A 72,089-nucleotide genomic window follows, 5' to 3' on the forward strand; every position below is an offset into this window, starting at 1 on the left:
ACACAGACAGAGGGACTCGGCCACGCCCGCCGGCTCCTGCGTCATTGGATTTGATTGACAATGGCTGCGCTGCTATCAATCTATCAAATCAGGACCCAAGATACTGGCTGGAGTTGGTGTGCTCGCCCCTGTCGATGGAAAGACCGGGTTCAGGTAAGTAAAAGGGGGGCTCTGGGGGGAGCTGCATCACAGGAGGTTTTTCACCTTAAAGAAGTTGTAAAAGCAGAATGTTTTTTATCTATGTGTAGCAGCCTCCCCAGCATCCCCTAATTACTCACCTGAGCCCCTTCTCTCTGCCGCAATGTCCACAAGTGTCTTAGCTGTCCCAGACACTCCTCCTGATAGGCTGAGACACAGCAGTGGCGCCATTGGCTCCTGCAGCTGTCAATTAACCACTTGACCACTGGGCACTTAAACCCCCTTCCTAACCAGACCAATTTTCAGCTTTCGGTGCTCTCACACTTTGAATAACAATTACTGAGTCATGCAACACTGTACCCATATGAAATTTTTGTCCCTTTTTCACACAAATAGAGCTTTCTTTTGGTGGTATTTAATCACCACTGGGTTTTTTATTTTTTGCGCTATAAAAGAAAAAAGACTGAAAATTCTGTAAAAAATGCATTTTTCTTTGTTTCTGTCATAAAATTTAGCAAATTAGTAATTTTTCTTCATACATTTTGGGCAAAATTTATACCGCTACATATCTTTGGTAAAAATAGCCCAAATCGGTGTATATTATTTGGTCTTTGTGAAAGTTATAGAGTCCACAAGCCATGGTGCCAATATCTGAAAATTGATCACACCTGAAGTACTGATGGCCTATCTAATTTTCTTGAGACCCTAACATGCCAGAAAAGTACAAATACCCCCCAAATGACCCCTTTTTTGGAAAGAAGACATTCCAAGGTATTTAGAAAGATGCATGGTGAGTTTTTTGAAGTTGTCATTTTTTCCCACAATTCTTTGCAAAATCAAGATTTTTTTTTTTCTTTTTTTTTTCACAAAATTGTCATATTAGCAGGTTATTTCTCACACACAGCATATGCATACCACAAATGACACCCCAAAACACATTCTGCTATTACTCCCAAGTATGGCAATACCACATGTGTGAGACTTTTACACAGCGGGTCCACACAGAGGCTCAACATGCAGGGAGCACCTTCAGGCGTTCTGAGGCACCCAGGCCAATTCTGACATTTCTCACCTACATGTAAAAATCATCATTTATTTGCTAGAAAATTACATAGAACCCCAAAACGTTATATATATAATTTTTTTTAGCAAAGACCCTAGAGAATACAATGGTGGTCATTGCAACTTTTTATCTCACACGGTATTTGCGCAGCAATTTTTTGAACGCGTTTTTTTTTTAAAACAAAAACAGTTTTGTGCTTAAAAAAAAACAAAACAGTAAAGTTAGCCCAGTGTTTTTGCATATTGTGAAAGATAAAGTTACGCCGAGTAAAGAGATACCTAACATGTCACCCTTCAAAATTGCACACGCTCGTGGAATGGAGCCAAACTTCACTACTTAAAAATCCCTATAGGCGACACTATGAAATTTTTTTCTGGTTACATGTTTTGAGTTACAGAGGAAGTCTAGGGCCAAAATTATTGCTCTCATTTTAACGTTTGCAGCGATACCTCACATGTGTGGTTTGAACACCGTTTTCATATGTGGGCGGGACTTACGTATGCGTTCGCTTCTGCATGCGAGCACACGGGGACAGGGGCGCATTTTTTTTTAATTGTTCATTTTACTTTATTTATTTTAGTTTGACACTTTTTTCCAAAAAATAATTTTTTTGATCACTTTTATTCCTATTACAAGGAATGTAAACATCCCTTGTAATAGGAATATGGCATGACAGGTCCCTTTTACAGTGAGATATGGGGTCAATAAGACCCCACATCTCACCTCTAGGCTGGGAAGCCTGCAATTAAAAAAAAAAAAAACGATCCTGGATTCGATCGTAGAGGTGAGTCGGTAGAAGCACCGGAGGGCGGCGGGAGGGGGGGACGTTACCTCTCGCCTCCTGTAAGAACGATCAAGCAGCGGAACAGCTGCTATGATCATTCTTAAGGTGTAGGGAATCGCTGGCTGAAAAAGCAGATATCTGAATGATGCTTCTAGCTGCAGGCATCATTCAGATATCCCCGCACAATGTCCAGGACGTCATATGACTGCGGCGGGAAGTGGTTAAAACGCATTTTTTTTACACAAAGTTGTCCATTTATACAATATTTCTAACACGTAGCATGTACACCCCAAAATAGATTGCAGGGTATGGCAGGGTATTGCAGAGTATTGCAGGGTATTGCAGAGTATTGCAGGGTATGGCAGAGTATGGCAGGGTATTGCAGGGTATTGCAGAGTATTGCAGGGTACTGCAGAGTATTGCAGAGTATTTTGTGGTTTTGCAGGGTATTGCAGGGTATTGCAGGGTATTGCGGGGTATTGCGGGGTATTGCAGGGTATTGCAGAATATTGCAGGGTATTGCAGGGTATTGCAGAGTATTGCAGGGTATTACAGAGTATGGCTGAGCATGGAGGGATGGCTGAGCATGGATGGAAGGATGTGACTGCAATTGTCACAGAGCAGCGCTGTGGGCTCTATAGATCCAGCCCACAGTGCTGCTGCCATCCGATCTCTCACCCTCTCCTCTCACACTGTACCGATCGGTACACAGAGGGGAGAGAGGAACCGGCGTCATGATATGACACCGGTTTGTTTACAAGTGATTGCTCCATCATTTGACGGAGCAATCACGTGGTAAGCAGCCGCTATCAGCGCCCATTTACCGTGATGCGCCGGGTCCAGTCACGGATGTTCTCAGGTGCGCGCCCCAGGGGGCACGCGAGAGCGGGATTCTGGGAGGACGTCACTGTAAGCCCTCCCAGAGTTATGCAACCGCCCTGTAGCCATAATTTGGCTTTGGGCCAGTTGGCAAGTAGTTAAAATCAGTCGGCCAATCAGGGGAGAGAGGGGGCAGGGCCGGGTTGGGGCTCCGTGTCTGAATGGATACACGAAGCTCTGACTCAGCTCAGGTGCCCCCTGTAGCAAGATGCTGGCTGAGGGGGCACTCACCAGAGGCAGGGGCAAGGAGAGCAGAAAGGGACCCGAGAAGAGGAGGATCCAGGCTGCTCTGTGCAAAACCAACTGCACAGAGGAGGTAAGTATAACATGTTTGTTATTTTTTTTTTAAATTGAGCCTTTATAATCACTTTAATGCATAGAATGCATTAAGGTGCAAAACCCCTCAGGTTTACAACCCCTTTAAGTAGGCATGTATTTAACCACTTACGCCCTGGAAGATTTTACCCCCTTCCTGACCAGAGCACTTTTTGCGATTCGGCACTGCGTCATTTTAACTGACAATTGCGCAGTCGTGCGACGTTGCAAAATTGACGTTCTTTTTTCCCACAAATAGAGCTTTCTTTTGGTGGTATTTAATCACCTCTGCGGTTTTTATTTTTTGCGCTATAAACAGAAAAGAGCGACAATTTTGAAAAAAAACGCAATATTTTTTACTTTTTGCTATAATAAATATCCAAAAAATATATAAAAAAACGATTTTTTTCCTCAGTTTAGGCCGATATGCATTCTTCTACATATTTTTGGTAAAAAAACGCAATAAGGGTATATTGATTGGTTTGCGCAAAAGCATCTACAAAATGTGAGATAGTTTTATGGCATTTTTAGTATACATTTTTTTTCTAGTAATAGCGGCGATCTGCATTTTTTATCGGGACTGCGACATTATGGCTGACACACTGGACAATTTTGACATATTTTTGGGACCATTGGCATTTTTATAGCGATCAGTGCTATAAAAATGCATTGATTACTGTAAAATTGTTGACTGGCAGGGAAGGGGTTAACACTACAGTACAACTGCGGCAGCTGGTCGGCAAGTGGTTAAGGAATGTAAAATATAATGGCCAATTTGGAGTATTTACTGTCTTTTTTTGGATCAGTTCTCTCAACAGTAATGCATAGACACCTAAATAAGGAAATCATTGGGGTTGATTTACCTAAAGAATAACCAAATAAATTTTTTTTTTTAACTTTTGGATACAGCGGAGGTGGATTAGAACATCTGTCAGGCTTTTATTGATATCTGTGTCCCCATTAGGGAGATTCACCCTCTCTATTTGTCCTGCTTACCATTATCATTGAAAGTGAAAGTAAAAGAAAATCACAATTTTTGGGTTGTCCCCAGAAAAATAATAGAGGGAAAGTCTTCCAATGGGGACACAGATGGCCAAAAAATAAGAAAAAATTTGACAGGGTGTAGTGATATAGTAATGGGATGATAATTATTAATATAATTCGAGTTATTCCCGCAGTAACTAAGTTCATCCAGAGAGATGCATTTATTGAGTCCCAGCACAGAACGAAGTTCACAAGATACTTGCAACAGATGACAAAATCCAACAGAGTAAGTATTACGATGAACAGCAGCCTTCAGAGCCCCCATCTGTCATTCATGTAATAGCAAACATAGAGATGCTGCAATCTGGCCTAATATGCATCTAAGTAGCTTCCACGCATGCAATAATGTGTATTATAATCTAAACCAGTGTTTCTCAACTCCAGTCCTCAAGGCACCCCAACAGGTGATGTTTTTGGGATTTCCATTATTTTGCACAGGTGATTTGATCAGTTTCACTGCCTTAGTAATTACCACAGCCATTTCATCTGAAGGAAATCTTAAAAACATGACCTGTTGGAGCACCTTGAGGGCTGGTGTTGAGAAACACTGATCTAGACTGGTGGCTTTATCATGATAAAGAAAGAATGTACAGTATGAATTAATTTGACACTGGAGGGGTTCCTGATTGGTTGCCAACATATGTTTGATCTTAACATGTAATTACTGCTTGTAATTGTGCTTGTAATGTAACTACTTGTAAGCCTGATAATTAGGGATGAGCTTCGAGTTCGAGTCGAACTCATGTTCGACTCGAACATTGGCTGTTCTCCAGTTCGCCGAACAGCGAACAATTTGGGGTGTTCACGGCAAATTCGAAAGCCGCGGAACACCCTTTAAAAGTCTATGGGAGAAATCAAAACTGCTAATTTTAAAGGCTTATATGCATGGTATTGTCATAAAAAGTGTTTGGGGACCTGGGTCCTGCCCCAGGGGACATGGATTAATGCAAAAAAAGTTTTAAAAACGGCCGGTTTTTCAGGAGCAGTGATTTTAATAATGCCTAAAGTGAAACAATAAAAGTGTAATATTCCTTCAAATTTTGTACCTGGGGGGTGTCTATAGTATGCCTGTAAAGGGGCGCATGTTTCCCCGTGTTTAGTACAGTCTGACAGCAAAATGACATTTCAAAGGAAAAAAAGTCATTTAAAACTACTCGCGGCTATTAATGAATTGCCGGTCCGACAATACACATAAAAGTTCATTGATAAAAACGGCATGGGAATTCCCCACAGGGGAACCCCGAACCAAAATTTAAAAAAAAAATGATGTGGGGGTCCCCCTAAATTTCATACCAGGCCCTTCAGGTCTGGTATGGATATTAGGGGAACCCCAGCCAAAATTTAAAAAAAAAAATGGCGTGGGGTCCCCCCAAACATCCATACCAGACCCTTATCTGAGCAAGCAACCTGGCAGGCAGCAGGAAAAAAGGGGGGGATGAGAGAGCGCCCCCCCTGAACCGTACCAGGCCACATGCCCTCAACATTGGGAGGGTGTTTTGGGGTAGCCCCCCAAAACACCTTGTCCCCATGTTGATGGGGACAAGGGCCTCATCCCCAAAACCCTTGCCCGGTGGTACTCGTCTGGCATCTTCCTCCGCGGCGCCGGCGTCTTCTTCCCTTCTTCTCCTCGGGCCGCTCCGCATACATGATGGCATGATGGGAAGCTCCCACTGTGTGACGCTTCTCCTCTTCTGACGGTTCTTAAATAACGGGGGTGGGGCCACCCAGTAAACCCGCCCCCTCTGACGCACGGGGACTTGACGGGGACTTCCCTGTGGCATTCCCCGTGACATCAGAGGGGGCGGGGTCACCCCGTGATCGGGAGCAGTGATCGGGAGCAGTGATCAGTGTCATGTCACACGTAGCTCATCCCCCCCACAGTTAGAATCACTCCCTAGGACACACTTAACTCCTGCAGCGCCCCCTAGTGGTTAACCCCTTCACTGACAGTCACATTTACACAGTAATCAGTGCATTTTTATTCACACTGATCGCTGTATAAATGTGAATGGACCCAAAATAGCGACAAAAGTGTCCGATCTGTCCGCCATAATGTCGCAGTCACGATAAAAATCGCAGATCACCGCCATTACTAGTAAAAAAAAAATATTGATAAAAATGCCATAAAAATATTCCCTATTTTGTAGACGCTATAACTTTTGCGCAAATCAATCAATAAACGCTTATTGCAATTTTATTTTACCAAAAATATTTAGAAGAATACGTATCAGCCTAAACTGAGGAAAAAAAATGTTTTTTTATATATTTTTGGGGGATATTTATTATAGCAAATAGTAAAAAATATTGCGTTTTTTTCAAAATTGTCGCTTTTTTTTGTTTATAGCGCAAAAAATAAAAACCGCAGAGGTGATCAAATACCACCAAAAGAAATCTCTATTTGTGGGGAAAAAAAGACGTCAATTTTGTTTGGGAGCCACTTCGCACGACCACGCAATTGTCAGTTAAAGCGACACAGTGCCGAATCGCAAAAAATGCTCTGGTCTTTAGCCAGCCAAATGGTCCAGGGCTGAAGTGGTTAGAGGAGTTGTAAAGACAGAAGTTTTTTCTATGCATGAAGATAAATAAACCTTCTGTGTGTAGCAGCCTCCCCAGCACCCCCAAATTACTTACCTGAGCCCCATTTCTCTCCAGCGATGTCCACGAATGTCTTAGCCGTCCATGACTCTCCTCCTGATTGGCAGAGCCTTTGGCTCCCGCAGCTGTGAATCAAAGTCAGTTAGCCAATCAGGGGAGAGAGGGGCAGGGCTGGGGCGCCATGCCTGAATGGACACATGGAGCTGTGACTCAGCTCGGGTGCCCCCATAGAGAGTTGCTGGTTATGGGGGCACTCATAAGTTTTTTTTTTTTTTAAAGAGACTTTACAATCACTTTAACTTAGTTGTTTTTGATATTCCACGTATCCTGTGAAAGCAGCTTCTCTTTGACTGCTATTCTAGGCACTTTTTTCTTTTGAATTAATACATATGCTGCAGGGTCCACACTGACTTGTGAGTTGGCAGATTTCTGCAGTTTAAACCATTTGACCTCCTTATTAGCAATGAAAACTGACAGGGGTTCTAATTCTTCTTCACTCTATCAATTCTACTGGATATCGCATGAGATAAAATACTGCATGGATTCATTAAAAAAAATACTGCATATTTATATGAAATACCGCATGCCTTATTTTAGTAACATTTTCTGTAAATGCCAAAAAACTTTTTGAAAAACGCTAGGTATTTTACTGCAAATTTTAAAGAGGAAAATACCGCTTTGTGAATAGAGCCCACTTTATTTCTATTGCAATCCGCTTACAATAGACATGTGCGGTTCGTTTCGTTCCGAATTGGAATTCGGATGAGTTTTCGTTCTTCGGAAATTTGGATGTATTGTCATTTCGGATGAATTTAAACGAATCCGAAATGACAAAAAAAATTTGGACGAAATTCAAATTCAAATCGTTTTCAAATCAGTTTGAATACTTTACAAATTCAAATAGTTTTCAAATTCGAATTTGAAAAGTATTCAAATGCTAATAGTTTTACAATTTCCAAAGAGAATAAAATAGAATATAAAATAAAGGAATAGAATAGAAAAAACAAATAGAATAGAAAATAATATAACAGAAAATAAAGGAATATAATATAATAGGAGTAAAACAGAACAAAATAGAATATAAAATAAAAGAACAGAATAGACTAGAATATAATATAAACAAATAGAATAGATGAGATTAACATAGAAGGAATATAACTATCTTCTGGAATTTGAATTTCAAATAGAATAAATTTGAGTTCCAATAAATAGGAAAAGAATAGAATATAATAAAACAGAAAAGAATAGAATAAAAAAAAATATAACCATTTCCCAGAATGCAAATAGAATCAATTCAAATTCGAATAGCATAGTAAAAAAATGATTAGAAAAGAAAACAGAATAATATAGAACACAAACAACAGAATAGAAAAGAATAGAATAGAAAATAAAATAATAGAATAGAAAAGAATAGAATAGAATATACACATAGAAAAAGAATGCAATTTAAAAAAAACAATAGAATAGAAAGACTAAATCTAAGCATCGTAAGGAAGGGGAGATCGCCCGACGCCTTCCTTACGCTGCTTAGATTTTATTTTAATTGTGATCACTTTTATCCATTTTTTGTATGGTATTTTTAGAAATAAAAATCCCTGGTTTACCTGCACTATGCAGAAGCTTTTTATTTTTTATTTGCATATTATCCCGATGCAAGAAACTGCCTTCCAGTAGCCCTACTTCCATCACGGGGTCTGGATCAAATCTGTCCCCGGCTTCTCCTTGGAACACATCCTTGAGGTCTATTGGCTGATATCCAGTTGGCGGCCCTTCCTGATGTTTCTTCACCCCACCAGAGAAGTCGAGAAGTGAGACAGAGGTTCCACCGTTCCGGATATCGTTTTCCAGCCTAGGTTTGGCTCCATGCACCATTGACTCCATGTCATATGACAGTGGAGTCCACGTCATCTGGTAAGAGTACCCATCTTATCTTACTTCCTAATGTTTTCATTCTGATGTCCCATATCGAGATGTTGGTTTACAGGTACGGAAGTTCTGTACCCCGTTGTTGACTCACAGTCACAGATCCACACCATGCACCATTCACTTTATTTTCTAGTTTCACATCATTTTTTGGTCCATACCAGTTCCTCTTAATAATTTGAGTTTGGAATCATCCATTTACCATATGTGGACACTTTATACTGTGTTTGTTCATTTCATTTCACTTATGGTTTTTGTACATATGCTTTACTGTTCAGTACAGCATCTCTTACTTAATTGTTTCACTACACCCTAACTTCCTAATACTTCTTAGCGCTGCATTTTTTTCCCATTTACCAGTTATTGTTTGTCACAATGTATGTAGCTGCTGGCTCACATATATTTTATTTTTGCTATTAGAGCGCAGTGTTTTCATATTCTCTTGCAAAGTACACAGACCCCTTTCCCTGCACAGTACACAGACCCCTTTCCCTGCACAGCACATGGACCCCTTTCTCTGCACATCACACAGCCCCCTTTCTTTTTAACACCCCCCCTGCACTCCCAGGAGTCCCCCAGTCTCTTGGGACAGCATACTCTAAAGTAAAAACATCACTGCCAGCCCCTTCTCATACACAATCCCCCTGTGTCACTCACATTGTAAATCAAAGCTTCTAAATACCTCAATTAATGCCGCTCTCTCATGGACCCGGTCATGTGACTGCTCTCCTCTGCTGTTTAATTGACGGTCACATGACCGCTCTCCTCCTCCAATCAAAAGCTACACTCGAGGAGGAGGCGGAGTGGGAGGAGGAGAGCGGCCAGCGAGAGACGTGTTAATTGAGGTATTTAGAGGCCTCCATTTACATTGAGAGTGACACAGGAGGGGTGGTGTATGAGAAAGGGCTGGCAGTAATGTTTTCTTAACTTTAAAGTATACTGACAGCGCTGTCCCTGGGCCAGCAGAGGCGGGGCAGCCGGTCTGACCCCCCCCCAAAGGGTGGCACCCGAGGCCCCCCCCGTTGGTAAAAAAAATCAAAAATATTGGCATATAACACACTCTTTACTCTCTATTTTCAGGGGGAAAATGTGTGTGTTATACGCTGATAAATTTGGTAAATAACTAATCAAAACTAAACAAATGTTATTGTTCTGCACATGTCTAGCTTACAATACCAAAGTCTTAATTGTAAGTTATTTTTAACCGGTTCAATACAGGGCATTTTCACCCCCTTCCTTCCCAGGCCAATTTTTAGTTTTCAGCGATGTCGCATTTTAAACGACAATTGCGCGGTCGTGCGATGTTGTACCCAAAAAAAATTGACGTCCTTTTTTTCCCCACAAATAGAGCTTTCTTTTGGTGGTATTTGATTACCTCTGCGGATTTTATTTTTTGCGCTATAAACAAAAGAAGAGCGACAATTTTGAAAAAAAACACAATATTTTTTACTATTTGCTATAATAAATATCCCAATTTAAAAAAAAAAAAAAAAAATTTTTTCCTCAGTTTCGGCCGATACGTATTCTTCTACATATTTTTGGTAAAAAAAATCGCAATAAGCGTATATTGATTGGTTTGCGCAAAAGTTATAGCGTCTACAAAATACAGGATAGATTTATGGCATTTTTAAAAAAAAAATATTTGTTTATTTTTTTTTACTAGTAATAGCGGCAATCGCGATTTTTTTTCATGACTGCGACATTATGGTGGACACATCGGACACTTTTGACACATTTTTGGGACCATTCACATTTATACAGCGATCAATGCTATAAAATTGCATTGATTACTGTGTAAATGTGACAGGCAGTGAAGGGGTTAACCACTAGGGGGACACAAGGGGTTAAATATGTTTCCTAAGGGAGTGATTCTAACTGTAGGGGGAGGGGACGTAGAGGGGGAGGAGACCGATCAGTGTTCCGCTGTACTAGGAACACAGATCGCTCTCCTCACAACTGACAGGACGTGGATCTGTGTGTTTACACACACAGATCCACGGTCCGGCGCGGTTAACGGGCAATCGCGGGTGCCTGGCGGACATCGCGGCCGCCGGGCACACGCACCGGGTCCCGAGCAACGCGGCGGGCGCGCGCGCGTGCCCCCTAGACGGCCGGGAATCCCAGGCCATCATATGACGTCCACCCAGGATGGGAGATCTCATCTGTGGACGTCATATTACTATGGCTGGGTAGGGAAGTGGTTAAAGAGTAACTCCACTTTTGTTGAGAAAAAAAAAACATTCTCCTCTGGGTGATCTATGTAAATTTCATGGATTTTCACAAACTTTGTTGCAGATTCCTACCTTTTGTTATTCTGAAGGAATAGCTATTTGGTTGTCTGTGGTCACGTGCAAAGAAAATGGGAGTGATGTTATCATTATCAATCTGCTGCTGCACTTGCAGGGTTCTAGCGAGAAAAGTGGCAGGGTCTGCACCCCTCTGGATATGATTTTTTTTGCCTTTGGGAGTATCTTGCCAAAAATGACATTTTTATTGCAGGTGATACCCAAAATGTGACTTGTATCTCAGTGCAATTCAGAAAGCCAATTGCACAAGCAGAAAATGACATGTGTGGGGGCGTTCTGTATACCATCTGTGTACAGAACACCTCCAGGTAGCCATATTGCATTGGATTTTACAGAAAATTACAGTGCTGCAGCTTAAAAGAGAAAGGTAATTTTTAATAACATTAAATTATATGACTTGTGTAGCAATTTTATATGCTATATTATTATGTGTTATTATCTTTATTTATTTTTTTGCCATGAAAATAATGTTACCTTTTAAAGTGCAAAACCCAATAAAACATTTTTTGAGAAAAAGATTACTTCTTTAACTTTTTTAAAGAAATGCAAATGTATATTATACAGTGCTTTAGCAAACTAAACATCATTCAGTAAGGACATAGGGGGAGATACGGGACTTGATAGGTGCAAGTATACAGATCCATATAACACAATCAGTTAAAATAAAAAATATTTATTAAATCACATGACCGAAGATAAAAACACTTCATACAGTATATCAACATCCATTTGAATAAAGGACGCTATTCTTTGAGATTACAAAACTGTTTCCGCGCTCTTATATTCAACATGTTTCGCCGTAAGGCTTCTTCAGGACTGGAGTGGTATCCTAGCTACTCAAAATGGTGGGGTAATGAAGCCAATGAAAAAATTGATGCTGAGAGTAAAGAGTCTGTTCGTGGTGAACAGACTTTTTACTCTCAGCATCTGTTTTTTCATTTTACACTATATAGACTAATCACCCAGAGGGGATTGATTCTGTGCTCAACAAAAGTGGAGTTACTCTTTAACAGGAACAAAACTGACATTGAATGAAATTTGACAGTTCTTTAAGAATATGTTTGTGACAAAAAGTCATAATGATATGATACTGATCCCTATACCTGGTTGATTCAATGCCTCTAATGCCAGGAACAATACATCATAATTTTATAAATAAATCATTGTACCTTTTAGTACAGTGATGGGAGGATTATTGTTCACAAAAAAGAAAAAAAGGATAGGTCAGCTTATGAACAGTATGTGGAGTCATGCACTACTAATCTAATATAATTCTAATATAAAACTGTATACCGACTGTCTGTCTTCATGTCTGGAAAATGGCTAAAACTATACAGAGGATAGTTATTTAGACCTTTATCAGTTAATTCAATTAACTGCTATTATGTTCTGTTGCACAAAAACAAAAATGAATAACTTTAAGTCATTAATGGGTGGATATTTTTTGCAGATAACACATTATACCAGATCTCATTATCCAATTAATAGAATTGAATATGCTTTACTTAAAAACAGTTTTACTATAAAACAATGAGAGAGTCTTTGGAAGCAAAAGTTTTAAACAAATGAATTAAACAAGAATAAAGTCATTACTGTGATTGCCCAGTGTGTAGCTTATTTTGTAAGCTAGTGCAAACAACAATGAACATTTAGCCATAGAACAAATTGAATCTTCTTAATGTCCCCATTCTTTATCATATATTAGAAATGTCCGGAGAAGTCAGAAGTACCTGACTGGCTGGAACAACCAAAGATCTTAGATGTTATCTTTTATAATTAGTGTTGCTCAAACACATCTGTGCCTGATTCATCATTGGTTCATTTAAACAGGCTGAAAATTGCTAAGAATCCCAAATTCAAACACCACTGAAGTCAATAGTGACCAGAATACAGGTGGGCTGTACACATGGTACTTCCGCCACTAAATTACAAATTCCCAGCTGCAGTAATTTAACCATTGGGAATACTAGGTGAAAATGTTGTCCTAACTTGGTCAATAACCACTCAGAATACTGGGTGATGTCATTGTCTAAACTTGGTCAATGACATCATCTGGGATTCCCAGCTGTAAATTTAAATTATTGGAACTGGGAATCTGTTATTTATTGGCAGGACTGTGGCATGTACCAATCAGGTGACAGAAAGATCATCGTGATTGATGTTAATTACCTTCTACAGCCCATGATTGATGAAAATTACCTTGATGGATACCATGACTAATGCTGGGTTTACATGTGGGGGACATTGATAAACTTTTTTTGAAAGGCATGTGTTTGTGTTGTATTTATTAAATGATTTTGAATTCTTTGAAAATGTGAAAACCTTTAACTTTTTCTTTGTGGCAATAGGTAAAGAGTACTAATGTACCCCTATAATAATTCCCTTTGTGAGGGGACACATTCCACCATTAGTTCTAAACTATTCAAAAGTGTGTGTATTGTGGCGCTAAAATCAGTAATTAATAAAAAAACAGTCCAAGGAAGGTCTGAAGAGTAGGAGAAATCCAATCACTAGGTATAGTGCAGATATGAAGGAGCACTCGACACCATGTGGTAATGTAGTCTGCTTACCAGATAGCTGTAAACAGTAGGCATGTATAGATAATCTCAATAACATCCAGCAAATCCAGCTCTCTGGAACCCCTCATCAATACAGACAACCACATCCGGATGGCTTCCTCCACAGATCAATATCTCCCAGAAATCGCATCAGAAGTGGGACTTTCAAATATGTAGTCAGCAAATACCCATGAAGAGAAATAAGGGACCCATAGTGAAGCCTGTAATGATAATAAAAATAATTTATTGTAGTATCAGTTTGAGTTAAAAAATGCATGCATCAAATAGGACAATCGGCTGCAGCGTTCAGCGTGCTGGTGTCAACCTGCCTGACATGTTTCATCCCAACGGATGTCTTCAGAGGCGTGGCTTCACTGATCACCGCACGACTAAACTATTACCCCTATTACCTTCATCCCCTTTTTGGGGCTCACTGGGATAAGGGAGCTTTGCTCGGGGGGTGGGCTTCACACTGGTATGGTACTGGAAGGGGAGACACAGGCTCCCTACCCTCTTACTTGGCCACTTAGACTGCCATCCCTGGATAAGGGACCAGTTGGACTAGCAAGGGGAACCCCATACCGAACTGAATCTACGATTTTTGGGACAAATTTAGTGTTTTCCTGAACCTTAACAGCAGCCTTGTTTGTACTCTAAAAAATCAACAACAAAAGTGGTTGTAAAGGCTGAAGGTATTTTTACCTTCATACATTCCATGCATAAAGGTAAAAAAACCTTCAGTGTCCAACTGCCCCCTCAGCCCCACCTAATACTTACCTAAGCCCAATCTCAATCCAGTGATGTGCACTAGAGCTGAGGCCGAGGTTTCTCCCTCCTGATTTACTGAGGAGCAGCAGCAGCAGGAGCCATCGGCTCTTATGCCGCTTACACACGAGCGGACTTTTCTACCAAACTGGTCCGATGGTCTATCCGACAGACTTTCGGCGGACTTCCAACAGACTTTCCGAACAAACGGACTTGCCTAAACATGATCACACCAAAGTCCGACGGATTTGTACGTGATGATGTACGACCGGACTAAAATAAGGAAGTTGATAGCCAGTAGCCAATAGCTGCCCTAGCTTCGATTTTCGTCCTTCAGACTAGCATACAGACGAGCGGACTTTTCGATAGGAACTGGGTCCGGTGGAGTTCCGACGTAAAGATTTGAAACATGTTCCAAATCTAAAGTCCGTCAGATTTTCGACCGAAAAAGTTCTGCTGCAGGTCCGCTGAAGCCCACACACGTATTGTCGAATTGTCCGCCGGACTCGGTCCGTCGGACCAGTCTGGTCAAAAAGTCCGCTTATGTGTACCCGGAATAACTGTTGTCAATCACGGCCAGTAAGGTGGGAGCAGGGGGCTTATGGACACAGAGAGCCAGCAAGAGAGCGAGCACGCACAAGTGTCCCCATAGAAAGCGGCTTGGGGCTGCTCTGTGTAAAATCTTTGCACAGAGCAGGTAAGTGTGATTTTTGAATTTGTGATTTTTTTTAATTTTTTTTTTAATTTCCTTTACAATCATTTTAAAGTGTATCTAAACCCATGAAAACATGTAAGATAATTCAGCTTACAGTCCTTAGATATGGTAGCTGCCTTTGTTTATTTTCATCCTTTCTTTTTATTCTGGGTATTATATCAGAAGCTGTATTGTATCTATGGGGGAACAGTGTTGCCCCAAGCCAAGTTGCTAACTCTGTTTAGGGACAACCTAGAAGTTAGCAGCACACTGGATTTCTCGCAAGATTAAAATGTATTCTTCTGTACTTCCCATAGTATTTTAAGAGACAAAACATGAGGTAATGGCATGTATTGGAGAGATGTACTGAATGCTTTTTTCCCCAATAACATACAGCTAAAGTTTATGAGTATTATGATTTAAAAACAAGTTAAAATGTTATTTGCATGTTCACATGGAAACCTTTAATGAAATCACATAGCAATGTGAAATACTGATAGTGACCTATCAATTATCTCTAATAAGCTGACTGCATCAAACTGCTGAGAACAGATCATTTGTTGCATTAGTTACTATACTTCTCTGCGTTTGATGCCCTGGGCTCCATTCACAAAGAAGTATCTACCACTTTGAAAAAACTGAGTGGTATTTTACCACATTTCTTAAACATTTTCAAACAAAAATGCTACTAAAATACCACATGTGCTATTTTATGAAGTGATGCAGTAATTTAGTAGTGAAAGCTTGCAGTAATTTAACGCAGGCAGTAGGCAGCGCCCTTAACAACCATTAGTAAATAGCTAGTTGTTAAGGATTCGGGTGGCAGCTGTGTCCTTAACAACCGATGAGTCATTCCCTGCTGACAGCTGAATAGAAAGAAAATAATTGCTGGTATTAAAAAATCATGGAAAAAATGGCATGGGGTCCTCCCAATCCATACAAGGCCCTTCGTGTCTGGTATGGATTTTGAGGGGAACCCCCATGCCAAATTTTTTTTAAATGGCCTCCCTCCTGAACTATACCAAGCCACATGCCCTCAACATGTGTGGGGGGGGGGTTCTTTGGGGCAGGGTCTCCCCCGCAAAGCACCTTGTCCCCATGTTATGACAAGTTCTTTATTAGAAATGAAGAATTTCCCCTGTTTAGCTCCATTACAATGTCTTCTTTCTCCACTTCCTCTGCTGATGTCTTCTTTCTCCATGCTAAGGGCATGCAGCCTGGTATGGTTCAGGAGGGAGGGGGTGCTCGCTCATCCCTTCCTTTTCCTGACCTGCAGCTCGGATAAGGGACGTTTTTTTACGTTTTTTTTTTGCTGGCAATTCTACTTTTTACATTCAGCTGTCAGCAGGGAACCCCGCTGACATCTGATGACTCATCAGTTGTTAAGGACGTGGTGGCCGGCTTCCCGGCCTGCTCCTTAGCAACCAGCTATAAACAGTCTTTTTAAAGGGACATAAAACGTAAAACGCAAAATGCATAATGCATGAAAAATGCATGCAAAAACGCATCAAAAACTCAGGTTTAAAAACGCACTGCAAAACGTGCCTGAAAAACACATCAACCCCATAAATGTGAACCTAGACTTAATTACCGCATGCATTTATTTATTTCCTGTGAAATGAGTTTAACGCCTGTTCAGATGGTATTTACTGAGAGTTTTCAGTGTTTCGCGGTAAATACATCAAAACAGTATAGTGAATTGATAGTTTCGGGATCGCATGCGATATTTAGGCAAAATGTGACTGGACACCTAAATGCCAGATGCTTTTGTGAATGCAGCCCCTTATTAATCAAAGCTCATAGTTTTGTAAATATGCTCCACATATTCCTCATGGAATAGTATTTTAACATTGCTATATTAAACTAAAAGAACTGAACCTTGTTAATTTATATTCAGAGAAATATGTTTTTGTTTTCCTTCTTGCAGATGCTATAAATGAGCAATATGGAAAGAGGTGGAGATAATCAAACATCAATCTCAGAATTCCTTTTGTTAGGACTGACTGATCATCCCAAGCTGAATTTTATTTTCTTCAATATCATTTTATTAATGTATTTTGTGACTATAATAGGGAATTTGGGTATGATCATTTTAATATGCTGCTCCTCCAAACTTCATAGTCCTATGTATTTCTTCCTTGGTAATTTGTCATTTTCAGACTTGTGTTATTCTTCTGTTATCACTCCAAAGCTGATGGCCAATTTGTATTCAGGCCAAAAGGTTATATCGTTTAAAGGATGTGTCACACAACTTTTCTTTTTCGCACTGTTTGTGGGTTCAGAGTGTTTTATTGTCACTATTATGTCCTATGACCGTTATGTGGCAATTTGTAATCCTTTATTATATGCAGTTATCATGAGCAAGCCACTCAGGGTTAAGTTGGTTGGGGCTGCTTACTCTGGGGGAATACTAACCTCAATAATACACACTTGTGGTACTTTCAGTATGACTTTCTGTGACTCAAATAAAGTCAACCATTTCTTTTGTGACATCCCACCACTTCTAAAACTCTCCTGCACTGACACCTTTATTAGTGAGCTTTTTATGTACCTTTTGTCTAGTATCTTAGGAGGCTTGTCTGCAACAGTAATCATGTTTTCCTATACTAAAATAATATCTGCAATCCTAAAGATGAAATCTCCAGAAGGAAGGCAAAAAACTTTCTCCACTTGTTCCTCTCACTTATTAGTAGTTGCTTTATTTTTTGGCACAGCCATCTTTCAGTACACAAGGCCAATTTCTAGGTACTCAGTCCAGAAGGACAAAATAATTTCTTTTGTCTACACAGTTGTCATTCCACTGTTAAATCCAATCATTTATAGTCTTAGAAATGCTCATGTGAAAGACGCCTTTACTGGTGTGTTAAATAAAATGTCCTCTTGCAAATAGCAAGATTTATTGCTAAATAGGTATCTACTTACTCCAGTAGGAGCTTGGTTGTAGACTAAAAGCCATTTACACCTGTGTGACTTAAGAGTTAGCAAGTCACCATTCTATAATAAATGCACAAAAATAGACCACAAGCAACTTGGAGGTAAATTAATTAAATGTATTATGACAATGCAACTAAATGAGGCATAAATCAATGAACAGGTAATACTGACTTAAGAACACTATAATGGACGAAGGATCAAAGACTGACTAATTTTCACTCATCAGACTATAACCAAGTTAATTTGAACTATAAGTCAGAGTATGTGTTTCTAGTGTATGGGGCACCTTGGTAAGGTGGCGGAAAGTTCTATGAGCCTACTAGTCCACTTTGGCCATTTTCCAGTGGGGCCCTTCTTTAGGTGGTGAACTGTCCCTTTAAGGCTGTTGGTGGTGAATGTAAATAAACAGCTGGGTAAGAACAGTATCTAGTGCATGGTGAGAGTTCAAGATGTGCAGTTCAGCTCACCCCTCCTGGCAGGCAACTAGTCTGGAGCCAAAAGCTTGACAGTCCACCAGTTCCAGACCCTCAGACAGGGTGCGGTCTCTCAGCTTTGGTCCTGGAAATGGAGTGACTCTCTCCCTCTAGCTTAATCTCTGGGCAGCTTGGCAGACTCTGAAGCAGGTCTGTCCTCTTTCCTGGATATATAGGTGGACAGGCACAGCAGCAGGTCTGCTTAAATCCTCTCCTTGGGTGAGTGGGGGATGACAAAAGCCAGCACACACACCCACAGCTGTACAGCTCTGGTCACCTAGCAGGGGGACAGATGAGTGGGGAATCTGTCAGTTGGCCGGCGGCTCCCGGCAACACAGGTCTATTACAATATATGTAACATGTAGATGGAATATAATAGAGATAATCTGGATAGTAGCAGAGAGCCTAGAGTTGTAATAGGATTCCAGATATTTCACATTCAGAATCAGTGGGTTAGTTATGGTCTTCAGAAAAATTAATATAGATTTGGCAAGGGAAGGAACATCTTTAAATGAACTTGCCAAGATCTAATTAATTTTGCTTTACAACACCAAAGAAGCCAGGTTACTGCCCAAGGTACAAAGTTTTTTTTTGACTTTCTGTCCATGCACAAAAAACAAAACTAAGGAGAATGGATGCACATTTTCGAGCAGGCACAGTCAGATAAGAGGCCTCGAGCCTTAAAGTGTTACTAAATCCACAACAGTAAAATCAGTCTGCACATGCAGTAAAGCATGCTTGTTATACTCACTGTGAAACCCAAGGGGTTAATCCTCCGCATTATGTATAAAGGCTGTTCGATCCTATATGCACAGATCCTCCCCTCCCTGCACTGCCCCCCTGGAAAAGTCTGGATGAGACAGAGCCTTTGGAGTCAGGCTGCACATGCTCAGTTTGGTGTGTATTGCTAGAGAGGTTTTTTCTTTTCTTGGGAAAGTGCATGTGATCAGCACAGAGTCAATCAGCACTGTCCAGACTGAGGGCCAGCCTCATAGAACAGCTCAGTGCAGTATGAAAATTCCTCCTACAAGCTTTAACCAGACACTGATAGATGTCACAAGACTGCTATACACTGCTGATAAGAAACTGTATTGAGCAGTTTATATTTACTAAAATAATTGGATTTCCATGTTCTGTGTACTGTGGGAAACAAGATATAGTGAATGCAGGGTTCTGGGTTTAGCAACACTTTAAGATATTACTGCTTTGATTTTCAGTTATGTGTGGATGTATGATACAAGAGTAATAGGTAGCAAGGGTTCACTGGTTGTATGTAATGGATATGGGGACTCCTGGAACAAAAGGATCTGATAACAACAGGAGTATAATTGCAATGCAGATCAAAAAGAAACAGAAATTACCACATGCCACCAACATGGGAGGATACTTTGACAGAACCTTGTCCCCATGTTGGGCCTTTTCCTAACAACCAAGGTATGGTGGTATGGTGGTTGTGGTGGTCTGCGGGACTGGGGGGCTTAATAAAATCTGCAAGCCCCTTTACCAATAAGGAGGCATCCAGATACCCCTTCCCTATGTGACTGAGTAAGGAGTACATAGTATCCCTGCTCATTCACAAAACAAGTGAAAATTAAACAAAAGAAAGTGCCACAATATACATTCACCTCCAATCACACCCACCAGTAATGCAGTAGTCATAATGAATGACACCTGCTGTGATTCTCTCCCAAGTGGCGGCGGGGCGAGTGAGGGGGGAGATCTGTTTGCCGCCCCCCCAAAAATATTGAGCACCAGCCACCACTGGTACCACCCCTTGTCTTCACCCCCTGTGTACCTCTGATCACTGTCCCTTGGTTCCACTCCTTATATTGTTAATGATAACAAGAAAAGCAATAAAATAGATTCCTGTAGCTAGCAACAATTAAACCCCCAGCAACAAAATATCTTCCACAACAAAATACCCACCCACCAACAATAGGTTCCCAGCAACAAAATGCCTCCAGCAACAATAGATCCATCCCAGAAATAATAGACCCCCATCAGCCACAATTGATCTCCCGGCAGCCAATATCAATAGACCCTCTAGCACCTGGTGAGACCCCTCCCTCAACAGTAGATCCCTCCCAGCAATAATTGATTCCCTTGAAACCTACACCCCCCCAGCAACAATATATCCACCATCAGCAACCATAGACCTCCCCAGCACCGGTAGATACATGGAGAGGTCTGTCACACGTCAGGCCCAGGAGGAAGAGAGTGTGGAGCGGGCCTCTGGCTTCTTTTATAGCTCCTCCCAGCAATCTCCCTGTTGGTAGCAAAGATCCCTGGGATATGTGGTCCAGGTGCATAGTCATGCAGAGCAATCGACATTCAGGGGAACTACTAACCCCACAATCCCTTCAGTTTGGCTCACAAATATGATGTCAGTTGGTGATGCTGGGCACTAGAGGGACAATACGATATGTAGAAATACCAAAGGATCTTATGGTATAGGGGTCAAGGTTCCATTTCAACCAGGGGCACTATGCTGGTTTTTTGTTTTATATAATGTTTTCATAGGTACCTGCTTAGGTTTCCTCCCAGTGAGTGTGTGTTTGTGTATGTAGTTCTATGTACTTCTTAAGCAGGGCATAGACTTTTTCTTTTTTTCATTCACCTAGCAAGCTAACAGAATCCTCAAGTGAGGTGGATGGAGGAACCCCTCTGCTGCTCCCACTGCTGTTGGAATACACTCATTAGCAGCTGCAGCTAGTTGGCTGCAGCTGCTGATCAACAACATTTTTCCAGCGAGTCCTGTCCACCAGGGAACAAGGTGAATTTTAATTCATCTATGCCTAGCTTTAATCATTAATTAACAAAACAAACACCACATTTTGTTACCAAAAGATTTTATTGAAAATTAGAAAAAGGCATACAGCATGAGCTCGACTCTGGATGTAGTCATATTGCATTAAATCAGAAAACATATAAGCATGTAAAGGCAAATTAAATGTCATGAGCAGAAATGTTTAATAATCAAATACAATATCCTGAGACATAAGGGACAAGATATCATTATTATCAACATAAACACACTATTGAGCACAAGAACCAGTTTGAAGATATACACTATATTACCAAAAGTATTGGGACACCTGCCTTTACACGCACATGAACTTTAATGGCATCCCAGTCTTAGTCCGTAGGGTTCAATATTGAGTTGGCCTATCCTTTGCAGCTATAACAGCTTCAGCTCTTCTGGGAAGGCTGTCCACAAGATTTAGGAGTGTGTCTATGGGAATGTTTGACCATTCTTCCTGAAGCACATTTGTGAGGTCAGGCACTGATGCAGGATGAAAAGATCTGTCTCGCAGTCTTTGCTCTAATTCATCCCAAAGGTGTTCTATCAGGTTGATGTCAGGACTCTGTGCAGGCCAGTCAAGTTCCTCCACTCCAAACTCGCTCATCCATGTCTTTATGGACCTTGCTTTGTGCAGTGGTCCAAATCATTTGGTGGAGGGGGCATTATAGTGTGGGTTGTTTTCAGGGGTTGAGCTTGGCCAGTGAAGGGAACTCTTAAGGCATCAGCATACCAAGAATTTTGGACAATTTCATGCTCCCAAATTTGTGGGAACAGTTTGGGGATGGCCCCTTCTTGTTCCAACATGACTGTGCACCAGTGCATAAACAAGGTCCATAAAGACATGGATGAGTGAGTTTGAGGAGGAGGAACTTGACTGGCCTGCAAAGAGTTCTGACCTCAACCCGATAGAACACCTTTCGGATGAATTAGAGCAGAGACTGCGAGTCAGACCTTCACGTCCAGCATCAGTGCCTGACCTCACAAATGCGCTTCTGGAAGAATGGTCAAACATTTCCATAGACACAATAAACCTTGTGGACAGCCTTCTCAGAAGAGTTGAAGTTGTTATAGCTGCAAAGTGTGGGCCAACTCAATATTGAATCCTAAGGACTAAGACTGGGATGCCATTAAAGTTCATGTGCCTGTAAAGGCAGGAGTCCCAATACGTTTGGTAATATAGTGTATATACCACAAAAAAGTAAGAGGGTCTATAGATGCACTATGGAGCATTTTGGAATACTATATGTAGTAGATCAACGTAACTAATTATAATCTGATGTTTTATTTTGTAAGATTATCTATATACATCAAGACAGAACTGATACTCCATTTTTTTCAGAGCTTTTTTTACATCTTGGTTCCTCATGCTGTAGATGATAGGATTCAGCATTGGTACAATTACTGTATAGAACACAGATAACACCCAGTCCTGGTCCATCACATAGGCAGATGTTGGACGTAAATACATGTAGAACACAGGGCAATAGAATAAAGCCACACAACTAAAATGAGAAGCACAGGTAGAAAGTGACTTGATCCTACTCCTAGAAGAGCCAGTTCTACATACTGCAAACAATATATAACTATATGATATCATTATACATAAGAAGGAACCCACTTCAATGAACCCAGCAATGAGAAATAATAACAATTCATTGAGAAAAGTATCTTTGGATGAAAGTTTGAGAATAGGATTGACATCGCAGAAGTAGTGGTTAATAACATTAGAATGGCAGAACGGTAAAGTAAATGCACACAACGTATGTGTTAGTGAATTGAGAAATCCTGCAGTATATACAGAGATGATAAGCAGAAAACAGGCTGCTTGGTCCATAAATGTTGTGTAATGCAATGGTTTACATATAGCTACATATCAATCATAGGCCATCACAGCCAGGAGCATGGCTTCAGAGCTTGCAAGGTCAATGAAGAAAAACATCTGGGTGGCACATCCAGGCATGGAGATTGTCTTGTTTACAGAGATGATATTGGCCATAACATTAGGGGTAATAGTTGATGAGTAAAATATATCCACAAAAGATAAATTTATAAGGAAAAAGTACATTGGTGTTTGCAGTGCTGGTGTTGTTTTAATTAACAGAATGATCATAAAGTTCCCAAAAAGAGTCAACAGGTAAACTGAAAGGCAGAGTAAAAAGAGAGGTAGTTGGTGGTGTGGGTCAGGGGAGAGACCAGACAGGATAAAATCTGTCACAAGAGAACAATTCCTTGGCTTCCATATTTCCGGGAGTACCATCTATATAAAAATGAACATTGTTGTAGAGATAATGCTTTATATATAACATTATTCATGCAACAAAGTGAAAGTGGAACATTTTTCTCCTAATTAACAGTAACTATTTTAATCCTTATGCTGCTAAGCATTATCCTTTTTTTAAAAAAATCCATATGCTGCATTAGAAAACAGATAGGAAAGTATATTATATTTACTTGTTTAAAACTTTCAGGACTCTATGCAGGCCAGCCAAGTTCCTGCACCCCAAACTTGCTCATCCATGTCTTTATGGACCTTGCTTTGTGCACTGGTGCGCAGTCATGTTGGAAAAGGAAGGGGTCATCCCAAACTGTTCCCACAAAGTTGGGAGCATGAAATTATCCAAAATGTCTTGGTATGCTGATGCTTGAAGAGTTCCCTTCACTGGAACTAAGGGGCCAAGCCCAACCCCTTAAAAACAACCCCACACCATAATTTGCCCTCCACCAAATTATTTGGACCAGTGCACAAAGCAAGGTGATCCATAAAGACTCGGATGAGCAAGTTTGGGGTGGAGGAACTTGACTGGACTGCACATAGTTCTGACCTCAACCCAAAAGAACATCTTTAGGATGAATTAGAGTGGAGACTGTAAACCAGGCCATCCGGTCCACGTCAATGCCTGACCTCACAAATGCAATTGCGCTGGAAGACAGGTCAAACATTCCCATAGACACACTCCCTTAACTTGTGGATGGCTGTCCCAGAAGAGTTGAAGCTGTTATAACTGCAAAGGGTGGGCCAACCAATACTGAACCCTACGGACTAAGACTGAGATATTATTATTAAAGTTCATGTGCATGTAAAGGCAGGCGTCCTAATACTTTAGGTAATATAGTGTATGTTTAAAATTAAATCCCAAACATGTGCAAGGAAAACTGAAAAAAATCAAGATTTTTGTGTGAACATAATTAAATGATTGAAATAAAATCCTATAAACTGAGATCAAATAACATTTTTTCAAAAGCAATGCTCTCTATTCCAGTAGTAAGTGACTCTCAGCAACGAATTACAAGCACATCCCTATATGATAGCTTGTAGTCCTGTAATATCAATGGCTTCAGATGATAATTAGGCTTTTTCTATTATAATATATTTTATAACCCACAGACACTCCATAAGTTTTGAGGTTTGGAGATCAGATAACTCATTGAATATATGTTTATGTGTGCTGGGAAAGAAAGAAACAATACTTTTACATTCAGATTGTTATTTCACCCATTATCTTATATATGTGTATTAGACAAGCTTAAATAACCACTTCAGCCCCGAAAGGTTTTACCCGCTTAATGATCAGGCTATTTTTGCAATACGGCACTGTGGTAATTTAACTGACAATTGAGCGGTTGTGTGACACTGTACCCACGTAAAACTGATGCCCATTTTTTCCCCAGCTTTCTTTTGGTGGTATTTGATCACCTCTGTGGCTTTTATTTTTTGTGCTATAAATGAAAAAAGAGCGACAATTTGGTGGTAAGATCCTTGTGGATAGAGCTCCAAAGGGATGAAACTAAGGGGAAAGTAATACTGGGAGTATGCTATAGGCCCCCTAACCTGAGGGAGGAGAGGGAGACGCCCCTCCTATCACAAATTGGATTAGCGGCAAGGATGGGAGGTGTCATCATAATGGGGGATTTTAATTATTCAGACAGACTGGGCGGAAGGAACCACGCATTTGTCTAAGGTTTGCCAGTTCCTAAATGTCTAACAGAGGACAGAATTAGAAATAGACTTAACATTAATAAGTTACCGGGACCAGATGGCTTGCACCGAGAGTCCTTAGGGAACTCAGTCAAGTAATTGTCAGACCATTGTTCCTAATGTTTACTGACAGTCTACTGACTAGAATGGTACCAGTTGATTGGAGAAAAGCCAATGTAGCACCAATATTTAAAAAAGGGCCAAAATACATCCCTGGGAATTACAGACCAGTTAGCCTAACATCAATAGTATGCAAGCTCTTGGAAGGGATCATAAGCAGTAATCAGCATTGATTCATGAAGAATCGTTCTTGCCAAACCAATCTATTAACCTTCTATGAGGAGGTGAGCTGTCATCTAGATAAAGGAAGGCCCGTAGACGTGGTGTATCTGGATTTTGCAAAAGCATTTGGCACAGTTCCCCATAAACGTTTACTGTACAAATTAAGGTCAGTTGGCATGGACCATAGGATGAGTAGATGGATTGAAAACTAACTACAAGGGCGAGTTCAGAGGATAGTATAAATGGGGAGTACTTAGAATGGTCAGGGGTGGAAAGTGGGATCCCCCAGGGTTCTGTCCTGAGACCAATCCTATTTCATTTATTCATAAACAACCTAGAGGATAGGGTGAACAGTTCAATCTATGTATTTGCGGACAATACTAAGCTAAGCAGGGCAATAACTTCTCCACAGAAGTGGAAACCTTGCAAGTAGATCTGAACAAATTAATGGGGTTGGGGGGGGGGGGCAACTACATGGCAACTGAGGTGTAATGTGGAAAAATGTAAAATAATGCATTTGGGTGGCAAAAATACTCCCCCTACTCACTGGGGGGAGAACCACTGGGGGAATCAAGGATGAAAAAGGACATTGGGGTCCTAGTAGATGATAGGCTCAGCAATGGCATGCAATGCCAAGCTGCTGCTAACAAAGCAAACAGAATATTGGCATGCATTAAAAAGGGGATTAACCCCAAAGATAAAGCGGTAATTCTCCCACTCTACAAGACTCTGGTCCGGCCGCACCTGGTGTATGCTGTCTAGTTCTGGGCACCAGTCCTCAGGAAGGATGTTTTGTAAATGCAGCGAGTACAGAGAAGGGCAACAAAAGTAATAAAGGGACTGGAGAATATTAGTTATGAAGAAAGGTTACGAGCACTGAACGTATTCTCTCTGGAGAAGAGACACTTAAGAGGGGATATGATTTCAATTTACAGATACCGTACTGGTGACCCCACAATGGGGATAAAACTTTTCCGTGGAAGGGAGTTCAATAGACACGTGGCCACTCATTAAAATTAGAAGAAAAGAGTTTTAATTAAACCACGTAAAGGGTTCTTTACTGTAAGAGCGGCAAGGATGTGGAATTTCCTTCCACAGGCGGTGGTTTCAGCAGGGAACATCGATAGTTCCAAGAAACTTCTAGATAAGCACCTGAACGATCACAACATACAGGGATATACAATGTAATACTGACATAAAATCACACACATAGGTTGGACTTGATGAACTTGTGTCTTTTTTTCAACCTCACCTACTATGTAACTATGTAACTATGACAATTAAAAAAAAAAAAAAATATATATATATATATATATATATATATATATATATATATATATATATTACTTTCCGCTATAAAATATCCAATAAAAAATGTAAAAAATATAATTTCTTCATCAATTTAGACCAATATGTATTCTGCTACATATTTTTGGCAAAAAAATCCCAATAAGTATATATTGATTGGCTTGTGCAAAAGTTATAGTGTCTACAAACTATGGGATATTTTTATCGAATTTTTATTTATTTACTTTTTATTAGTAATGGTGGCGATCAGCAATTTTTAGCAGGACTGCGACATTGCGGCGGACAAATTGGACACCTAACTGACACTTTTGATACTTTTTTGGGGACCAGTAACACCAATACAGTAATCGGTGCTAAAAATATGCACTGTTACTGTTGCAGGGGTTGGCAGTGTGTGCATAGACATTTGGTCGGTCCAATCCAATATATTAACAAATGAACTCTGCTAGCCCAGTACCTCTGTATAGGGCAGCTAAGTTTCATGTCTATAATGTTAACATTTTTATGATAAACTTTTTGATATTTGAATGCTATTTGAATTATACATTGTGAATAATAAATATATTTTTTACTATACATTTGGTCCGTCATTTAAAATCCTGAGGGGTCATACCGTGCCTTGTGCACTAGGTTGTTCTTTTGTTTCTGTTCTAATGACACTGGCAGGGAAGGGGTTAACACCAGGGGCGATCAAAGGGTTAAGTGTGTCCCTAGGGGGTGCTTCCTAACTGTGTGGGGGTTCCTCTGACTGGATGAAGACAGAGATCCGTGTTCCTGCTCAGCAGGAACACAAGAGTTCCATCTTCTCCCCTGTCAGAACGGCGATCTGCCTTGTTTACATAGATCGCCATTCTGCCTCTCCCGGGAATAATTGCAGATAGCCAGCGGATGTAGGAGCTGCCGAACCCACTGATTGTCTCCACCCTCCATCCAATCAGCGTGCGATCACGCCTCCAGTGGCTACTGCAGGAAATTACATACAGGTACGTCGTTTCCCACAGACAGGCTGCCTTGCCTCGGTAAATGTAAATGTGCCTCAGTAATTTACAGTTATACCATGAAATGGGAATTTGTGGTCATGAGGATTAATATATAATAGTTTGCTGATTATAGTACAGTACAATTCCAAATCTTTTATGATAGAACAAATGTACTGTATACAGACATAAGCCAGAAAAAAGTGGTATACATAGTATTTATTTATATTTTAAAGAGTGCACAGAACATTTTCAGAACTAACTTACAAATATTTTTTACTTATAAATCAACAAATTAAAATTGCAAAATTGCTGACTTCTATTTTACCCCCATCCCACTTTATGTATTGTTTACTTACATTGTTGTTAAGCAGACATGCAACAAAAAAAATAACAACATTTCTGCAGAGGTATACTGATATCTAGCTACCTATATGTGACTATTTATAAAGATGTCCTTTCCATCATCAGTCTGTGGGATTAAACAATCTGCTAATATAATTGTTGCAGAGGGATTAATTAGAAAACATATATCTTTTGCTCTATTATTTATATTTAATACGTTTTTTTATTGTTGAAAAATGTGTCACTATAACAACAACAATCCAATAATACTCTGCTAAAGACTAACAACAAGAATATAATTTTCAATATATCATCATACTCATATTTGTTGCCATCTCTTCCAACAAATTAGAAGGATATCAACATTACTGGAAAAAAAAATACAATAAAATAAAATAATATAAAGAAAAGAGGGAGAGGAGAAAAAAAAGGGGGAAAAAAAGGCATCCAATAAGGTGGGAAACTGCCAAACCAAGCTTCCAAATTTATACACATGCACGTTGATGTCTGACCAAGAGGGTCAAGCAACTATGGCAATGAAGGTGCAAGTATCCATTTAACTCATAAAAGACAGAGATATAGGGGATTTAAGAAATTGCACCCATAGGGTCCAAACCTCCCTGAACTTAGAATCATTTTGGTTGGCTGTAGCTACCAACTCTTCCATACGCATAGTATAGTTTACTTCCACTACCCATTCGCGTATAGTTGGTATTACTGCTGATTTCCAATATCTAGGGATCAGGGTTCTGGCTGCCATTAGCAAAAATCGAAATATTTCCTTTTTGATATAGGTAATTCTCGTAATCCCGGGATCAGGGATAAAAGAGCAACCTCCGGGTTTCTGGCCAGATCTTACCTGTAATCAGGTGGCTGAGATTAAATATAGTTGACCAGTATGGTTTTATTACCGGGCAGGACCACCACATGTGTAGATGTGTGCCACCGGGCTCACCACATCTCCAACATTGGTCTGGTATAGCCTGGTTTCATTTCATTTAATAAGGCTGGACAGCGATACCATCTGGTTATAATTTTATAATTTCACTCCTGCGTATGGGATGCTAGAGTTGATTTAAATATAAGACAGAAGACTTTATCCCATTCTTCGGGAGCCAAGTCATTGCCTAGTTCTAGCTCCCAGTCTCGAGTGTAAAAAGGGCGGTGGGGGAATGCAAGCGACAGAAGGATTCCATATATTTTAGAAAGAGCATGTGGACATTTTTGATCAGAAAGAAATAGCTCCTCAAACATAGTCAGATCCCCACAGAGCTGCTCTTTGTCCAATCCATCATAAAAATGGTGTTCTTGGAAATATTGAAGCCAATCTTTTTGGCCGACACAAGAATGAGAGATGAGATCTCTCAGGGGTTTCAGACACCACAGAGTGAGCACATATCGGATAGGAGATGGATGTGGTGGTTGCCAGCACAGTATACCCTTGTTTGACAACCTGGGTAGAATCCCCGGATTACCCAAAATCAGGGGAGGGGCCCCGGGCGCGAAGATATACTGTATGTAATGCCCTATTATTTCGATGATGAGATATAGCACTTAAATTCAAAATCAATAACAGACCCTAATATTTCTGGGTTTCTCTATCTATCTATGTATCTATCTAACCACCAGAATTGCAAAACATGTGCTGTATTGTTTGTGTATTGAAGTGTATCATAAAATGTGGTATTTATTACAAAATGTAATGAACTATGGCAAAAAAATAGGACATATCTCACTAAAGTGTTAATTTGGCTAGAGGTGGGTTTTTTTTTGGTCGCACGTCTTTATTGAAAAGCATCCCAGTAATTATAATAAAACATTTTCTAAAGCCACGTACACACGAGCGGAATCGTCTATTCCAATTGTGTATATGCCTCATCTGACTAGAAATGGAACATGTTCTAAATATTTCCAACGAAACCAATTCCTATCGGGACACCCGCTCGTCTGTATGCTGTTCCGACGGACCAAAAACGACGCATGCTCTGAAGCAAGTACGAGACAGAAGCTATTGGATACTGGCTATTGCACTTCCTTTTTCTAGTCCCGTTGTAGGTGTTGTACGTCACCGCGTTCTCTGGTGTGACTGCGTGTTGGCAAGACAGCTTGAGCGGAATTCCGTCGGAGAAACCTTCAGAGTTTATTCCGACGGCAAAACCGGTCGTGTGTACAGGGCATAAGAATGGAGATACACAGTTCTTTATCTTTGCACTGGGCGTATTATAGGACCTACCATACCTTTACCACACCTTTACTATAAGTATATTTTCCTAATCTGTTTTAATTTGACAACATCTAGAAGAGATGAAAATATCAAAAATACGGGGGGCAGGAGGCGGAGCCTAGCGGAGCAGACATGCATTGTTAGAGCTCCACACCGCTGAGGAGAGAAGAGAAGGACAAAGCGGAGCCTGCAGGCTCAAAAGGTATCCATTTGAACCTTTTTGCCCCAGGGAACAAACTGTGAAAGTTTGGGCAGAAAATATGGTACTGGGAGGAAACCGTGGCAGAAATAAAAATCACCTCACAAAGAGCTCACAGGCACTCACTGCAGCTGAAGCAGCTCCAGTCACCTCACAATATACAGCACCAGGGCGCTCTCACAGACAGAAAATGTCACAGCAAGACTCTCCATTTGAGTCAGATACAGAACAAATCCTCTCACAAACTTCTCCACAAGCCTCCTCAGCATCCCCAGTAATATTATTACAAATTGAAAAGATGCTTCATAAGACTTTAAAACAAACCTCAGACCAAATAACAAAAAGCCTAACCAAAGAAATAAGAGAGCTGGGAAACCGCACCGCAGCCTTAGAAATAAAAATGGATGAAATTGAAATTACAACCCAAGAAAATATAACAGAATTGGAACAATTAAAAAAAGAGAATTTAATACTTCAAACTAAGCTCGAAGATTACGAAAATAGAGCCAGACGTTCAAACTTGCGCATAAGGGGAATACCTGAAACTGTGACAGACCTGCAATCTACTATTACTGCTCTATTACAAGAACTAAAGCCAGATATCCCTATTGAACGTTTAGAACTGGACAGAGTACACAGAGCCCTCACAGCCAAAAAGAAAGATGGACCCCCACGTGATATAATCACAAAATTTCATTATTACAGAACGAAAGAACAAATACTGATTGCTGCAAGAGAAAAAAAGGAACTTAATTTTCAAGGACACAATTATCAAATTTTTGCTGACCTATCCCAACTTACTATTACTAAAAGACGATCCATGAAACCCCAACTAATGGAACTGCAATGCCACAACATTATGTATCAATGGGGCTTCCCCTTTTCAGTCAGATTTAACTACCAAGGTACAATTTACAGAAGCAGATCAGCAGATGAACTACAACAAACCCTTTTAAAATTAAATCTGACAGAACCCACAAGCAGCAACACTCCCACACGCAGAAGAATGGCATCATCTTCACCTTCAGGCAGCACCCATAAAAATTTCAGAACAAAATGGGAATCATCATTCTCACAAAAGAGGCCGTTATGTCACATCATCCATGGACCAAGAAGATTCAATGGACTGACATCCTAATTCCTGATATCTCTTCCTTTATTATACTAAGAGATGGTTCTCTATAAAAAAACCTATATTTATAACAGAATGTAACTGCATTCTGATAGTCACACACTGTGTGGGATCATGTTACATTCCAGTTATATTTCTTATTACTTCTGATTCATATAGCCTTAGAATATATAAGTGAAATAAGGAAATTCTTGTTCAGTTATATATTATCAGGTAATAACAATAGATTTATTACTTTTTAAGACAAATATGTTCAATAATCCAGAAGTAATGGAAGCTTTTTCTTTCTTTTCTTAAAACAAATATATTATTACCTAACTAGTTCCTAGAATTATGTTTTTGTTTATTCTAATCTGAAGCAATACAACCTCAATTTTATGAGTTAACATATCTAAACAGTTACATATGAATAAAATATGTAATTGTTTACTGTAAAAGGGTTAAAATCCCAAAATAATTCAAACTATCTTCATCAATACCAAAGTTATTAACAGTACCTTTCTAACTGAATTATTTAGTCTAGGGCAAGACTAACCATATACAACCACCCTGGAATAAATAATTTCAACAAAAACTATATTCTGCACTCCAATTAATGAAACATCATTTTGATGTCTTTTGACATAGCACTTCTCTCCTGTAAGCGGAAGATCCGTGTACCCCCATTAGCCCTCCTCATTCTCCCAACCATATTATGTGGGAGTGTGACGAAGGCACTTATTCCCCTGAGAGAGATATTTATTCTCTTTCACGGGTAAATTGTGATTACTTGCAAAAAATAATTTATACAATGTATCATCTAATCTCATATGTTTTTTGTTTACTCTTTACTCCAGAATTCACTGGTTTCTTTTCTATCTATTCATCTCTTCAGTCCACACAGGTTGATCTGCGCAGTCAGCTCTGCATAACAAAAAGTAAGTCAAAACTATTTGATCTGTTGCCATGGCACCACTGAATATACTTTCCCTGAATGTTCAGGGAATAAATGTCCCTCAAAAAAGGACCAAAGCCTTCCGTACTTTCCATAACAAGAAGGCTCACATAGTATGCCTCCAAGAAACACACTTCACCAAAGATTCTACTCCAAAATATATTTCTCCTTTTTATCAACAAATTTACACGGCTTCTGCCTGTACCAAGCAAAGGGGAACTCTAATTGCATTTCACCGATCCACACCATTCACCTTATCATCAGAAATTAAAGACCCAGAAGGTAGATACCTGATACTCATGGGTTATATAATGGATACAGCAATCACGGTGATTTCCTACTACGCTCCTAACAAACAACCTACACCATTCCTCTCACATATATTACAAGTGATTAATACACACAAAATAGGAACAGTGATAATGTGTGGGGATTCGAACCAGGTCCTCCTCCCATTTCTAGATAAATCACCTTTTACACCATCCAAAATAACCTCTAGATTACCTTTTTCTCAACTTCTTTCCAAATACAATCTGGTAGATTCGTGGAGAGAAAGTAACCCAATGAAAAAGAAATTCACTTATTTCTCGCACCCTCATCAAACCTTCACCAGAATAGATCATATTTTTCTAACAATAGGAATGATACCAGAAATTATTGCATCAGATATAATTCCGATTCCGTGGTCTGACCATAATGCAGTATACACTACTATAGCCTCAGCCATACCAAAAGCGCATGACCCAACGTGGTACTTACCGGACATAATGCTCAAACACCCACTACATCAGATGGCCATTGAACAAGCTTTAAAGGAATACATATCAATTAATAATACAACAGACATCTCCCCAATAACACTGTGGGAAGCTCATAAGCCTGTCTTGCGTGGTACAATACAAAGACAAATGGCACTATTTAAACGGGAACGCAAAAATCTAGCAAAAAAACTAGAACTCAATTTTAATGCAGCCTACATATCATTTCAAGATAATCCATCTCAGAGTACAAAATCTCATCTGGAAAAATCTAGATTGGAATACGATCTATTTCTAACTGAGTCAGTTGATAAATCCCTCAAACGCTCCAAACACAATTTCTACATGAATACAAACAAACCAGGTACATATTTGGCTCGGGCATTAAATTCAACTAACAAATCTTTCAAACCAATACGTTTGAAATTATCAAAAAATGTTTACACTTGTAATCCAGTTAAAATAGTCCATAAATTTCACTCACATCTCGCAACTTTATACAAGACAAACAATGAATTTAATCCTACAGAGGCTGAATCCTTCTTCTCAAAAATAACCTTACCTGAGTTATCTCAGAATCAAAAAAGCAATTTGGATGAGCCTATAACTATAGATGAAGTTGCTAACGCCATAAAAGACCTAAAACTTAACAAAAGACCAGGCCCAGACGGCTACTCGGCTTTATACTATAAAACATTCTCAGAAATACTCTCTCCCATTCTCACTGAAACTTTTAACAAACTTCTAGATGGACATTCTTTTCGGCAAGAAACACTAATGGCAATTGTTTGTATGATCCCAAAACCCCTTTCTGATGATACTTCCTGTGTGAATTATCGGCCTATCTCTCTGTTAAACCTCGATATTAAATTATTAGCAAAAATAATAGCAAAACGCCTCAATAGCATTATAGGAAAATTCATACATAGAGATCAAGTAGGCTTCATGCCAAATAGACAGGCAGGCGATAATATACGCAGGGCAGTGTTATTGGCACATATTGCTAAAAAACGGAAAATCCCTTTATGTTTTCTATCTCTCGATATTAAGAGGGCATTTGACACAGTATCCTGGCAATATATGCAATATTCATTACAAAAATGGGGTTTTGGACCCCACTTTTTAACATGGATCAAAGCATTATATAATAAACCCAAAGCCTATATAAAATATGCTGGATACAAATCTGAAGCCTTTAATATCGAAAGAGGTACCCGACAGGGTTGCCCATTATCTCCCTTATTATTTGCCCTTATACTCGAACCCATGGCCCAATACATCAGAACAAACCAAACTATAACTGGCATTGAAGTAGGAGGTATTACACACAAATTATGTATATTTGCAGACGATATATTACTTTTTCTATCATCACCACAGGTCTCTGGTCCTAACTTAATACCAGCTCTTGATGGATTTGCAGCCCTATCCGGCCTTATGATTAATCCTAAGAAATGCCTAGTGCTTAATATTTCACTCACAAACATGGAATTGATCCCGGCTAGGGCTGCACTCCCATTCACATGGGCAGAAAAATCAATCCCATATCTTGGAATTCATTTAACAGCATCTCATTCTGACTTATTCTCAACCAATTATCCTCCTGTATTAAGACAGATCACAAATCTAATAAAACAATGGTCGCAACTTCCTTTATCCTGGATAGGGAAGATTAATGCAATCAAAATGACTATTCTACCCAAATTGCTTTATCTATTCAGAGTCCTCCCTATTCCAATTCCTTCCTATTTTTTGAGAATAGTACAAAAAAGAGCAACTTCGTTTATATGGGGCTCTTCTAAACCACGTATACCTATACACACACTACATCTTCCCAAAAATAAAGGAGGCCTGGGATACCCTAATTTTACTAACTACTACAGAGCAGCACATTTGGCCAGTCTGTCCAAATACCATGCAAAACAGGAAATCCCAATATGGGTATTTATAGAGGCTTCAGAAAATGACCCTCTATTAATATCAAATTTATTATGGCTTGATCCTAAAGACCGCTTTAAAATTCATAATCCCATAACTAAACACTTCTTATCTCTCTGGGATAAACTAAAAACCAAATATCAGTTACAATCTCCACACAATCCTCTCCTTTCTTTTATCAGAAATCCGGCCTTTTATCCGGCATGGATCTACCCAAATTCTTTTAAAGCTTGGACAACATCAGGCATTCAGACACTAAATGACTTCATAGCATCTAAATCATTCCTTTCATTCCCATCGCTTAGTGAAAAATATGATCTACCAAACTCTGAGATATTTAGATATCTCCAAATCAAAAATTTCTATACACCATTCCTAAAGGGGGATACACCATTATCCCAATTATCCATTTTTGAATCAATCTGTACAAAAGATCCATTTGCTAAAGGTACAATTTCATCACTTTATAATCAATTATATGGAGTAGAAAATCTTAATAGACCCTCTTACGTTCAGAGGTGGGAGGAGGACCTGGGACGAACTTTAGAAGACACGGACTGGTCTAACATATGGCTCACATCTAAGTCATCTTCACCCAACATCTTAGCACTGGAGACAAATTATAAAGTCCTAACTCGCTGGTACCTTGTACCCGCTAGAGTGGCAAAATATTCACCTAATACCTCAGCTCTTTGTTTTCGAGGATGCCCAGAAATAGGCACATATTTACACATATGGTGGACGTGCCCAGTAATCCAAACCTTCTGGAAGGAAGTCTTCGTGATTGCATCTAAAATATTTAAAAAAATAATACAACCAGATCCATATTTAACTTTACTTAATCTAAAACCGGAATGGTTAACACTCTCTCAATTCAAACTTATGATCCAACTAATAACGGCTGCAAAACAAACAGTGGCCAAGGCATGGAAATCTCCTACATTGGTACTAGCAGAAACAATTCACAGAATGAATAATACAATGTCCCATGCTAAGATGGTAGCCATCGATCTAAATCAAATTCCAAAATTTGAAAAACTTTGGCATCCTTGGATAAAACAACAGTTCCTGTCAAACTTCAATGACTCTGTCCTGTTGCCATGGTAACAGATTACATGACTTACAGAGACACCCATTCTAAGGCTTCAAAGAGAACTAAAAAGAATAATAAACTGACGAGCGGGACAACCTTGTGGACCATACCTCTACCTTTCAACCCTTTTTCTTCTTTCTCTTTCCTTTTCTCCACCTTACGATTAAAGCTCATTATCAGAATTTATTTGACCTATATACACTCTACTTGTAAACAATATGTATAGTAGGTATAAATCATTTAAATACCTACAAAAGTAACTAAGGAAATGATATATATCTTTAATTTAGGTTTACGTGAACCCAATGTTTAATATTTGAAATTTCATTATATTTACCTATATAAACCCTACTGTAAAACAATGAGCTTACTTTATAGATCCTTGTAAACTTACTTTATGTATCTTTATAACATTGTATACTCAATAAACTTCTTTTGACAAGGAAAATATCAAAAATACTTTTGAAAGAGACACATTGTAATAATACAAAAAAAAGATACAGTATAACCGTTGTTCTTCTAAGGATAGTTTGTAAAACTTGAACCTTCCTGTTTTTTTTATTTTACAAATAGTTACTGAAGTTTGATATTTTTTAATTTCTTGTCTTTACATACAGAATATTTGCTCTCATGCAAATACTTTGATTCTACTTTGATCACACCATGCTCCCTTAATGCTCCCCTGTTCTATTTCCAGTGCCCTGACACTCCACTGCCTGTAGCAACCCCCCCCCCCCCCATACTGCTCTTCTTTTCTGCCTCAACTGCCCCCCCCCCCAATACTGCTCTTCTTTTCTTTCTCAACCCCCTCCCCCTTCTGCCTACATTTCTGCATCCAATGCCCCCTTTTAGTGTTTCTCAACTCCGGGGCCCTCCATACTGCCCCCCCATTTTAAACCTCTCTTTCCCATCTAGTACTGGACTGCACTGTTCCTCTCCACTACTCCATCAGGTCCCCTGTACCGTGACTCTCATTTGCCTCTGCCATCCCACCCCCTATATGCTCCTCTTTTCCACTTATAGCATCATCACTGTATTACTCCTTCTCCATCAACATTTTGCTGTAATTAACTTTTTTCCGTTCTGGGATATTCTCATCCTACTTTTCTCTATATTACATTTAAAGCAATATTAAACCCAAGAGCAAAGATTTATTATATTGCAGCTTACCAATTCTTAGATGTGATGGCTGCATTTGTTTTCTTTCTTATGCTTTCTTTCTTCTATGTTCATCTAGTGATTCTAGTCTGTTGTTTTTCAAAAGAACAAGATTTCCAGCAGAATGTATCTGTGTTCATTGAAGAGACAAACCATTTAAGACTGGCAGGGGTGCTAACAATGATCAGATTTAACTTATTCATGTAAAACCTTTATCCTTAAAGTAAAAAACTGTTTGCTGTTATTGATTGTTTGATTATTTGTTGTTGTGATTCTAAAGTGTGAGATGAAGTTTGGCTTCAATTTGTAAGTGTATTTAAATCTGCTAGGACATCTAGCACTCCATTCCCCCCAGATTACCAATGCTGCTGTCTGCTGTGCCCTTGTTCTCATTCATCCAGAGTGGGGGCCAGTGATGTTGCTAGGGGGTGGCTAATGGGGCTATTGCCCTGAATCTGGGGCCCATAACCCCAAGTCTCCTCCCTTGCTCCACCCATATCATAGAGTCGGGAAGAACTTTCTCACACAAGCTCCTAAGCTAGGAAGGCGGCAGGTGAGTGCAGACCATGAAAGAGGGGAAAAGGGGAACTACCCTAGCCTGTCTTCTGTATACCCTATCCTGCATTCTGTATGTGAAAATCCGCATTGTATGCCAGGTAACACGACGGGCTCTCTGGGGACCCTGATGTAATGATAATATATAAGGATAGATAAATAAATATATATATATAAATATATATATATAAATATATATATATATATATATATATATATATATATATATATATATACATACACACACACGTATATTATATACATGTGTATGCCCGCCCAAGTGTATGACTCTTTACTTCGCTGCTATGGGCTCTTGCCCCAGATCTTTTGTAGACCTAGCAACGCCCCTGTTTGGGGTACTCTAATACAGGAAGTGTGTTACTGGCCAGGTTACCAGGTGAAAACAGAGGGAAAAAAGCCTAAAAACTGATGCAGCCACTGCAACTAACGATTAGTAAGGTATGATATATTACATTTTTGAGTTTAATACCACTTTACCTTCCCATTCATTTTCCAGCCAGCAAAAAAAGGGACATGACAACCCAAGCCAGTGAATTTTGGAAATTTGTTCGACAGCCAGTAAAGGCAAAATGGGAATTATCTAAATCATGCATTAATGTCTAGATTCCTTGAACAAATAAAAATGCCACCATAATATTCAGTAATGTTAAGCAGCACTTGGGGACAAGTTAGGGCAAATTTTTTGTGTTTTTTTGGGTGCAAGACTGTTACTATGGACATAGAGCTGTATATGATGGCCATCTAACATGAAACATATTATTGATTTCTGGCAAACAATGCTTGCTTAGAATGTATACATTCTCTTATATCTCCTGCACAGGCAGGTCAGACAACGTACCTGTACATCGTTGCCTGTCTTCCAGGTTTGGGGTGCACATCAGTTTTACCAACCTACCAAATTAAAATTTACTGACATGACACCAAAAATTTGCTGGTACAGCCAAGTTTTGACTGGCATTTGCTAAAGTTACAAAATTACAGTTTTACAGTAAGTGCAAATTTTAGTATTTAGGCTACAAATTAGTATAATATGCAATTAGAATGTGATATATGGTAGATATTAAGGCAAAAAACATATTTCTTATTTTATTTTGAATATAAGTAAGTAGGTCAGGGACAGGACTCAGGAGGGCAAGAAATTGCAATGGGCAGGCACACACATGAAATTGACTCTGCATCATGCTGGCTGACTGCACGATTAAGAAATTTCCAATTATGCCTTCACTGGATGTCAAACAAATCTCCAAAATTCACCGTCTTGGATTGTCATACACCTTTTTTTGGTGGCAGTTCCAAGCCAAGCATCACAGCCATATGTTTTAGTGGCAGCCTTTTCCTTTCACTGGCATTTACTGGCAGGAGAAAAGGGCCCATTTTTACTGGCTGCCACTAAAAATACTGACAGTTGGCAACACTGGTGCACATGCACATGCATCCTGCCAACCTGTACTGTGATTGGACACAGCACGAGTTTGACAGCAGATTTCAGCCAATGATTTTGGCTGAAATCAGCTGGTCAGCTGTGTCTGATCACAGACAGAGTTCTGTGTCTGTACAGGAAACAGTGATCTAGCTGTTTATTTTCTCTGCAAAGCAGGTAGAAAAAAAACAGCCAGACAAAAAAGTAAATGCAGCACACATTACAAACATTGCACAATGTTAGGCACACAGTTAAGCCATTGATTGCCCCTAGATGTTAACCCCTTCCTAACCAGTGTCATTAGTACAGTGTCAGTATACAATACTATCACTGATCACTATATTAGTGTCACTAGCGCCCCACCCCCACCCCAGTTCGGCTCGCAGCAGAACATGCGAACAGGCAAAAAATGTGTTTGAACACTGTTAAAGCGTTAAAGTGTATGGGACACAAACGTGAAAAATCAAAAGTGCTCATTTTAAAGGCTTATATACAAGTTATTGCCATAAAAAGTGTTTGGGGACCCGGGTCCTGCCCCAGGGAACATGTATCAATGCAAAAAAAGTTTTAAAAACTGCAGTTTTTTCAGGAGCAGTGATTTTAATAATGCTTAAAGTGAAACAATAAAAATAAAATATTCCTTTAAATATTGTGCCTGGGGAGTGTCTATAGTATGCCTGTAAAGTGGTGCAGTTTTCCCATGTTTAGAACAATACCACAGCAAAATGACATTTCTAAAGAAAAAAAAGGCATTTAAAACTGCTGTAATGTATAGTCGAGTCCCGGCAATATAGATGAAAATCATTGAAAAAAACAGTATGGGTTCCTCCCAAGTCCATTACCAGGCCCTTTGGGTCTGGTATGAATATTAAGGGGAACCCCGCACCCAAATTAAAAAAAAAAATGGTGTGGGGGTCCCCCAGGCACTATATACTTTGAACAGCAGTATACCGTATTTATCGGCGTATAACACGCGCCGGCGTATAACACGCACCCCAAGTTTAGGAGAGAATTTTAAGGAAAAAAACTTTTAGGAGGGAAGTTTAAGGAAAAGAAACTTACATTAAAATGCCCATCAATGCAGCCTCATCAGTGTTCATCTGCAGCCTTGTTAGTGTCATTGCAGCCTTTTCAGTGTCAGTGCAGCCTTGTCAGTGCAGCTTTGCCCCAGTGCAGCCTTGTCGGTGCAGCTTTGCCCCAGTGCAGCCTTGTCAATGCAGCCTTGTCCCCAGTGCAGCCTTGTCCCCAGTGCAGCCTTGTCAATGCAGCCTTGTCCCCAATGCAGCCTTGTCCCCAGTGCAGCCTTGTCCCTGCAGCCTTGTCCCCAGTGCAGCCTTGTCCTTGCAGCCTTGTCCCCAGTGCAGCCTTGTCCCCAGTGTCCATGCCTCCTGCCGCCGCCGCCATACACATGGTAGTAGTTTTAAATATGGCGCCGCGGAGTTCGGAGAGACTCGGCGCCGGCGGAAGTGAACGAACGCCGCCGAGATACACATAGCCGAGGGTTCTCGGCTCTTTCCGGCGCCGCTCACAGTCCCGCCCAGTCCTGCCCTATGATGGACATAACACAGGTCCAATGGCGGGACTGGGCGTGACAGTGAGCGGCGCCGGAAAGAGCCGAATACACCCGACTATGTGTATCTCGGCTCTGTGATTTCGGCGGCGCTCGTTCAGCACCGCCAAGTCCCTCCGAACTCCGCGGCGCCATATTTGAAACTACTCGCTATGTAAATGTCGGCGGCGATCGCCGACATTTACATAGCGATAGCGGGGATTGGCGTATAACACGCACCCACGACTTTCCCCTGATTTTAAGGGGAAAAAAGTGCGTGTTATACGCCGATAAATACGGTATATACTACACGGCCTGCCCTATATACTCTGCAGAAAATTGGGCCTTAGGTGTTGGTGGTACCAGAACACTGTAAGCCCTCACAGTTACTCTTGGTGAGTGCAGGAACACACCCTGCTGTGAAATACTATATAAAAAATTGTAATTACATGCCCCTGTTAAACAGGGACAGAAAAATTGGGACTTTGTTGGTGGTGGTGGTAAAAGAACACTGTAAGCCCTCACAGTTAATCTTGTTGTGCGCAGGAACGGGCCCTGCGGTGAAATATTAGATCAAGATTTGGAATTACATGCCCCTGTTAAACAGGGGCAGAACAACTGGGCCTTTGGCGATGGTAGTGGTGGTACCAGAACACCGTAAGCCCTCACAGTTAATCTTGTTGGGCACAGGAACAGGCCCTGCTGTAAAATATTATATTTATGGCCATAAAAGGAAACCCCTGTGCCGACGCTCCGCTGTGCTGTGCTTAAGTCCTTGGCGACGGAGTGCTACCATGCTCAGTACCCCCACGTGGAGTTGAAGGGATGAACGTGAATATGTTGCTCCCGAAACATGCCCAACCCAAGGAAACCCAAAGGAAGTGACAACAGACAACCAGACATGAGAACACCACCCCTCTGTACCTGTCTGTGTATAAGGACGTGAGCAGTAATGACCAGACCACAGTGCGTGAATGAACCTGATGAGAGCTCCCACCCTAGTGTATGTAGTAAGTGAGCCAGAGTAACATGCAGCGCAGGACAGGTAATTAAAAACATAACACTCAGGGCCGGTGTCCCCCCAGTGGTGGCTAGTCGTACAGGTGTAAGAATGAACGTGCATCGTATGACGTATGGTATACGGGCGAGAAGATTGTGGTCAACAAATCATTTAAAAACGAAACCTCAGCCCGTATGGATCTGTAGACGTGACAGATCCTGAGATGTGAGTACTGGCTAACTAAACCCAGGTATACAAGAACCTGAAAGAAAGGTACGATGAGACAAGGAAACAAACAAAGATGCAACAGCTGTTTGTGAATGCCGTGACTGCATAGCACCGACAAGCTACGACATGACCACTACGACTGGAACACGCTACGATTGGAACACGCTACGACTGACTGAGACATGCTATGACTGAAACACACTATGACAGAAAACACAACCCCCTCTGTGCCTACCCAAGTGTGAGGACATGAGCAGTGATGATGAGACCACTGCGCGTGAATGAACCTGATGACGACCCCCACCCTAGTGTATGAAGTGAGTGAGGCCAAGTAACCTGCTACACAAAGACAGGTTGTTAAAACTGAATACTCAGGTCTTGTGTACCCACAGATCGTGGTGGGTAGTCGTGCAGGTGTAATGAAATGAACGTGCATTGTATGACGTAAGATATATGGGCGAGAAGATTGTGGTTAACAATCATTTAAAAAACGAAACCTAAGCTCGTATGGAACTGTAGACGTGACAGATCCTGTGATATGAGCCCTAGCCAACTGAAACAAAGTGAAAAAGTACGATGAGACATGGAAACAAACGAAGATGAAACGGCTACTGGTGTATTCCGAACTTGCATGGCACCTACATGCTTGACAGAAACACGCTGCGACAGAAACACGCTAGTGATAGACACACGCTAGTGACAGACGCGCGCAATCCAGACCCACGCTATGACAGACCCACACTAAGGACAGACCCACACTAATGACAGACCTGCTATGACAGAACACGCTGCTTGACCGAGCTGTTGAGACAGAACAAGCTAATGACAGAACTGCTATGACAGAAACCGCTATGATAGAACACACTAATGACAGAACCGCTATGACAGAACCGCTATGACAGAACATGCTGCTTGATGGAGCAATTGAGACAGAACACGCTAATGACAGAACTGCTATGACAGAAACCGCTATGATAGAACACACTAATGACAGAACCGCTATGACAGAACCGCTATGACAGAACATACTGCTTGATGGAGCAATTGAGACAGAACACGCTAATGACAGAACTGCTATGACAGAAACCGCTATGACAGAAAACACTAATGACAGAACCATTACTGACGGAACATGCTACTGAAGGAACACGCTATGACAGAAACACGCTATGACAGAGCCGCTTTGGCAGAACATACTATGACAGAACACGCTACTGAAAGAACCACTATGACAGAAACACGCTAAAGACAGGGCCGCCATGACACAAACACGCTGCTGACAGAACCGCTAGGCATGACTCATGAAAAAAAAACATGGAAGTGGAGCTACCCCACCAATCAGCCCCCCATCTGCAGGACTGCACCCCTCTCCCCTGGTGATCTCAAGGTAGCTTGAATTATCAAGCAATTCTGAGCTGGCTTGTTCCCACGGCTCACAGAGCCATGCCAGGACACATCAGCCAAACATGTCCTCACTGATATTTACTGAGAATCTGGTGATGGGATGAACCTGGACCAGTTGAATAAATAGAAATGGCATACCCTGTTGTGCCGCAAGCAGCCTCCCCCCGCCCATCCATTCCAGGACAAACAGCTAAACCCCCCCCCATGCCTGGCATGAGCACCGGGAGGAGTAAGCGGGGCAGGTGGACGGCCCACCATGCTGCCCGGCAAGCGGGAGGTGTGAGCGGAAGTAGTGAGCGCCCCCCCATGTCCCTGGCGTGAGTATGGGGAGAAGTGAGCAGGCAGCCCTCCCTCCGATGATGTTGGAGTGAGCCCTTTGTGTGGATGGACAGAGCCCTGGGCGAAGTGGGAGGGTGGGTGGACGGATGCCTCCCCCATAAGCCACCGGAGAAGCGGGCGGGCGCCCCCCCGATGCCGGATTTAAGCACTGGGATAAATGTGGACGTGAGGGCGGTCCCCCCGATGGTGCCCGGCGTGAGCACCGGGAGAGGAACCGCCACAACTATTGCAGCTGACTGCCGCTTCTGCAGGTAACCCGGAAGTGACGTGCGTAGGCTGCGTCAACCCAGAATACGAGTCGACGTCGGAACAGACAGAGGAGGAGGGATAAATACCCCTCAAACTCCTCCTACAAATGCAGACTACCCTGCGGCCAGCCTTCTTACATGTGATTTACATCCTCACATGCCCTTGCAAATTGATTTATGTCAAGGAACAACTCAAAACATTAAAGATAGAATAGCCCAACATAGAAGTACAATTAGACACAAACAACCTAGTTTGCCAGTATCCCGACATTTCCTAGAACAGGGACATCAGGATTCGGACCTTGGTTTTATGGTCTTGGAAGAAGTGTTTAGGGACAAAAGAGGGGGGGACAGAATATTTAAGTTAAAGAACAGGGAGGTATGGTGGATTAACAAGTTACAGTCTCTGTATACTAACGGAATGAATAGAGACAATGACTTGAATTTGTTTCTATAGTAATTGGCTTATTCTACACCTCATGCTTTTCTTTTTAGACTAAGGCTCGGTTCACACTTGTGCGATCCCAGACATTGCATGTAATTCGCAGCGCACTGCTGTTCATATTGCATGCAATGTCTGTGCGGTGCGATTTCAGCCATACAGATAGTATGGATGATATTGCACCGCATTCGGTCCAAACACACATAGGACCCTTTTGTCCGTTCAGACCAGAATCGGATCGCACGTGTGTTCACACATATGCGATCCCATTCATGTCCGAACAGTTAGTTCGCAGTGCGATAGGTGAGCTAAACTGGGGGTGTCATTAACAATGTATTGACACTTCCCAGCAGTTCGCATATGGCAGTGTGAACTGCCATGCGAGTCGGTGCGATGCGGGAACCCGCAGTGGATTTGCAGGGTTCTCGCATCGCACTAGTGTGAACCGGGCCTCAGTGGAACTGTCCGGGACTGGATACAAGGAACAAAATTTGAAGATGACCAATTTGAAAACAGACTTTTATGAAGTCTAGTCATAAATTATGCAGGATATTATCCATATTAGTCATCTTTTCTAGGTAGTATAAGTGCAATATCTGTGATCATGTTTTCTGTGCGCATCATTTTTGGTCTGATTGTATATAATTGGACACATTTAGGGGGTTATTTACGAAAGGCAAATCCACTTTGCAGTACAAGTGCAAACTACAAGTGCAAAGTGCACTTGAAATTGCACTGAAAATACACTTGGAAATGCAGTCGCTGTAGATCCGAGGGAGACATGCAAGGAAAATAAAAAGCAAAAAAACAGCATTTTGGCTTGCACATGATTGGATGATAAAATCAGCAGAGCTTCACCTCATTTCAGATCTACCCCTCAGATTTAAAGCGACTGCACTTCCAAGTGCACTTTCAGTGCAATTTCAAGTGCACTTGGCACTTGTAGTTTGCACTTGTAGTGCAAAGTGGATTTGCCTTTCGTAAATAACCCCCTTAGTGTCTTTTTGATTGATTTCATTTTTTTCTTCTTTTTTTGTCTTTTTTTGCAATTTTCCTGTAGTTGTTTATTATTTCAAATATGTTTATTTACCATTTGTTCTTCTTTCCTTGTATTGAACATGTGTACTACTGTTGTATACTGATTGCTAGCCATGTGATTGCCTTCCCCATAGGGGCTTAATACACATGAGTTTTACAATTAATGAATTAGGTATGACACCTGTGGTGTTACACCCTGGGTTGGGATAAAGGCATGATGATACCCAACAGAAGGTTACATACAGCCTAACTAGCCTGACGAAGAACAGTGATGTGCAGTAGCATATTGCCATTACAAGTTTGTATTTTTGAATATTGTATATATGTATATATATATATATATATATATATATATATATATATATATATATATATATATATTTAATACACTGCCTGATGTGTATTAGAAACAGTACACCACAGAATGCACTGTAGACAGTGGCGGAACTATAGGGGCCGCTGCAGTCGCACTTGCGACTGGGCCCTGCCGTTCTGCCACTGTGGGGGGGGGGGCCAAAACCCGGCATCTCCCCCTGCGCCTTTGGCTGTCCATTTAGAATGCAGTGGGGGGGTGTGGGAGGCGACGATCGTCAGCTCTATGTTGCGGCGGCGGGATCTCCCTTGGGCTTGTAGTTCTCTTCCTAAGTCCATACAGTGGAGAGGGGAGGGGCCTCTGACCCGAGCATCTATCAGTTTCACTCTTCAGCTTACAAGTGAGTCGGCTCTGCTTGTACACTGTTACTGATACTGTACATGCTCGGGTCAGAGTCCCCTCCCCTCTCCACTGTATACATTTGGGAAGAGAACTACTAGCCCCAGGGCGATCCCGCCATCCGTGGACACCATAGAGCTGCTGATCGTCGCCTCCCATCTCTCCAGCCCAGGTACACGGGGGAACCCCTGGAAGGGGGGGCGGCTGTCTGGGGACCCTGATGTAAGAGGGGGGCCCTCTGGGGACACTAATGTAAGAGGGGCTCTCTGGGGAAACTAATGTAAGGGGGGGCTCTCCGGGGACACCAATGTAAGGGGTGGCTCTCTGGGGACACTGATGTAAGGGGGGCTCTCTAGAGACACTGATGTAAGGGGGGCTCTTTGGGGACCCTGATGTAAGGGAAGGCTCTCTGGGAACCCTGATGTAAGGGATGCTCTCTGGTGACCCTGATGTAAGGAGGGGCTCTCTGGGGACCCTGATGTAAAGAGGGGCTCTCTGAGGACCCTTATGTAAGGGAAGGCTCCCTGGGGAGCCTGATGTAATGAGGGGGGCTCTGGGGACCCTAATGTAAGTAGGGAGGCTCTCTGGGGACCCTGGTATAAGGCGAGGCTCTCTGGGGACCCTGATGTAAAAGGAGGCTCTCTGGGGACCCTGATGTAAGGGGAGAATCTCTGGTGACCCTGATGTAAGGGGAGGCTCTCTGGGGACCCTGTTGTAAGTAGGGAGGCTCTCTGAGGACCCTGATGTAAGGGAAGGCTCTCTGGGGAGCCTGATGTAATGAGGGGGGGCTCTGGGGACCCTGATGTAAGTGGGGGATCCGCACCCAGATATGTAACGATAATATATATATATATACATATATACACACACGCGTATCTTATATACACATGTATGACTTTCTTTACTTTGCTGCAATGGGCTCTAGCCCGAGATCTTTTGTAGATCCAGCAACGCCCGTGGAGGGGGCCCTTCATGGTTTCTTGCACCGGGGCCCTGAAGATTCTAGTTATGCCTCTGGCTGTAGATATAGGCTACACTGGATGCAGAGTATATGTATATATATATATATATATATATCTATATATATATATAGATATATATATAGATATAGATATATAGATATAGATACATATCTATATCTATATATATACGAGAGTATATGAAGTGACTGAATATAGAATAAACACTTAATTTAGGGTCTATGCTAAATGCAGAGTATATACAGTATCTCACAAAAGTGAGTACACCACTCACATTTTTGTAAATATTTTATTATATCTTTTCATGTGACAACACTGAAGAAATGACACTTTGCTACAAAATAAAGTAGTGAGTGTACAGCTTGTATAACAGTGTAAATTTGCTGTCCCCTAAAAATAACTTAACACTCAGCCTTTAATGTCTAAACCGCTGGCAACAAAAGTACACCTCTAAGTGAAAATGTCCAAATTGGGTCCAATTAGCCATTTAACCTCCCCGGTGTCATGTGACTCGTTAGTGTTACAAGGTCTCAGGTGTGAATGGGGAGCAGGTGTGTTAAATTTGGTGTTATCGCTCTCATTCACTCACTGGAAGTTCAACATGGCACCTCATGGCAAAGAACTCTCTGAGGATCTGAAAAAAATGAATTGTTGCTCTATATAAAGATGGCCTAGACCAGTGATGGCGAACCTTGGCGCCCCAGATGTTTTGGAACTACATTTCCCATGATGTTCATGCACTCTGCAGTGTAGTTGAGCATCATGGGAAATGTAGTTCCAAAACATCTGGGGCGCCAAGGTTCGCCATCACTGGCCTAGACTATAAGAAGATTACCAAGACCCTGAAACTGAGCTGCAGCACGGTGGCCAAGATCATACAGTGGTTTAACAAGACAGGTTCCACTCAGAACAGGCCTCGCAATGGTCAACCACAGAGGTTGAATGCACATGCTCAGCGTCATATCCAGAGGTTGTCTTTGGGAAAAATATGTATGAGTGCTGCCAGAATTTCTGCAGAGGTTGAAGGGGTGGGGGTCAGCCTGTCAGTGCTCAGACCATATGCCGTACACTGCATCAAATTGGTCTGCATGGCCGTCACCCCAGAAGGAAGCCTCTTCTAAAGATGATGCACAAGAAAGCCCGAAGTTTGCTGAAGACAAGCAGACTAAGTATATGGATTACTGGAACCATGTCCTGTGGTCTGATGAGACCAAGTTAAACTTATTTGGTTCAGATGGTGTCAAGCGTGTGTGGCGGCAACTAGGTGAGGAGTACAAAGACAAGTGTGTCTTGCCTACAGTCAAGCATGGTGGTGGGAGTGTCATGGTCTGAAGCTGCATGAGCGCTGCCGGCACTGGGGAGCTACAGTTCATTGGGGGGACCATGAATGCCAACATGTACTGTGACACACTGAAGCAGAGCATGATCTCCTCCCTTTGGAGACTGGGCTGCAGGGCAGTATTCAAACATGATAACGACCCCAAACACGCCTCCAAGATGACCACTGCTCTGCTAAAGAAGCTGAGGGTAAAGGTGATGGACTGGCCAAGCATGTCTCCAAATCTAAACCCTATTGAGCATCTGTGGGGCATCCTTAAACAGAGGGTGGAGGAGCGCAAGGTCTCTAACATCCACCAGCTCTGTGATGTCGTCATGGAGGAGTGGAAGAGGACACCAGTAGCAACCTGTGAAAATAATGGTGGCCACACAAAATATTGACACGTTGGGCCCAATTTGGACATTTTCACTTAGGGGTGTACTCACTTTTGTTGTTAGCGGTTTAGACATTAATGGCTGTGTGTTGAGTTATTTCGAGGGGACAGCAAATTTATACTGTTATACTAGGTGTACACTCACTATTTTACATTGTAGCAAAGTGTCATTTCTTCAGTGTTGTCACATGAAAAGATATAATAAAATATTTTCAAAAATGTGAGGGGTGTACTCACTTTTGTGAAATACTGTATATATATATATATATATATATATATATATATATATATTAGACTGACTGTGTATATATATATATATATATATATATATATATATATATATATATATATATATATATCACATACACTGCCACTAACTGAATAACCTGCCTGCTTAATTTAAATCAAGCTATCTCTCCGTCCACACCAACAACACCACACAGGGCCACCGTGTAGACAGCTTTATATAGTGTGGGGCGTGGACCTAGTCCCCCTGAGCCATGATTGGCCAAAGGTACCCTGTTTTTGGTCAATTATGGCTCTCTTAGCAGAGGGCGCTAGGAATGGCCAAAGCATGCAGGTCAGGTGCATGCTTTGGCCAATCATCATACAGCAATGCACTGCGATCTTGTAGTGCATTATGGGGCGTTCCGCGGTGCTCTAATTTGCTGCGAACGCCCCATAATGTTCGCTCTTCAGCAAACGTGTGAACATCCGATGTTCGTGTCGAACGTTTTATTGTAAAGGGGGATTTCAGATTCCACTGCCTCCTATTTGGAGCACCTATAGATAGGGAAGAGGCCCTTATGCCTCGACTTTGGAGGGGCATTGCCCTGGAATAGTACTGGAAGGAGAGGGGAGCATATTTGCTACCTGACCACTCAGGCTGCATGCCTGGATAAGGGTCTAATTGGAATATTAAGGGGAACCCATTCCGAACTGACTCTACATTGTTTGCAATGAATTTAGCATTTTTGCAAACCTGAAAAGCCCTCCAATTTATAATGACGCTAAAAAATGAATAATTAAAGTATATCTAAACCCAAGAACGGACGGACTGCGTGTGGAGAGTCAGGTAAGCCTTGTTGTGCTCTACATACCACTGTTGCAATGAACGATGGATTTATCGATCCACGGCCCCTCCCCCTTTCATATGTGCTTGGGGTCTGGCACAATATGATATATTTATTATGATTCCCCTTTGCATTTTTAGACCTTGTGTTGCGGCTTGTGGCTCCAATTGAAGTCCACAATTGCTCCGCTTGGCTGTGCATACTACAGGGGTTTATACAGTGGCTTGCGAAAGTATTCGGACCCCTTGAACTTTTCAACCTTTTGCCACATTTCAGGCTTCAAAGAATCACCAACAAGTGGGACACAATTGTGAAGTGAAATGAAATCTATTGGATTTTTGAAACTTTTTTAACTAATAAAAAAATGAAAAGTGGGGCGTGCAAAATTATTCGGCCCCCTTGCTTTAATACTTTGTAGAGCCACCTTTTGCTGGTATTACAGCTGCAAGTCGCTTGGGGTATGTCTCTATCAGTTTTGCACATCGAAAGACTGAAATTCTTGCCCATTCTTCCTTGTAAAACAGCTCGAGCTCAGTGAGGTTGGATGGAGAGCGTTTGTGAACAGCAGTTTTCAGCTCTTTCCACAGATTCTCGATTGGATTCAGGTCTGGACTTTGACTTGGCCATTCTAACACCTGGATACATTTATTTGTGAACCATTCCTTTGTACATTTTGCTGTATGTTTGGGATCATTGTCTTGTTGGAAGATAAATCTCCGTCCCAGTTTCAGGTCTTTTGCAGACTCCAACAGGTTTTCATCCAGAATGGTCCTGTATTTGGCTGCATCCATCTTCCCCTCAATTTTAACCATCTTCCCTGTCCCTGCTGAAGAAAAGCAGGCCCAAACCATGATGCTGCCACCACCATGTTTCACGGTGAGGATGGTGTGTTGAGTGTGATGAGCTGTGTTGCTTTTACGCCAAACATATCGTTTTGCATTGTGGCCAAAAAGTTCGATTTTGGTTTCATCGGACCAGAGCACCTTCTTCCACATGTTTGGTGTGTCTCCCAGGTGGCTTGTGGCAAACTTTAGACGAGACTTTTTATGGATATCTTTGAGAAATGGCTTTCTTCTTGCCACTCTTCCATAAAGGCCAGATTTGTGCAGTGTACGACTGATTGTTGTCCTATGGACAGACTCTCCCACCTCAGCTGTAGTTCTCTGCAGTTCATCCAGAGTGATCATGGGCCTCTTGGCTGCATCTCTGATCAGTCTTCTCCTTGTCTGAGCTGAAAGTTTAGAGGGACAGCCAGGTCTTGGTAGATTTGCAGTGGTCTGATACTCCTTCCATTTCAAAATGATCGCTTGCACAGTGCTCCTTGGGATGTTTAAAGCTTGGGAAATCTTTTTGTATCCAAATCCGGCTTTAAACTTCTCCACAACAGTATTACGGACCTGCCTGGTGTGTTCCTTGGTCTTCATGATGCTCTCTGCGCTTTTAACAGAACCCTGAGACTATCACAGAGCAGGTGCATTTATACAGAGACTTGATTACACACAGGTGGATTCTATTTATCACCATCAGTCATTTAGGACAACATTGGATCATTCAGAGATCCTCGCTGAACTTCTGGAGTGAGTTTGCTGCACTGAAAGTAAAGGGGCCGAATAATTTTGCAAGCACCACTTTTTAGTTTTTTAATTGCTAAAAAAGTTTAAAATATCCAATAGATTTCGTTCCACTTCACAATTGTGTCCCACTTGTTGGTGATTCTTCAAAAAAAATTAAAATTTTATATCTTTATGTTTGAAGCCTGAAATGTGGCAAAAGGTTGAAAAGTTCAAGGGGGCCGAATACTTTCGCAAGCCACTGTATATATATATATATCCCAAACCTTGTTTCCCTTGCCTGTCTTGCCTTCCCTGGACCTATGCGAGTATTTTTGGCTATTTCAGGTTAGTTGTTCAACTTTAGGCACTTTAGTACATTTTCCCTTCCCTTCCCTTCCCTCCCTTTTTTCCCTCCCTCTGCTCCTCCCCCCCTTTTCCCTTCCCCTCCCCTTCCTTTTCCTCCCCTCCCCTCCCCCCCTTTCCCCTTCCCTCTTTCTTCTTTTACCCCCCTCTTCACCTTCTCCCCCCCAATCCTTGCCTTCCTTTCCTATTTTCCTGTAATTCAGTTCTACACGTTGTATACATATTATCATATTTTTTTTATATTCTTTACCATAGCTACACTATCCTTCCACTTGTATTTGTCCCCCACATCTGACATAGGGGATTACTGGTGGTGTTTTGACTACTGCTGTATGTGGGTCCATTGGTAAGTGGCAGTCTTTGTTTCCCTTGTTTCCCTGTTAAAGGCTTCCACCTTTGCTGATGGCTTGATCACCAAGGAAATTTTTGAGGGTATACAGGTTCCCTATCCAAAAACCCCTACTTTTTACTCGCTCCCTAATACACATTAAAACCTTAAACATCCCCCAGGGGGTTCTATCGTCTCAGGAGTAGGCTCCAAGACTGAAAAAGCGAGTAAATTTGTGGACGAATACCTTTCCAATGTTTTACATTGGTTCTGCTACATTCTGATGCTATGGGAAGGAACAATAGAAACATTGGATCAATTTATGAAAATGCTCAGTAACAACAGCTATAATCTGAAGTTTACAATGCAGTCTAGTATGACAACAATTGCTTACCATGTGGAGTTCAAACACAAATATGACCCTTTGGTCTTTAAATTTGCCGCCCTCAATCGTGTCTATGAGGACGCTCAAGGGGGCAACTTTGACCAAAGGGTCCTTCAAAGAGAGACTCAGTGGGTGTACAATTTGTAAGCCACACTATATCCAGGCTTGACTGATATGTTAAGCTTCAAGCATTTTTTATAAACAGTATCTGGTGCTGAAACCCTCTGATTCCCCCTATCAATGTGATTTCTCAACATTCTCTATGTTGTTTTGAGAGTTTGGTCTGATGAAATCCTCCCACTAATTGTTTTCCTTTTTGAAGTCCTTTTTGTAAACCATGTCGTATATTGCTATTTGTTTGTTTTTTCTTACAGTGACTCTGCAGTTTTTTGATACAAATCCCATATAGGGTCAATAAGATGTTTTTCACGAATAAAGTAATGTATATTACTACTATCTCATACAAAATAAATGCTATATTGCAAATGTTCAATTAATTAATCTCTGAACAATGTTTTAGTAATTGATAATTGTTTATGAATGGGCAATATATGAGCGTTCAATGTATTTTAATTTGATGTTTGTCTGTCTATGGGATTTGCTCCGGCATTGTGGATACAACTAAGGAATAGTTCAATAACCCATCTAGGATCTGTCATGCCTTTCTTTGTTTATTGTGCCTTTGTTTATCAAGGTGTCGCGGTATAGTCTATTGTTGATACCGGGCACTTTGTTCGGCTATCTCTTTAATACACAGGGTCCTTTTGTTCCCCGCACTTGTTGTGTCCTTTTTGGACTTCCTTCTTGTGTGTGCGGATTATGCGTGCGGATATACGTGAGCTTGGTCCGGACGTGATTTGCGGAGTCTACGTTGGTCCGCCTGGATGACATCAAGACTGTTATGTTTTTTGGCGCCGTTTTTATTGAGCGCCTTTAGATGACGTCATCTTCAGAACGCTGTTTGGTCCTTTTTGGCCACAGCTTTGGCTTCTCTTGCTCGCCATCAGATAGAGCTGTTTTTTGGGAAGAAGCACCTATGCTGTATAGACTCTGTTCTCTGTCTGTGTTTTTTATTGCTTATCTTTTTTGATTGATTTTAAAAAACTTTTAAATAAATGGAATTTTTTGGATACTACACTATGGGAGCCAATCTTTCTTTTCCATGAGGAACATGATTAACTATACCTGCTACTGTCTGTAAATCCTAAGGCTGTTTGAGGGACTGCAGATGCTGGCACTTGTGAACATCGGTCTACACTGTGGATTTACATGCGTATCACCCCTGCAGGGGTTACAGGAGCTGGTGAGTGGGGACCTATGAGGGGGAGCACGCAAGTCACCTGTCAAGATTTTGTCAGCACTAAAAGTCACCTACAACAACTTTATTAAAGCACGGACAGTCACTCACATTGGAATGGATGCATTTATGCGTTTTTTTGTAATTGGTGCGATTATTTTGTTGCTTTTTTCTTTTTTGGTGCGATTCTTGCATTTTTTGTTTTTTTGCATGTTGTTGTGGTTTTTTGATCAACATTTGTTTTTTGGCACACTTAATTGAACTATTTTCGGTACACCAATATTTTTGGACACTCTTTATGCCTAAATATATTTTCTGGTGTTTGGACTTTATGCACTGTGTACATATAGAGGTTCACTCATAATTCATTTGGATTTATGTAAAAATTGTTTGAATTTATTATTTCACAACTTCCCTGGTATCCTTTAGGTACTGGTCTAATATTAATTAATATCCACTTTTTTGGTAGGACTTTAGACCTCCATTGCGGGCTTAGCATCTCGGTTTTGGGCTGAGAGCGCTGTCCACACACAGGTGGATCATTACACTCAACTACATCCTTAGGAAGGGTTAAGGTAGTTTATCATAGTTTTGTAAATGTGCTGCACATATTCCTCATGCAATCATATTTTAAAAATTGTTTTATTAAACTAACCTTGTTATTTATATTCAGAGAAATATATGTTTCTTTTTGCAGGTGCCTACGATATGAATGGGAAATATAGAAGGAGGGGGAGACATTTCTTCCCTGATAATTTATCATTTTCAGACTTATTCTTTTGTTATCACCAACGTGACCAAATTTTTCAAGCCAAATATTTATATCTAGGGCTTTTTTTCAGCAGGAACCCAGTTCCAGTACCTCTAGCACTTAATGTATGTAATGGCAAGGCATGCTGGGGTGTGCTGGAGGGTCTATTGATGCTGGCTGCAAGGAGATCTCTTGTTGTTGGGGTTGGGGTCTATTGCTGCTGGAGGTTCTATTCATGCTCGCTGCTTAGAGATCATTTGCTGCTTTCAGGGGTCTGTTGTTGCTGGGGTTGATCTATTGTTGCTGGACGATCTATTGTTGCCAGCTGCAGGGGATATATTTTACTAATTTTTCCTTTTATCATTACCACGTTCTATTCAAATTTCTTAGCACCACAAAATTATACTTTATTCTGTATTCTCTAGAAGGAATAGTATTGGGAGGTGGGTAGGGGGTGAAACCAAGGGAGGTGCTCGGAGGTAAGTAGGGGCAGAGATAAAGCATGACTAAGGGGGGTATCCTGCGCCTACTCTCTGAGAAAAAAAGCTTTGGTTATATACTTTAAAGTACGTGTCACACAGATTTTCTTTTTCACACTGTTTGTGGGTTCAGAGTATTTTCTTGTTTTCCTGTTTATTCTATGACCTTTATGTGGCAATTTGTAATCCTTTTTTTTATGCAGTTATGAGCGAATGCTCAGGGTTAAGTTGTTGGGACTGCTTACTTTGGGGGAATATTAACACAATAGCTGTACTTTTGGTATGACTTTCTGTGGCTCAGACAAAGTCAACTTTTTCTTTTGTACATAGTGCAGTCAGTGTAGTATATATAATACAGTGGAGAGTATATAGTGCAGTCAGTGTAGTATATATAATACAGTGGAGAGTATATAGTGCAGTCAGTGTAGTATATATAATACAGTGGAGAATATGCAGTATAGTGGAGTCAGTGTAGTATATATAATACAGTGCAGAGTATATAGTACAGTGCAGAGTATATAATACAGTGTATTTAAGGGAAACACTATGACAGAATTAGGAAAAGAAAATGGCATGAGGTCCCCCCAAAATCCATACCAGGCCCTTTGGGTCTGGCATAGATTTTAAGGTGAGCTCCCTGCCAATTTTTTTTTTTAAATGGCGTGGGGCCCCCCCAAAATCCATACCAGCCCCTTATCCGAGCATGCAGTCTGGCAGGCTGGGAAAGGGAGGGGACAAGCGAGTGCCCCCCCTCCTGAACCATACTAGGTCATTTGCTTTTCAACATGAGGAGTGTGCTTTGGGGTGCCATGTTGATGGGGACAAGGGCCTCTTCCCGACAACCCTGGCCGTTGGTTGTCAGGGTCTGCTGGTTTATTAGAATCTGGAAACCCCCTTTAACAAGGGGGCCCCAGATCCAGGTACCCCTTCCCATTCACCAAAAAAAGTGTTAAAAAGTAAAAACCACAAGAGACAGTTTTTGTCAATTCCTTTATTAAGAGAAAAAAAAGAAGTGCCCCGCGATATAAATCCATCTTCAATCGTGTCGCCTGACATCCTGAAAAATAGAAAAAATAAAAAAGCTCTGTCTCCATGGGAGGCCTCCCGGCGACTGCTGTCTCTTCGCTTTGACAGCTGTTATATAAGCAAGGGTGGGGCCACCGGATGACCACACCCCCTTCTGACATGTGATGTCATGTGACGTCAGAGGGGGCGGGGGCCATTCAGTTACCTCAGCGGGTGGCCCCGCCCTTGCCTATATAGGAGCTGTCAAAGCCAAGAGACAGCAGTTGGTGGGAGGAATCCCATGGTGGTGGATCATTTTTCATTTTTTCTATTTTCCGGGTCCATCGGGCGGCGTAATTGACGACGGATTTACATCGCGGGACACCAGCCAGGTTTGTCGGGAAGAGGCCCTTGTCCCCATCAACATGGGGATAAGGTGCTTTGGGGTGGGGGGCGCAGAGCCCCCCTGCCCCAAAGCACCCACCCCTCCATGTTGAGGGCATGTGGGCTTGTATGGTTCAGGAAGGGCGCTCATTTGTCCCCCCCCTATCCTGACCTGCCAGGCTGCATGCTCGGATAAGGGTCTGGTATGGATTATGGGGGGACCCCACGCTGTTTTAAAAAATAATTTTGGTGTGGAGTTCTCCATACCAGACCTGAAGGACCCCACGCCATTTTCTTTCATTTTTTTTCATCTATATTGTCTGGAGGCGGCAATACATTACAACCGCGAGCAAGTTTAAATGACATTTTTTCCTTTAGAAATGTCATTATTGCTGTGGCATGTTCTATACATTGCATAATATACGCCACTTTACAGTCAGACTAAGGGGACCCCCAGGCACAATATTTAAGGGAAAATTTCATTTTTATTGTTTCATTCATTAAAATCACTGCTCCTGAAAAAAACAATTGTTTTAAAAACTTTGTTTGCATTGATATATGTCCCCCAGGGAAGTCCCCAGGCCCCCATACACTTTTTATGGTAATAACTTGTATATAAGCCTTTAAAATGAGGACTTTTGATTTTTCATGTTTTCGTCCCATAGACTTTAATAGCGTTCGCATGTTCGCTCAACCTTTTTGCCTGTTGGAGGTGTTCTGGTGCGAACCAAACTGGGGGTGTTCGGCCCATCCCTACGCGACACCAGTCCTCAAGAAGGATATGCTGGAACTGGAAAGAGAAGGGCAACAAAGCTAATAAAGGGACTAGAGGATCTCAGCTATGGGGAAAGACTGCATGCGTTGAACTTATTCTCTCTGGAGAAGAGACGCTTGAGAGGGGACATGATAGCGATATACAAATACCTTACTGGTGTCCCTAGCATAGGAAAAAATTTTTTAGTGAAAGAGAGTTTAAGGACAGAAGGCCATTCACTGAAATTGGAAGAGAAGTGTTTTAACCTTAATCTGCATAGAGGGTTCTTTACTGTCAGAATGGTAAGTATGTGGAATTCTCTTCCACAAGCAGTGGTATCATCAGGGAACATCGATAGTTTAAAAAACTATTAGACAGTTAGACAGGCATCTTAACAATCACAACATACAGGGATACAGTATATGATTTACTATTGACATAAACACATGCGCGCACACACACACACACACACACACACACACACACACACACACGTTGAACTGGATGGACTGGTGTCTTTTTTCAGCCTTACCGACTATGTAACTATGTAACCTCCTTTACCGACCATGCTGTCGAGCAACAGTGACCATTGAAGGATTGAAAAAAAACATTTGACAGGGGTGCTCACAATAATCAGCTTTTACTCATTTATGTAAAACCTTTATCCCTGAAGCAAAAGAAAACATTGTGACTGCTTAAAAGGTGTTATCTGGAGTTTGGCTTGAATTTGTTGGTCCATATAACTCCCCAGTTTGATAATGCTGCTTTTGAAGTGTGGCTTTGTTGCTCATCCATCCAGACTGGAGACACCTTACGATAGAAAGTGTGTTGCTGGCTGGATCACCAGGTGATAAAAAAGGAAAAATGCCTAAAAATAGAAAACAAATGCAGCCATCACATCTAAGAATTGGTAAGCTGCAATATACAGTAAAACCTTGGTTTGAGAGTAACTTGGTTTGAGAGCATTTTGCAAGACAAGCAAAATGTTTTAATTAATTTTGACTTGATATGCAAGTAGTGTCATGTCACAACTGGGTATAAAAGAAAAGAGAGGCACCTCTAAGTGTAGCAATATAGTTACATTTAATGAAGGTACAACATTTAGCGACTCACATGGTTGATGATTAAAAGAGGTATATCTAAGTATGCAGGCATCTGGGGTAAAGCTGTCCACATAGACCATCCTCCGCACCACCATCAATATCATCCCTTCCACGCTGCACTCCACGAGTGGTTCAAGCCTCGCTTTTAAGGTAGTCTTCCCGGTCACGATTGCCGACTGACATCGGTGAGAGCCGGTGGTGTGGAGGATGGTCTATGTGGACATCTTTACCCGGATGCCTGCATACTTATGTAGATGTGGCTGTTTTAATCATCAATCATGTGAGTTGCTAAATGTTGTACCTTCATGAAAAGTAACCATATTGCTACACTTAGAGGTGCCTCTCTCCTCATATACTCTGTAGCTCCTGCTGGATTTTGCTTCTAATCCCCTTGTGTAGGCTTCCATTTGTGGATGGACATTTTATGGTTACACAACCTATCACATTGCTATAATCTTTTTATATGGACTATAAACTGAAAGACCAATGAATAAATGGTTGTGGAACAAATCATCTGAGTTTCCATTATTTCTTATGGGGAAATTTGCTTTGATATAAAAGTGCTTTGGATTACAAGCATGTTTCCAGAACAAATTATGCTCGCAATCCAAGGTGTTTACTGTGTTACATTTTTGTTTTTGGGTTTAATAACGTTTTAAGACTTAAACTTTATTTACAAATCAATCCTTGTAGAGGACATTTTTTAGGCCTTATGCACACAGGATGGCTTTTTTTTTAACTCTCCTAGAAGCCAGCAGCGTTTTAGCAGAAAAAATGCTTGATGCTTGTAAAAGTGTCCAAAGCTTTTACAAGCTTTTAGGAGCTTTTACAGGTGTCAAGCTCTTGGGAATTAATTCATTTCATTGGCCAGAATAAATATTTTATTGTGGCCATTGAAATTAATTAATGCTCAAGCACTGACTTTTAAGCTTGTTTAGCAGCTTTTAGCAGCTTGTAGTAGCGTCAAGCGATTTTCCTGCCCAAACTCTGCTGCTCCTGGACGCAATGGCAGTGGGGCTTTTTCCCTGCCTCAAAGCTCCTGCTACTAAACAATGCTAAAAGCCTATGTGTGCATTAACACATAGGCTAACATGGAGGGGCGTTTAAGGCAGGCGGGAAAGAAAAAACGTCAGATGTCCCTAGGAGCAGCTGTTGAAATGTCCAGTTTGCATGAGGCCTTAAAGTATTTTGCTTGGACTTTACTGGTGTGTCATCACCCATGTTTGCTTTGAATAGACTGTGAGTGACAGCAGGCAAGACTGGCCTGGAGCGGCACTGAGGAGGAGATTTACTGAAACTGGTGCACACAGAAAGAATGGTAGCCAATCAGCTTTTAACTTACTGTATATACTCGAGTATAGGTCGACCCGAGTATAAGTCGAGGCCCTAATTTACCACAAAAAAATGGGAAAAACTTATTGACCCGAGTATAAGACGAGGGTGAGAAATGCAGCAGCTACTGTAAGTGGAAAAAGAGGGTCAACAATGCCCATCTGCAGCTGTATACCTCCCTGTGTCCTGTGCATGTATCTCTGTGTCCTGTGCATGTGTCCTGTGTATGTGTGCATGTGTCTGTGTCCTGTGTATGTGTCCATCCTACCTGTGTCCTGTGCGTGTGCTATTATTATTCGGTGGCCATTCACTGTTCAAAAGCCGCACCTCCTCCTCGTCTGTGATAGCATACCACGGACGAGGATGGGAGAATGTCCGTGATAGGCTGTACACTGACTGCTGGGAAATGGAGTTTTCTGCCTATCACAGACGAGGAGGAGGTGCAGCTTTTGAACAGTAATTGGCCGCCGAATAGTAATAGCACATGCTGGCTGCCATCTGCCCGCATGACACGCTGATCATATAGACAGACAGCGGTGACTCGAGTATAAGTCGAGGGGGGCACTTTCAGCCCAAAAAAAAGGACTGAAAATCTTGACTTATACTCGAGTATATACGGTAACCTAGAAGCTGATTAGTTATTATGCTCACCTGCACCAGATTCTGTGTGCACCAGTTTTAGTAAATCTCCCCCTGTGACTGCACACATAAATATTTTCTTTACTTACTAAAAATGTTCTTAGTCAGGAAAATGAAAACGAATGCAGCCATCACATGTAAGATAAGCTGCAATATATTACTTTTTTGATCTTGGGTTTACTCATCTTTTAATAATGAAGCCTATAAAATAGACATAAAGGATAAGGCATACTAGCCCACATGCCTATGAGCACCCAGCAGGTAAAAGATCTTCCATGAAAAGCTGGGGCACCTCATTCAAAACAGTCTGGTATTGACAGGTACCAGATATTTCTGCACCTCTGTTGTTCAGTAGGTGGGCATTGGGGAAATTATGTACAACTTATCTACACTACCATGGGGTCAGATATGTTACGACCAAGAATTAATATAATGGATTTAAAATCATTTAATTAGTAATAACAAAAACTTTTTACTTTCCCAGGTCTCCCTCATAAAAAAAAATAACTTCAAAAAGGGTTAAGTTTGAGGGACATTCAGTAGTACTGAATCAGGGGACCATGGTGGATGTCATCAGTTTAGTCAGAGCTTGTTTTACATCTTGGTTCCTCAAACTATAGATGATGGGATTTAACATTGGAATGATTAATGTATAGAACACAGACACCACCCAGTCCTGCTCCACCGAGTAGGCAGAATTTGGACGTAGATAGGTGAAGAAAACTGGACAGTAAAACATTGCTACACAGGTAAAGTGAGAGGCACAGGTAGACAGAGGCTTGATTCTTTTAGAAGAGCCAATTCTGCATAGAGCACTTAAAATACAGATATATGATGTCATTATACAAAAGAAAGAGCCCACTTCAAGAGATCCAGCAACAACAAATGCCAACATTTGATTAACAAAGGTATCTTTACATGACAATTTTAAAATAGGATTGATATCGCAAAAGAAATGATTGATTCGATTCGACTTGCAGAATGGTAACGTAAATGCACAATATGTGTGTAATAATGCATTCACCAATGCTGCTGTATATATTGAGGAGAGGAGCTGAAAACAGGTTGCCCGGTTGATAAGTCTGGCATAATACAATGGCTTACATATAGCTACATAGCGATCATAGGCCATGACGGGTAGTAACATGACTTCAGAGCCTGCAAGATCTATGAAAAGAAACATTTGTGTGGCACATCCAGTGATGGTGATTGTCTTGTTTATAGAGAAGATATTGACCATAACATTTGGCGTAATAGCTGATGAATAAAATATATCTATAAGGGATAAGTTCATTAGGAAAGTGTACATTGGTGTTTGAAGAATAGGAGTCACATAAATTACCAAAACTAACATAAAGTTTCCAAGCAGAGTCACCATGTACACTGAGAAGCAGAGTAGAAAGAGAGGCAGCTGAAGGTTCGGGTCAGAGGAGAGACCAGAGAGGATAAATTCTGTCACATGTGTACTATTCCTGAGATTCATGTTTTTCAGCTACATCAACATTTTTGGATTTGGTGTGTATTTCTTGCCTTTTAAAAAATGATTTGACTGAGGGGTTACAGGTCCTGTCTATATAAAAGAGTAAATGTAATTTATCAATAGTATAAACAATTCTTAAAGATCCAATATTACTAAAAGCAGTGCTAAATAATATTTATGGTATGTAAAAAAAAATGACATATGGTAATACTGGTTAGGTGGCCTATTTAACATACCTTAGGGGAACTTAAAGTGGATGTAAACCCTCACTTATACCCAGTGAAGTGAACAGCCTCAGATGATACACAGAGATGAAACAAATCCTCCTACATACCTTTTACATGCATATCTGCTGTCTTCATCTTTATATACTGTTTAGAAAGTTCAGATCATGTTAGGAGATTTTCTCTTCCTGGTTAGCACTGCAGTGAAGCCTGGGCATACAGCCAAGACAGCTGATTGGAGGAAAGGCACACACCCCCTCTCCTCATAGGTAGAGACTTTTAGCTCTGTTTGTTGAATCGTTCAGCTCAGTGCTAATCTATTTATAGCATCCGCCCCAACACAAAACTCAGGCTGCTTTTATCATATGTGACGGAGAACTTGTCAGCAGTTATCAGGCTGATAACAGTAGAACAGAGCAGGAGACCGCTACGGGACATAGTGCTTTGAAGAGAGATAAGAATACACTGCAGATATATGTGCCCAGCTCAAATTTCATGAATCGGGTTTACATCCACTTTAATGCTTTTTGCAGAAATTGGTATATAAAATTACTATGTACAGTATGTTTATGTATTTTCTTGCCCTAATGAAATATCTCAGCTAGTACACATAAGTACAGTTCCCACTATTCATAGCACTCAAAAATCTCAAAATCACAAATCTTTACACAAGTATAAGGGTCTTTATTTTTAGCCATGTGACTGTAACGTTCAAATTTCACTGGACTCATTGGCTGAAAATAAAAGTCACTTTTGAAGATAAGAATCGTTCTTTTGGGGAAAATAATTATTAAGCTTAGTGAATGGAGACTAAACCCTCCAGATTCCACTAATATTTCTCATCTGTGGTAATTGATTGCAGGAGAAAGCAAAAACAAATTTACACTTATTTCATTCTATAATCTATAGACATGTGCACACTGAAACATTTTGTTTCGGAATTTCATTTTCGTCCGAAAAATACATTTATTTAGTTACTCCCGAAATTCATTTTTATTTATTTCACTTTTCGTTAAAAATTGCATTTGTGCAAAAATCCAAATTAATTAAGGTTGAATCTGTCATTGAAGGCTTATGGTGTCTGTCGAATGTTTTGCTGCTTTGTCGAATCTTCGTCGTTCATGTTGAATGTATATAGTTCAAACAGAAAATGGACTGGTGATAGTGATCACTGATCAGACAGGTAACAAGATTGAGATTCTATATAGATTCTATATACCCTATCTATAATATAGAATCTATAATAATAAATCCCCCCCAACACGGGCAGCCTCTGAGGCTATCACAACATTAGCAACACTAGTATCACTATCAAGTTCACAACACTAACACAATAGCAGCAGATTATTATGAAAAAGTTAAGTTGAACTGTAGCTTGCTTCACTATTGTTCTGCTGCTGTGCTTATGCTTCATTGCTAAATAATTCAGGTTCTCTGACAAATGGACCAGCTAAGATTGACTGTCTTCTGAAATGATTCAGTGTGTGTGTCTCTCTCTGCTAGCAAATCGTAAGTGAAAGTAAGTTGGCTGTACGTGTGTACTTAGTTCTAGCTATTTTACTGCCCCTCCTCTTTGGTTACAATCAGCCAATAACATTCATCATTATCATTATTTTTATTTTACTTCCCCCACCCAATTCCAGCAGCGATCTTTTCTCTCTATGTCAAATCTTTTCTCTCTATGTCGAATCTTTTCTCTCTATGTTGAATCTTTTCTCTCTATGTAGAATAATCTTGGACTAATAGAGCTAAGGTTAGGCACATTCGACCAGAGGTTCGATAGACACAGATTGTTATTGTCAGCATCATGTCGAATCTCCTATCTATATCGAACTGTTGTAGCAACGAAAACGAAAATAAAGCATTTGTTTATGTCGGATCTTTCGTTTTTCGGATTCTGCACTTCCGTTATCGTTTGTTAAAACGATAACGAAAATACCTGAAATTGGGACGAAAATGCATTCCGACGAAAACGAATGCACATGTCTAATAATCTACAGTGTTTTCCAGTGCTGACAGTGCAGGTAGGGTAACATACAAACTTTCCTCACCATCTTTGTATCACTAAACTAGCACATTTAGACCTTTCAGATTAATAAATTGAAGATTGTTCACATCTGAATGCAAGTAATAAATACAATGTATTGCTGATATAATATGCATCTAAATTGCTAATTGTACCCCAGGCATTATATAATAGCTACTTACTTTAGCATTGTGTCACTATTTGCAATGAATGTTATACATTTTTCGCACTCACATATATACCTCACAATGCTCAGAAAGGTTCAGTTTTCCCAGTATAGCATTATCACACTGTATTTATAAAGCAACCAATTAAGATAACAGTCCGTTGAGATATTATGTTAAGCAATTATAGAGTCGCACATGGATGTAGACTAGTGACTATTATGAAATTATCTTTTGTTGTCAAAGTGTAAACCTTTACTTATTTATTTTTTTATTAAAATTAAAAAAGGGGCTTATACTTACTTCCTCTGTGCAATACCATACAGTGGACACATCAGGTGACAGAACCCATCACTACATGGCACGAGGCGCACACCTGGAGGATGTCAGGATAACAGTGCTCCCGCTCGGCCATCATTTACAATAGGATGAGTGGGAAGTGGTTAATCACCACTAGGTTTTTTATTTTTCCTAACTAAAAGAAAAAATCCAAAAAAATTTGAAAAACTATTTTTTTTCTTAGTTTCTGTTATAAAAGTTTGAAAATAAATAATCATTCTTTATAAATTTAGGCCAGAATGTATTATGCTACATTTCTTTGGTAAAAATAACCCAAATCAGTATATGTTATTTAGTCTGTGTGAAAGTTATAGAGTCTAGAAACTATGGTACATACAGTGCCTTGAAAAAGTATTCATACCCCTTAAAATTTTCAACATTTTGTCATGTTACAACCAAAAACGTAAATGTATTTTATTGGGATTTTATGTGATAGACCAACACAAAGTGGCACATAATTATGAAGTGGAAGGAAAATGATAAATGGTTTTCAACATTTTTACAATAAATATGAGAAAAGTGCGGTGTGTATTTGTATTCAGCCTCACTGAGTCAATACTTTATAGAACCACTTTTTGGGCATGTCTTTTTGGGCATGTCTCTAAGAGCTTTGCACATCTAGAGAGTGACATGTTTGCCCATTCTTTTTTGCAAAATAGCTCAAGCTCTGTCGGATTGGATGGAGAATGTCTGCGAACAGCAATTTTCAAGTCTTGCTACAGATTCTCAATTAGATTTAGGTCTGGACTTTGACTGGGACATTCTAACACATGAATTTGCTTTGATCTAAACCAATTTCATTGTAGCTCAGGCTGCATGTTTAGGGTCATTGTCCTGCTGGAAGGTATACTTCTGCACCAGTCTCAAGTCTTTTGCATACAGGTTTTCCTCTAAGATTGCCCTGTATATGGCTCCATCCATTTTCCCATCAACTCTGACCAGCTTCTCTGTCCCTGCTGAAGAAAAGCATCCCCAAAACATGGTGCTGCCACCACCGTGTTTCACAGTGGGGATGGTGTGTTCAGAGGATGTGCAGTGTTAGTTTTCCACCACACATAGCATTTTTCTTTTAGGCCAAAAAGTTCAATTTTCGTTTCATCTGACCAGAGCACCACAACCTGTTTGCAGAGCACCACAACCCCCACATGGCTTCTCGCAAACTGCAAACAGGACTTCTTATGGCCTCCTTTCAACAATGGCTTTCTTCTTGCCACTCTTCCATAAAGCCAGATTTGTGGAGAGCACGACCTATAGTTGTCCTGTGGACAGATCCTCCCACCTGTGCTGTGGATCTCTGAAGCTCCTCCAGAGTTACCATGGGCCTCTTGGCTGCTTCTCTGATTAATGCACTCCTTGCCTGTCAGTTTAGGTGGACGGCTATTTCTTGGTAGGTTTGCAGTTGTGCCATACGCTTTCCATTTTCGGATGATGGATTGAACAGTGCTCCATGAGATTTTCAAAGCTTGGGATATTTTTTGATAACCCTGCTTTCTCCACAACTTTATCCCTGACCTGTTTGGTGTGCTCCTTGGCCTTCATGATGATGTTTGTTCACTAAGGTTCTCTAACAAACCACTGAGGGCTTCACAGAACAGCTGTATTTATACTGAGATTAAATTATATGGACTCTATTTACTAATTAGGTGACTTCTGAAGGCAATTGGTTCCACTAGATTTTAGTTAGGGGTATCAGAGTAAAGGGGGCTGAATACAAATGCATGTTACGCTTTAAGATAATTAGTTGTAAAAAATGTTGAAAACCATTTATTATTTTCCTTCCACTTCACAATTATGTGCCACTTTGTGTTGGTCTGTCACATAAAATCCCAATAAAATACATTTACGTTTTTGGTTGTAACATGACAAAATGTGTAAAGTTTCAAGTGGTATGAATACTTTTTCAAGGCACTGTATATATATGAAAATTTACCATTACAGATGTACCGACTGCCTACCTCATTCCTTGAGGCCCTAAGGCCCTAAAATACACTCCAAGGTATTCAATAAAAGGCATGGTGATTTTTTAAAGGTGTTGTCATTTCAACAAGTTATTTCTTGCACTATGCATAAATTTAAGGACACAAATAACATTTGTACACATTTTAGGGGGTGTTTAGGGTAAAGCACCACAATGGAGCTGACAAAATACATTGTTAAGTGACTAGGCTAGGTGTGTATGGGCCCAGGATAGCATGCTGGGGAGGTTAGTGAAGGCAAATATGCATGAAGGACAAAAAAGGAGCATTAAAAGCTTCCAGCATGCGTGAGGACACAGAGGACATTCACAGCATATTACAATCATGGTAATTAGGGAATGATGAAATAAATCCAATAGATTAGCAAACATTAAATACATAGTATGTGATGGTAAAGGATAAAACTTACCTTAATATAGCCCTTCTGTAGGACCTGAATGATGGCAGAACAGGTCTCTAGAATAATGATCCCAGAGCCTGGGGGGAAATGCCTGCCGATAACTTGATGTCCTGCAGACTTCTCCCTGTCACCAAGTACCGCACGGTGGCGACTAGCCTTTGTTCCGGAGTAGGGATGAGCCGAACACCCCCCGTTTCGGTTCGCACCAGAACCTGCAAACGGACTGAAAGTTTGCGCAAACTTTAGAACCCCGTTAAAGTCTTTGGGACTCGAATGTTCGAAATAAAAAGTGCTAATTTTAAAGGCTAATATGCAAGTTATTGTCCTAAAAAGGGCTTGAGGACCCAGGTCCTGCCCCAGGGGACATGTATCAATGCAAAAAAAAGTTTTAAAAACTGCCGTTTTTTCGGGAGCAGTGATTTTAATGATGCTTAAAGTGAAAAAAAAAATGAAATATTCCTTTAAATATCGTACCTGGGGGGTGTCTATGGTATGCCTGTAAAATGACATTTGTAAAGGAATATAAGTCATTTAAAACTGCTTGCGGCTTTAATGTAATGTCGGATCCCGGCAATATGGATGAAAATCAGTGAGACAAATGGCATGGGTACCCCCCCCCAATCCATTACCAGGCCCTTTGGGTCTTGTATGGATATTAAGGGGAACCCCGCACCCAAATTAAAAAAAGGAAAGGCGTGGGGCCCCCAGGCCCTATATACTCTGAACAGCAGTATACAGGCGGTGAAAACAAGACAGGGACTGTAGGTTTGTTGTCTATATTTAAGCTTTTTGGAAAATATACAGAAGGGTTATCAACCCTGTAACATTTGTTTTGCTGTCTGCGCACCTCTTCAGAAGATTTCACCTCACTTTCTGTCCCAATGACAAATGTTTTTTGAAAATTTGGGGTTTTTAGTGAAACAAGGATTGGTGATAAAGCATCAGTGGAGAGGAAACTCTTACAGGAGAGAATTTCCCTTCCTAGGGGTAGATTTCATCTCACTTCCTGTTGTCTCCTTCTGTTTGCAAGTAGGAGTGGTTTGTAAGTTGGATGTTTGAAAGTAGGGGCCTGCCCTATATACTCTGCAGAAATTGGGGCCTTAGGTGTTGGTGTTGCCACAACAATGTAAGCCCTCACAGTTACTCTTGGTGGGCTCAGGAATGGGCCCTGCTGTGAAATATTAGATCAAGAATTGTAATTACATGCCATTGTTGAACAGTGGTAGAAAAATTGGGCCTTTCGTGGTGGTGGTGGTGGTGCTGGTGCCACAACACTGTAAGTCCTCACAGTTACTCTTGGTGGGCGCGGGAACGGGCCCTGCTGTGAAATATTATATCAAGAATTGTAATTACATGCACCTGTTGAACAGGGGCAGAAAAATTGGACTTTTGGTGGTGGTGGTGTTGCCACAACACTGTAAGCCCTCACAGTTACTCTTGGTGGGAGCAGGAATGGGCCCTGCTGTGAAATATTAGATCAAGAATTGTAATTACATGTCCCTGTTGAACAGGGGCTGAAAAATTGGGCCTTGGGCACTGGTGCTGGTGCCACAACACTAAAACCCCTCACAGATACTCTAGTTGGAGCGCAGGAATGAGCCCTGCTGCAAAGTATTGCATCAAAAATTGTAATTATACGCCCTTGTTAAACAGGGGCAGAAAAATTGGGCCTTGGGCACTGGTGCTGGTGCCACAACACTGCAACCCCTCACAGATACTATAGTTGGAGCGCAGGAATGAGCTCTGCTGCAAAGTATTGCATCAAAAATTGTAATTACATGCCCCTGTTAAACAGGGGCAGAAAAATTGGGCCGTAGCCACTGGTGGCGGTGTCCAGAACCAAAAATGTTCTTAAAAGCTATCAGCATGAAAATTGAGGAGGAAGAGGATTATCACTCAGCATAACAGGATAGTCACGCAGGATAGTCACTCAGCATCAGCATAGACAGTCTTGTCTAAGTCTATGACAATCTCATATTAAAAAAAAAATATTTGGTTACATCAGCATCAGGTGCTTGGTAGCTGGTGATCCAAGACTGATTCATTTTTATGAAGGTCAGCCGATCGACCGATTCGGTGGACAGGCACCCCCTGTGATCGGTTACAAAGCCTCCAGCAGCACTGAATGTGTGTTCTGAAAGAACGCTGGATGCAGGACAGGCCAGTAGCTCAATTGCATACTGTGCAAGCTCTGGCCAGTGATCCATCCTCAAGACCCAGTAACCCAGAGGATTTTTGGTGGGAAAGGTGTCCAAGTCTGACCTTGCCCCTAGTCTGTCCAAGTCTGACCTTGCCCTTCCTGCACCTTGTGAATCAGACGCTGGCGATGGTTGCTGGAACCGATCATACCTTGGGGCTACGGACTAAAAAATTGTCTAAACGCATCGGTCAGACGGCCACCTTCTCCACCGCTCCTTCTGTGACTGACCGAAGCCTCAGCAACACGTTGTCCAGGAGGACCAGGAAGTTGTAAGCTCTCAGGCTCTGGAAACACGCCGCACAAACCTTTCTGCAAGGCCTCCAGAAGATGTTTCATCCTCTGCTCTCTCTGCGACCGCAAGATAAGGTCCACAACCTTACCCTTGTAACGTGGATCAAGGAGCGCTGCCAGCCAGTAATGATCCCCTCCCCTTGATACCACGAATACAAGGATCCTTTCGCAGGCTTTGCAGGATCAGGGAGGCCATGCAGCGTAGGGTTGCTGAGGCATTCGGTCCAGAGTCTTCTGGATGACATGATCCGCAGCCACCTCCTCCCAGCCAAGTACAAGTCCATGGGTTTTTTCATACTGTAAATGATCCCTTGAAGACATGGAGGTTCCTCCTCCATGATGACACAATCCTCCTCCTCTTCCTGTGTGATCGGCAGGAACACTGTCTGGATAAAGGGGGCCTTGAGAGGTAAGGAAGTCCTCCTCTTCCTCCCTTTGTTCTGCCTCAAGTGCCCTGTCCATTTTTTTACGCAGCGTGTGCTCCAACAGGTTGACAAGAGGGACAGTGTCACTGATGCATGCACTGTCACTGCTCACCATCCTCGTGGCCTCTTCAAATGGTGACAGGACAGTGCATGCATCCCTGATCATAGCCCACTGGCATGGGGAAAAAAACCAAGCTCCCTTGACCCTGTCCTGGTGCCATAGTCGCATAGGTACTCATTGTTGGCCCTCTGCTGCGTGTGCAGCCACTGCAGCATGGCCAACGCTGAGTTCCACCTGGTGGGCATGTCACAGATTGGGCAGGTTAAATTCCTTTTGGAGGTCAGCCAGCCAAGCACTGGCATTATATGACCTGCGGAAATGCACACAGACTTTCCTGGCCTGCCTCAGGACATCCTGTAAGCCCGGGTACCTGCCCAAGAACCGCTTCCCCACCAAGTTAAGGACGTGAGCCAAACAGGGCACATGGGTCAGTTGTCCCTGTCGGAGGGCGGAGAGGAGGTTGGTGCCATTGTCGCATAGCCATTCCTGGCTTAAGCTGGCGTGGCGTCAACCACCTCTGAACCTGCCCCTGCAGAACTAACAGAATCTCTGCCCCAGTGTGGCTCCTGTCCCCCAAGCACACCAGCTCAAGCACCGCATGGCATCCTTTTGCCTGCGTGCTTGTGTAGCCCTTTGAACGCCTACAGAGCACCGCTGCTTCTGAGGACAAATCAGCACAGGAAGAGGCCAAGGAGGAAGAAGAAGAGGAGGGGGTGGAGGGGAGAGGTGTGGCAGAATCACCACTAGTAGAGTTTTGGAGGTGTGGTGGCGGAACAACCTCCAACACTACTGCACCCTGTCCTGCATCCTTCCCAGCTGCCAGAAGAGTCACCCAGTGCGCAGTGAAAGATAGGTAACATCCCTGTCCATGCCTGCTGCACAATGAGTCAGCGGTAATATGCACCTTACCGCTGACCGCCCTGTCCAGTGAGGCCAAGACATTGCCTTCAGAAAAAAACAAAATAACTTTGCGCTTACTCAGTTGTGCAAGCAGCTAACACTGCAAACTGAAATTTTGCTGTAGACTATAAATATAAAAAAGTGTAGCGCTAAAAATTATACATAAAGTGAATAACAAAATAATTTTCTAATATTTGTAAATGTCCATCATATACATTTATATAAAGTGAATAACAAAATAATTTTCTAATATTTGTAAATGTCCATCATACGCATTAGTGAATCATAGTCCATCATTCTGTGGAACCATTGTGGTCACCATGTGTATAAACAACTAATTAGTGACAATACCATCACCAAAAATGAATGGAGGTGTACCAGAAAGTTTGAACCCAAAATAGCATATATCCCAAAGGAGGACTCCACTGCTGCCATTTTTTTATACACAAGTGCTTTTTTACTTCAGAAATGTAAGTGTTTCTCTTTTAATAAAATTCATGTTGTTTAAGGTATTACACTATATGGCCCCTTCTTTATCCTATATGGGTTATGTTCGGGGACGTTTAAACATCTATATGGAGAAGACACTCCTGTGAAGACCCTTAGGACCTCATCTCCTGTTCGCCATCAGGGCTTCCCCTCCATTGTCGGTGGGCAATATAAGCTTGTTTGACCCATACAGCATATGCTTTTTGGGTCCCAACTTTCCGGTAAGCCTCCATTCACTTGGGTGGTGGTATCTGCACAATCCTTGGTTTATATATATTACACTCTTGAGAAGGCTTCCGCGACTATATTTTCGGCTGATCATCACAGTATCCCCACTCTTGCTGGTGGGCAATTAAGGCTTGTTTGACCCATATAGCATATGCTATTTTGGGTTCAAACTTTCTGGTACGCCTCCATTCATT

At 41.2% G+C, this 72,089-nt stretch overlaps 2 protein-coding genes and 1 pseudogene across 2 annotated transcripts; 1 reads left to right on the plus strand and 2 right to left on the minus strand.

Moving 5' to 3' along the window:
- Positions 1–17,000: 17,000 nt before the first annotated feature.
- LOC141134457 (olfactory receptor 5AR1-like) lies at positions 17,001–17,954 on the plus strand. Its single transcript, XM_073623992.1, has one exon. The coding sequence runs from the start codon at positions 17,001–17,003 to the stop codon at positions 17,952–17,954; it is 954 nt and encodes a 317-aa protein (XP_073480093.1).
- A 4,614-nt stretch (positions 17,955–22,568) lies between these two features.
- LOC141133923 (olfactory receptor 5AR1-like) lies at positions 22,569–23,531 on the minus strand (annotated as a pseudogene).
- A 37,711-nt stretch (positions 23,532–61,242) lies between these two features.
- On the minus strand, positions 61,243–62,178 carry LOC141134458 (olfactory receptor 5AP2-like). Its single transcript, XM_073623993.1, has one exon. It carries the CDS (start codon positions 62,173–62,175, stop codon positions 61,243–61,245), a length of 933 nt encoding a protein of 310 aa, XP_073480094.1. The 5' UTR covers positions 62,176–62,178.
- Positions 62,179–72,089: the final 9,911 nt, after the last annotated feature.

This window comes from Aquarana catesbeiana, linkage group LG03 (genome assembly GCF_042186555.1).
Source record: "Aquarana catesbeiana isolate 2022-GZ linkage group LG03, ASM4218655v1, whole genome shotgun sequence".
NCBI classification, from domain to species: Eukaryota; Metazoa; Chordata; class Amphibia; order Anura; family Ranidae; genus Aquarana; species Aquarana catesbeiana.

Coding starts and splice junctions, on each gene's coding strand:
- LOC141134457 (XM_073623992.1), top strand. CDS start 17,001: ATGAGCAATATGGAAAGAGGTGGAGATAATCAAACATCAATCTCAGAA.
- LOC141134458 (XM_073623993.1), bottom strand. CDS start 62,175: ATGAATCTCAGGAATAGTACACATGTGACAGAATTTATCCTCTCTGGT.